Source organism: Lutjanus erythropterus, chromosome 4, assembly GCF_056507025.1.
Source record: "Lutjanus erythropterus isolate fLutEry1 chromosome 4, fLutEry1.hap2, whole genome shotgun sequence".
NCBI lineage: Eukaryota > Metazoa > Chordata > Actinopteri > Lutjaniformes > Lutjanidae > Lutjanus > Lutjanus erythropterus.
Genome location: NC_139320.1, coordinates 9,721,095 through 9,782,042, shown reverse-complemented (window position 1 = coordinate 9,782,042; position 60,948 = coordinate 9,721,095). Strand labels below are relative to the sequence as shown.

The following is a 60,948-nucleotide window of genomic DNA, read 5'->3' as shown; positions in this document are numbered from 1 at the left end:
CTTAAGAGTTTGGTTCAAAATGCAAAAGTGTAGTGAAGGCACCTGCCTCTAACATTATGAGTTTTCTCTGCTTTTTTTCTTTTTTTTTTTTTTTTTTTTACAGTGCAGGTGGTCCTCATTGTACTATAATCACCATCAGCTCTGTACACTCCTCAACCTGAAACGATCGGGGCTGACCGTATCATTCACATCCCTCTGATGATGAGAGCAGTGAGTGTTAAATGTCTGAAATGTGACCACAGTTAATGAAATGATTCAACGATGAAATGTCATGTAAAAAGTGGATTCACTCTAAATCTACAACCCGATGAGTGAGAAACACAGTCTCTCTTTCACACATACACACAAAACAGGTCCCTGATTCTGACTCAAGACTGACAAGGTCTTTCATAGCACCGTGATTTAACTAGTGCACACACACTTTCACACACACACACACACATACACACACACACTCTTCTGTACAGTAAAAAGCAGACAGACCAGCCTTACACCCCTGTAACTTTACGGCCTTGGATTTTCAGCTGAGGTGTGAGAGCATCAGTCTGCAGAGTCAATCTGTACATGTGTAGAAACTGATTGTGATTATGGAAACGTGTTCATTCATCTTGTACAGCAGTGACATTTAATCTCTCACACATGCACACACACACACACACACACACACACACACACATACGTAGAGGCAGAATCACGGGGACTCAGACAAACAATGAGACTTGGCCATAAAGTTGAAATTAAAGCTATTTGTTCAAACACTGGTTAGCGGCTGTCTAGCGTCTCCTCACATCACACACACACACACCCCTACATTTATAACATTCTTCAACCCCCGAGTACCACACACACTCTACCTGGAGTCTTTGGAATGTAATACATTGATTCCCACTGAACAGGCTGGTCAGGCGTTTTCTGACGACACTTTCTGGGAAAAGTTACGGTTTCTAGTCATGCTGCCTACACATGTATGTTAGCCACAAGCAATTTGTTAACTATTAAATAAAAAAGAGATCTGTAAGGTGACATGTGGTGGTGCATTTGTGCAGTGCGGTGTGAGTGTTTCCTTGGTGGTACTCCGTGGAATGTGAGTAGTGTGTCAGCAAGCTCAAGCGCACAAACACACACACACACAAACAGTGCTTTGTAATAGTTATAGACTGAAAAAGAAGCAAAACAGAGTATTGTAGTGTAGAAAAGTGTCACTCCAAACATGATTATCTGAAAACGGAGCAGCCGGGAGTTTGAAGTTATAAAAAAGCAGTGAGATTAGTATTACAAGAAGTCACTGAGGCATCAGAGAACAGTGAGGGAGACTGAGAGGGGAGGTGATGTCCTGTGGCGATGACCCAGCCAGTGGGGTGCAGGACAAGTGTGTGTGTCTGTGTGAGAGTGTGTGTGTAAGCAGGTGAAATTTGTCCACTGTAGTCTTCAGTCTCTTTTGGCCCAGTTGTTTTTGTAGGACTCTATGAGCAGAGAAGAAGAGGAAATTAACTCAGTCATGACACATGACAAAGGCAAAAAAAAAGGCAAAAGATAAGGTGCACAATCATTATGAAACAGCTTTGTGATGAATGTGTTTTTTCACATTTCTTATCTAATGTGTTATTATTGTTTTGTTTTTCCCCTCATCTGACGTGTTTTTATTTTATTTCTTTAAGTACGTGAAAAGTTCTATTTCTTTTCTCATGGATTGCAAAATTAGGTTTCTATGTTTCATCGTCTATTTGCATGAAATATATTCAAAACTCAACACAAGTATTGTTAAAAAACAGAAAAATAAAAGATATAATACAGTTTCTTATAGTTGAAAAAATCCATATCACACAAACAAAAAATGCAGTATAAATATTTGGAGGGGAATGTGTATTTCTATATTTCACAATTTAAGCCTAAAAGGATAGAAGAAAGATCTAGATTTGACAGCTCAGTGGATCACAATGTAGTAATTATATAAAATTCTGTTAAAGTGGGAATGTGCTGAGGTCGACTGCAGATGTACTTAGAAATTAAAGCTATCCATACAGTACATGTTAAGAGGTTTGGGTGAACTGTGGTTTTTAAAAGGGAATGTAAAAAAAGACAGATTAAAGGAGAAATGTGTAATGTATTTGCTGTACTAAATCAGAAAATGACCATGATACATCATTAGAGATTAAGGAAACATGTTAAGTTGCCATGTCAGCTTCTCCAACGACGACGCTACAGCCAGAATATTTCCTTTGAAATTTCTATTTTTGACTGGAACATCAGTTTCTGTTTGCCCTTTTCACGTTTATTAGAGTTAAAATAATGCCAAATGAGTTAGCATCTGTTTATGAGTTGTAAGAAATCATCAATTATCTTCTAGAAGTAGTAGATGTTTGTTATGGTTTAAATAAAGCAACATGTTAATAGCAGTCAATGGACTCCATCTCCAGACTGTGTATTTCAGAGCAGTGGGCTTTGGTTCTCAGGATATTGGAGGATAACTTAGCTTCACACTGACGGTAAACTGAGAGTTATAAACAGCTGATCAGTTTACAGTGTCCGACTTGTTGTTGCTTGTCATTGTCAAAGTATAATGTTGCACTCGTGTAGGTTCAGTGTCCCTGCAGCCATCCTGAGCTTTGAGTGTTGGGAGGAGGGGATGTTTGGATGGTTTTACTGATTTTTGTTGATTATTTAGTACTGCTTTAAAGATGTACTCAAAAGTCATTATTCTAATTATTATTACACTCTTATAACATCGGGGGACCTGCAAGAGAACAATTTTAAAACTGAATGGTCAAAAGAGAAGCAACAGAGAGGACTGAGATATCCTGGCTTTTAAGTTTCTAGTATGAGTCAAGCTTCAAAAATGCTCAATTCTACAATTCCCAAAATGCAGTTCAGTAGAGTCTTTCACTTATTATGCCCCCTGATGATAATAAATTTGTGTTATTTTCTCAGCTTTAGGACAGCTCCTTCATGAGCTGTCTTTGGTACTAACCATGGTGAATAAACTGATCTTTATGTGTAAAAATCATGGCGGGCCTCTGTCAGATTAAATATTTCTTTAATAAAGCATATTCTACTGGTGAGTTTGTGAAAAGAGTTAAGAGCTCTGCAACTTATTTAATCTAGATGGACTAACGTTGGAGTCTGGTATCAGAGCTCACATCTCACTGTGTGTTTCTTCTTAACATAAGTAATAACTGCGTCTCACCAGAACGACGACAGTGCTGTCAGACAAAGATCTTGGCAAGTGCATCTGCGCCAGCGCTGGCAATGAAGGGCTGTGAGGGGTGGAAGGCCACATCATGGATGGCCTCGTCGTGCTTCTTCCTGTGAGCCGTGATCTCCTGCACGCACGTCCTGTTGTCCAGCATCCACAGGCGCACTGAGCAGTCGTGGCCTGCAGGGGGCAGCGGGTGGGCGCAAACAAAAACAACAACGTTAGGAAAAGAAATGATGAGTGATGAATGATTTGTTGGTGTACAGTTTATAGTTTGTTATGGTATAAATAACCTTGTACTTTCTTTACCTCCTCACAAAAAACTTATTTTACTACTGAAAATGAGTACTTTTAATAATTCAAAATTGCTATTGTCTAATGATTAATTACTGAAAAATTCCCACTTGTATACAGAAAGGATGCAGTATTACAGCAATATGTCTCCATTAAACTCTCTGAGATGTTCAGCTTCGTAAGGACACAGTAAAGCTGAGTGGTACTCACTGCCAGAGATGAGGTAAGTGCCTTTAGGGTCTGTGGTGAGACAGGTGACTGCATCCAGGTGAGCCACCATGGAGTGGACAACTTTACCTGCACAAACACACAAAGCAAAGGGATTTAGATGTATTCACATGCCAGGAAAAGTTAAGCCTCCAGAGGGAAAGGAACAGATGTGGAATAAATCCCCTCCTGCAGCTACCTGTTTTGTTGTCCAGGAAGCGGATGGTGCGGTTCTCATGTGCAGTGATGGAGACGGGCTCAGATGGGTGACTGACCACACGGTTGATCAACTCACTGCCTGCAAAGGACGACAAACAACTCCATTTTAATCCAATATGTTTTACCTATTCATGTAAGTATTTATTTCTAACTTATCTCTGACGGTGCATTATTACTTCTGCAGGATTCAACAAGTTAAATTTACTGTTTAAGATCTTTGTGCATGCAATTTAAGACCTATTTCACATCCATACCGGCAAAAAAATACATGCACAATTTACATTAGTGGTTATTGGTTCAATGTTGGTTTTATTTTGTGGTTGTTACAGCATGATCAATATTTTCTTCCCAAAAACACATTTAAAAGTGAGACTGAGGTTACTGCGGCTTATCTGAAGCAACATTTACTTCAAAATTCAATCAACTTTTAAAACTTGTCAAAATCATACTTAAGAAATTTTTAGATATTTTAAGGCCGAAAAATCAGATGATTGGATTTTTGACTTTTTAAGGACCAGTAGAAACTCTGCTGAAGTGGAAAGTCAACTGTTACAAATTTGGTGTTGTGTCCAGGACGTACCATCCTTGGTCTGTGTCTCTAGCACGGTGGTGCTCTGCTCTGTGTTGAGGTCATACAGCAGCGTCTCACCACCGTCAAATGACACCACCACCTGGTTGGGGTCAGTAGCCACAAAAGCCACCGAGGTGGGCGTGCCATGCTCTGGAAGAAGACAGGAAATGGCAAATTTGTGTGGCATGGACATGATACAAAGTTGAAAATGCAAATCTATAAACACAGATATTGTACCTCTCTCCTTATTGAAGGCAGACAGACAAGGGGACGAGTTCTGGGGGTCCCAGATGCGAATGGTACCGTCGGCTGAGCATGAGGCGAGACGATGGTGCACTGCTGAGTAAGTTAGACCCCACACGCTGTCCTCGTGACCGGCGAGCACACTGCTCTCAATGCCAGGATCTGGATCAATCAGTGAGACAGGTTAGTGCAAATGAAAGGGGACTGAAAGAGGGAAATAAAAACTAGAAAAAAGACATAAAATAAATGATGATGACAATGGCATACGATAAAACTGTTTTAAAACCAATACTACTAAAATAAAGCTAGATAAAACAAAAATTATGAACTAGATAAAATAGATTAAAAAGACAAAACAAAAGAAAAAGAAATCAAATTAATAAAAGGGAAAAACAAAATAATACTGATAATATTAAAACAACAGATAATGTTGAATAGAATAAAATAGATAACATAACAACATAACATAAATACAGTAAAATAACATGGATGTACAAACGCACAAATTTAAAAAATCATAAGGGAAACTTTACTCTGGGACTGTTCAGCAGGTGAGGATGACTGACCATAGTTATCATAAGGATCCACATTGAGGTCTGGCATCTTCCAACATCTGACAGTTCCATCCAGACCTCCACTGTAGCACGAGTCTCCGTCCTCGCCCATGGTGAGTGACAGAACGGCTCCACTGGACAAAAAGAGAGAGAAGGTTAGTTGTTGCATGACATCTGTGTGTGTCAGCAGCAGGTTTGTGCAGAAGGAATGAATTTGTATTTGGTTGCGTCTCAGACTCACCTGTGTGCTCTAAATGTATAGATGGGCTCAACGTCCAACGCTGCGTTCCTGTGGAGGGACACAGTCTTTAAAATGTGCTTCCTAGTTTTATTTATTTCATGTGCTTGATTTTACATCTGTACATTATCTGTCCTAGTGCTGCTTGGAAAACCATCAGAGCGAGTTACAAAAAGTGTTAAATAGATTAAAGGGATAGTTTGGATTAACTATTCATAAGTACCTCATACAACCCTACATCAAATAATCTAAACAATCCCTTTAAGAGCCTTCAAGTTTTTCTTTATTTCTCTCTGCTTCTCTCCCCTCCCTCAGCCTCCTAGTCCCTGTTCTCCATTTTCTACCCTAAAACTCTTCAGGTTCATACTTTTTAGAGTGCATGGCCTTGTTGAGGTTCCACAGTTTTAGTGTTCCATCCTCAGAGGCTGTGAGCAGCACCGCTTGGCTGGGATGGAAGGTCAGAGCGCGGATGGCGTCAAAGTGGCTGCGTAGTGTGAAACGAGGGTTCCACGTCTTCTTGAACTCCTCTCTATTATCCTGCATCTGACGGGACACACATTTCAAAACAAGTGAATATTCACAAACTGTGGGTTGGATTACATCCTGTGGACTGACGAGAGAAAAAAAATGCGTAATTACATCCATGGAGAGATCGTTGTCATTGGCAACAGTGAGATCAGCCAGTTCACCCAGATTCATGTCCCCTCCTCCGACTGCGTCCATAATGAAGACATCAGAGGGGAAACCGAGGGCACCGCCTGCAGGTCGAGGGTGGAAAAGCACAAATGTTAGTGCTGCATCTTGACAAAACATCATGGCCCTATAAATACAGGCTGAGAGAATTTTAAAACACAGCGATGAATCTTTGATTTCCTTGGCAAGACTCCATTCATCCTGTTTTTTAACTCCTACACTGTACCAGAGGAAATATTTAGAGGTGTGGGAGAAACTTGTACGTTTACCCCTACGCAGATTTTAAAACTGAACAAAACTGAGACATGACAGCAGCTAAATTTGAGATTCACGACTAAGCTACAATCACACGTGTGGGAGAATAAGGAAGAATACTAGGGAGAGGATAGTCTTGTGGTCTTCTATTTGGTGGGGACGTCTTACCCTCTCCGGAGCGAGCCTGTCCCGGTACTGAGGGGGGCGGGGTGGGTTTAGGGGGGAAGTCCGACATCATGCCTTGTAACTTGTTCCTGCGGTTCTCTGAACCCGGCAAGAGGAAGAGAGACACAAAACATCCAGTCATGCAGAAAGGCAGAGGACAGACGGAGAGGCCAACAGACGGACAGACGAATGTAGACAGAGGCAAAAAGACTTCATTTCTTTAAATACACCCACACATTTTTTAAGATTCTGTTTGTGAGAGGATGAAATCAATAAAAGCACAGGCACGCAGTGTAAAGATGACTCAAAGAATGAAATGTGGACAAGGCAGCATGCGTGATAACCTTTTAAAATGTCCCCGGGACCACAGAGAGTACATCTAGAGACAGAGGTGACAGCTATTGTAAAGAGTCACAGACTGACAGCTCGTGAAACAGGACAGAGAGACAGGTGGTTGGGAAAAGAGGTTGGTTTTATTGACAAGAAGAAGATGCCAAGAAGACACAATGAGAAGTAAAAGATAAAAAGGTGAGCAGGGTGGAGGAGGGGTGTGGAGGGGGATAAGGCAGCAAAAAATACAGATACACTGGTGGCAGTGATTCTGGCAGTGGCTGGTGCTGATGGTGTTGCTATGGCAACAGCGTACCTAACTCCCGTCCGTCCCCCGAGATCCGGGCCTCTCCCGCCCCCTCCCCATCCTCCCCCGAGCCCAGGAAGTCAAATTCACTGAGGGCGTCTTCCGAGTCATCTTCGTCCTCCTCGTCCTCAGGGTCCAGGTCTGTGGTCATAGGCTCCGAACCCATCTGGACACGAGGACAGAGACGAGAAACTAATGTTAGTCATGTGACAAGCCATCAATACAGTTTGCAGTTTAGAGTTTGTAGGGATAAGGGCGGATCGACTTGCAGAACTGATAGATCAATTCTGACTCTCTTAACTGATAACTGAAAACACTAACAATCAATTAGTCTTTTTTTCTCACTTTTTTCCTCATTATAAGTTGAAGTTTATGTTTCCTTATTCAACAGATGGCTCCACCAGACAAAACAATGTCAAATCAGTTACAACTGCTGCCATTTTTATTTTAGACCATTGAATAGTTATGAATTAATACATTTTTAATGAGTAAAATTTTTAACAGCAATTAATGAGTACTCATTAGCATCCCTATGAGTACTATGAGTAATCTCTTCATCATTTACATATCCTTAAAGTTATACTGAACCAAAACAGGATAATTATTTCTTTTGATCATCTTTATTATTGTATTTCTGTAAAGCAGACTATTTTTCACACAAACTAATACAAACATTTTTATTGACTGTACTCTTATTTGCTTTTGAAAAATCAAATACCCATTTAAGAAATTATCATTGTTCATTCATGACAAGTATTGGTATAGTGTCAAATTAAAAAGGTCTGTTATTGTCCATCCCTGATAGTTTATATAAATATTTCATATTTGAAATCACACCTTTACACGCGACTTCTTGCTCTTGCGCGGTCCATCGATGCAGTCGGTGGCCATGCCTTGGAAGTCATCTTCCTCGTCACTGTCGTCTTCATCGTCGTCCTCGCAGCCGTGCAGGAAGGGGATCTTATCGAGCACTGAACCACCCAGACGTTCCTTAGAGCTTTCCTTGCCCGCGTTCCTGAAAATGCACACGTTTATTCTCTCCATTCTAAGTTATGACAGAAACATTAAAAAAACCTTGCAGAGCGAGGCAGGATGATCTGTTATCCTGTATAATAACACATTATTAGACGTCTGGTCACAGCAGTCTGCGCTGCAGGATATCCACTTTATTTATAAAATGTTATAAAGGTTTTATGAGTACAACAACTGTGAGTTTCACAGGTACATTTTTTGTCTCCAATTCAAAATTTTGATTAAACTATCCCTGGTTCAAATATTTCCACTCACAGATCTAAAAATATGTTCATATTTGACAGGTACATACTGTATATTTTCTATGCAATGGCAGGTACACAACCTTAATAGATTTCTGTTTTTTTCATAATATTACCACATTTGCATGATCGAGGATGCCCTCCGTTTTAAACCTCTTTTGTGCATCTTGTTCTGTTGACTTGTGAGATTAGGATGTGCCATTGTTTCACTGTCTTCACATTTCTGCTTGTGCAAACAAATGCACGTGGGTGCTACTCACAAAGCTGTCGTAAGATGTAAAGATAAATTGTCTCATGTTAACACTGCAGCAAGTAAACAGTCCAATCTACATCTTAACCAGACTTAAGTCACCTTCACACTTTCTGTTTGATAAGTCAATTTCTCATTTATTTATTTGTGTTTAGTTTCATGAGTTGTATAACTTTCACTCTTTTTAAATATTAATATTTAGATTTTTAGTATTTTACCTAAATGTATACACAGTGATGATGACTGGCTTTAATGTATCAAAGGGATAGTTTGGATTATTTGACGTAGGGTTGTATGAAGTACTTATCGATAGTCAGTGTATTAACCACAGTAGATGCCAGCCAGCATACCCCACAGGCAAAAACTGTACCTCGCAGTCCACAGCAGTTAGTTTATGTGTATGAAGTTGTGTAATTATCCTTTTAAAACAAAATCACACAATAAAAAACACAAACTAAAATATTAAGGCAATGGTAGACCAGCAACTCCTGTGTTCTCCAAGGTAAAATGACTGATTTTGCGAATTATTTGCCAGAAAGATTTGCTGACTGCCATGGCACCTGGTCATGGGGAACCTTTAAATAAAAAAAAAAAACTTCTAGCATGGCACTGTTTATAACAGTATACCACTCATCAATATCTGATTATGATCACGGTAAAGACCGAGTCAAACTCTGCTATGCTTAGGGTGACAGGTCTTTGTCTGATGGTCTTAAGAAGAGAACCCACTCTGTGCAGGACTGTGTGTGCGCAACCTTTTGAACTAAACTGACCTGGATCAGTATACCATAATATTTCAAGGTCATATCTGTGAATAGATAATCAAATTATGGGAAGATAAATAAATAAATAAGGTAAAGTAGACCACAGCTATAAAGGGTGGCACAAGAGCGTAGCCTATGGTGTCAATATTTACCCACATAATTTTGACAACAATTAACAACTACTGCATAACCATTATAACTTGATTAGGTGGGAAAAATCATGTGGTTATTTAACAGGCAGAGGTCATGTTAATGCTAATCCGAAGCCTGTTGACAGATTAAAACACTGAGGGTGATCTACTGTAACAAGTACTTGTTTCAATTGCAGCAAATATTTTAAGCAAAATGTTTTTAAAATAATCTACAAAGGGAGATCAAATTAACAACAACAACATTAACAATTTACATATTTGCAAACTACAGGAACATTCTAATCTAGAGATCTAGAGGGAAAGAGAAACTCAAACCTGCCTGCCACACACACCTCATATTTGAATATACTACTTGCTTTTTCCTTGAATAAGTCTGAATAAGTTGCTAAATTTGTTGCATTGCAAGTTGCTTTATAGAAAAAAAAAACATAGGCACTAACAGGGTCTGAAAAATCACTAAATCTAGTGAGAATGTCCAGGTTGGCAACACTGAGCCCAATAATCATGAAGTGGTTGATAAACATGGTTTAAAAAAGAAGGATAAAACTATTTTATGTTAAAAATATGTTTATCCGACAGCAGCATCACTTTGTATTGTCAGGCAGACTGTTGACAGACTGCGGTTCTATATATTAACCAAAAACTATCAGGATTTTGTTGCAGACTGTGGACATGATTCTTTTCAGTGAAGCACTACCAGAGAGACAGACAGATAAAGGTGTGGCAGCTTCCACTGTCTCACCTCTTGATCTGTTCCTCTATCTGTCTGACCAACAAAGACTCTCCACCTGCCCGAGGCTCCGGCTCGGGACAGGTTTCACTGGGTGGAGGCCCATTAGCCTCTGGGCTGCTCCGCCCGAGCAGAGAGCGCACACGCTTAGACCGCATATCCAGGATGGTGTCTGAATACCCCACCTCCTCCAGATATCTACAAACACAGGAAAATACACAGACACACACAGATATAAATTATTCCTTCTGGTCTAGATCACAAGTTCAATACATTAGTCTGGTGCCGAGATAAGAAGAAGCTGATGACAGAGGGGTCTTACTTGCGTAGTAGCTGACGTCCCTCCTTCCAGGACATCTGATTGGCTGGCTCAGAGTCTGACTCAGCCGGACCATTGGGAACTACAGAAAATAGATTGGTCAATAGTGATGCAACAGAAGAGAAAAGCAGAAACTTCGAGCTGCTCTGAAAGTACAGCAGCAGAAAAAGAAGCAACAGCAGTGGATTATATAACATTTCACAACAAGAGAATATATGCAGGCTTCTTCAAACGTACGTTGGTCTGCTTCCGTCTCTGGTTTCTTGTCTCCGGGACTCTGGTCGTTTCCCGTCTTCAGCTTCTGGTGCTTGGCCCTGCAACCCCAGAAAACTCCACATGAGGGCAGCATTACAAGCAAATGCTGGACAAGAAAATCTTTTACTATCAAATCACTATGCCTAAAGCATGCAAAACATTAGACAGCAGGCTAAGTGGATAACAGACACAAGGACACAGGGACATTTATCTTACCTCTCTTGTTTGAGGGCGTACTCGAGCATTTTGATCCGCCTCACCAGGTCCTGTTTCATATTCTCCTGTCCTTTCCTCTCACCCTGTAGGAATGCCACCTGAGCCTAGAAACACACATACACAGGATGCTGAAGAACACAAAGTCCCTTCAAAAACAGACACACACAAACCACTCACAAGCATATATGATGGGAAAATCAGTTTATATAGACACCATGACTCTGCCATGACTGCAGTGAATTGGATCAAAAAGCACGTACTACTTCCATTAAGTCTGGAGAGTGAAGCACTGGACATCAACAGAGACCGTGAATGTAAAGGAAAAAAGTTTGATGTGCCGAGCATAGCAAACATGACTTCTGAGAAGCCAGAGTAAGTAGAGGGTTGTGGAACAGGACTCTTATTTTTAACTTCTCCTAACCGAGGCCTCAGTGCGCATCTGCAACAGAGGAAAAACACGACACAGACTGGCCAAATTCAAACGCTCTGTTTTAAAGACACATGCTTCCTTTGTGTGCTTCCTCTCTCTTTTTCCGTCCGTTTCCTTCCTCACTGAGTGATTAAATTCTTACCTTGAGGAAAGAGATGTTCACTGCCCGTTCTTGCCATTTGTCAAACAATTAAAATAGGTTTGTGGGAAGATGGAGAAAAAAGGTGATAATGAGAGTGATAATGATGACACTGAGCACTATCTTTAGCCAGGGTCTTCCCTGGAGTAAGACATCATAAAGCAAGTGTGAAACTACTGTCAGCGTGGATGACAAAGATTTATTACACGTTTGTGTGTTTTGCACGAGGTGATGCTTAATAGTGGGCAGTTTTTAAGAAAAATGCCTCAGTAGGGAAAAAACAGCAATCCCTGCAGGGAAATATATTGATATTATAGTGATACCGAAATATAAGACTAGATATGGTGTTAGTATTGTCTTTTCCTGAAAAGACTGCATTAAAATAAAGTGCTGTAATTTTCAAAACTGTTATATTACTTTAACCCCTTATATATAATACCCACATTAGAGCCTGACTGATACTGGGTTTTTGTGACCAATGACAATCCCTGATATCAGTATGTTAGCCAATATTTCTAGAGCTGCACGATATGGTTTCAAAAACAAAACAAAACTAAAAAAAACATCGAAATTTGTTTCTGCTTTACATTTTGGATACTGCACTTAGCTATACAGCAGTTTCGATTATACTGCGATTAGTTGTGCAACCATAAATATTACTTACTTATACATTAAGAGAAACATTCAAACTGACATCAGAGCACAGAAACAAACTTCTTTAACTGGTATTTTAATCACTATAAATAACCATAAATAAAAGCACAGACAGAACAAATTGAATTAAGAAAAAGGATCAAATATACATGAATTTATGCATAAATTAATTTTTTTTAAAAATCTGAATTGTATTGTGTTTAAAAAATTACAAAAATCAGACAACATATACCCCGATGCCGATGTTAGACTGATATAACTGTGCTGAGGCAGTCATATTGGCTGACTGATATATCTATCTGGCTCTAATTAGAGATGCAACAATTAATCAATTATGAATTGATTATTAAATTAATTGTCAACTAAAGACAGAAAAATCACAATTCTCCGATTCCGCCTTCTTAAATGTGAATATTTTTTCAGTCCTCTATGACAGTAAACTGAATGTCTTTGGGTTGTGGACAAAACAAGACACTGAAACACTGATTTAACCATTTTCTAAGTTTCTACGGACCAAACAACTAATCAGTAAACTGAGAAAATAATTGACAGCTTAATCAATAACGAAAATAATCATTAGTTGCAGTCTAAACTCTACCGGGCTACATTACTGTTGCAATATGGAGGTATTTGGTAATATCTGATTTTCATATCACCCATCCCTACATCATGTTCTAAATATATATCATGTACTGCACATATCATTTAATATATAATTATTATTACATTAGTAAAAGTAAAGAAATATATGAATAAGTTTTGTTTTGTTTTTTCTTACATTTGTCATAGTATTGTTGATGTATTTTTAAAGACATCTTACAGTAGGGGCCCTGGCAATAAGCTAATGCTATTTGGGGGCCTTGACATGAAAAAGTTTGGGAACCGCTGTTCTATAAAACTATCATGTTTCCTTTATTTGAGAATTCATGTTATTCTAGAGAAAATATGTATATTGAGATTGTATATTGCGGAATAGCCTATAAATAGCGAGATATTATTTACAAGCCATTATCAACCAGCCCTAGACAGACAGTCCAGGACAGTTAGAGGTTGAAAAGGCTGACCCCTGTCTCTACACTCAGGGTTTGCATGCAGGTGATTGTGGTTACAATAGTTTTGCCTTTCCACCCTCTCCTCCCTCTCCTTCTCTGACTGTGCCAAGCGGTACTGGAGCATTAATACCAATTGTTTTACAGTCCATTTCTCCTCTGCGCATCCCTGTCTGTGTCCACGAGTCTGCTCCCACACACACACACACAAGCAGCGCTGTAAAACTAGAACAGTCTAAAAACACTATCTCACGGGGCAGGCACTCGGTCTACTTGAGAGGATAGTCAATCACCCAGGAAAGTGCACACACACACTCACACAGTCATGTAACCAGCTCGGAGGGCTAGTGGAACACAGGATAATCTGCCAAGCAAACCTTACTGCTGCTGCTGAGTAATCCTGATTAATGCAATGTGATTTTATATGCTTATCTGAGAATTTTGGAGATAATTGTCAAAGCTAGCATGTCAACACTGCAGGCAGGATCCAGGAGGTTGTGAAATACAGATAACTTTACGAGGTTTACACTTGGACTAACCTAAGAGGAGCAGGTCAGTTCTTGCAAAACATCTAAAATAAGTTAAATAACTGATGGATTAACTGTATTTATGTCTAGGGAGCACTGAATATGGGTTACAAATCACTGCAATTCATCTTACAAGAAACACACAAAAAAGTCAGCTTAGCCTTGTATAAACATCTATGTAATAATATATCATTTGCTGTGGTTGTGTGGTTGATAGAAGCAGCTAGCATGGAGTTAGCTGCAACAGTCACTAGTTAGCTGGAGAATTTCCAGCTGCACACAAGCAGCAATTGTGTAGCTGTTGTGTTTTGTAATGGTGGACGCAATACTGTATTTGTACATTTCACACAAGAAGGAACACTAGTTCCAGTGTGACATAATCAGACATAAATATTAACATGTTAAAACACAAGCTGAGCAGAGCTGCTGGGCAGTGTCACAGTGTGGGAGGTTGAGATATAAGAAAACAACGTGTGCATTATAGACTGGCTTCTATAAATGGCTGAAAACAGATGGCTAAAAAGAATCCAAAGCTCACATTAAATCAACATCTTCAAAGTTAAATGGCATAATATTTTCTTTTCTCAATAAAGGTAACATTCAAGCTACCACCCACAAAAATGACAATGAAACGGGCCTTTAGAATTTCAGCTACTCTGATCCTGAGGCCTGCTGTGGGTCAAGTAGTGGCCAGCCAGAGTGAAAACACTTGTCAACAAGCAAAGTGGGTTAAAAAAAACAACTTAAAACATTTATTCTTTCTAGACAAGTTAGGTTTCAGTCATAAACATATAAAAATAGTTTAAGCTGAGGATGGCCTATCAGTCAGGTATATGACTGTCTGTCTATTGTTTTATTGTTGTCCTGGTGTGGACCTTCCCAGGGATCTTGTTTTGTTTGTCACGTCTGTTCTGTTTTTCACTCTTAACTGCTTTCCTTCCAGGTGGAATCAGAGTTCTGTTCCATCCCATTTTATTTTATTTTATTTTATTTTATTTATTTTCTGGTTTTGATCATTAAGTCATTATTACTGTTGTTGGAATATTTTGAATATGTTGTTTGGATATATCATTTTGAATGTTGCAAGGCAACTTACTGTTATGATGTGATTAGACTGAATATTGTCTTAGATACTGTGATCTAGTAAAATTATGTAAGTGGTGATCTGATCTGCAGGGTGGGTGGGAAGGGAATCTGCACTGTGGTGATGGTTGTGTTAATGTATGATGAATGTTTCTGTTAGCAACTGGTAGCAACTAATGGGGGATATTAATAAACAATAGTAAACAATAAACAATATTTTTTGATTAACCTGCCAATTATTTGTGATAAATGTTTAGTCATTAAAATCTCCAAAAGAAGGTGGGGCGATGCTCATCACAGGTACCACCTGCTGACTGAAATGATTAATTGATTATCAACATACCCGATCAGTAATAGCCAACATTACTAACATAGGCTTTCTGGAAGTTTCAAGATTAAATTTAAGACTTTTAAGATCTTTTTAAGACTGTCATGACTGCAATTTAAGACTTAATTCACATTCAAAATTTGGAAAAAAGCATCCTAATTAATCTTGTATTAATTAATTACTATTAATGCTCTGCAAACAAAATCTGACAATCCAAATCGTGTGATGTAAGAAGTCTTGTCCTCCACTCTTGAAGTAGGTTGGCCGTTTATTGGTTCCATGTTGGTTTTGTTTTGAAGTTGTTATAGCATGATCAATACAAATTCTTCACAAAAAATATTTAACAATTCAGATTATTGGAAATATATTTATACTTATTAAGAACCCATAGAAAACCTGAAATCAATTAATTGTTGCAGCTGTAGAAAACACCACAGTTCAGTTCAATCCTGCTTAAAAACCTACTATGACACCTTGATATAAACATGATGGTGTAACTAGCTGCAAACGGGTCGATGCAGCTGAGCTCTTCACCTTGGACATGGTTCTTATGTCAGAACTGAACTGAACAAAAGAGCCTGAACGCTGCAGCAGCAGCAGCAGCAGACAGGCAGAAGCAGTCAGTGTAATGTGACCTTGGTGCGGACAGTGATTTGATCATTTCCTGGTGCACATTTGAGTCAGAGTCTACAAATCTTTAAATGAGTCGAATCAGCAAAGTGCTTTGAAACTTCCACCTCTAAATGGAATGCATCTTCTCCGTCCTTCAGGGGCAGGGCACAAATTTCTACACCTACTCACAGACACACTGACGAGCTACAGCCTGCTCACACACACAGATAACATCACATCCTCGCTCACCAGTGTCTCTCACATAGCTCCTAGAAGGACAGGTTCCCACTGGAGCCCAAAACATCAAATCCCTGACACAGCTTTGTTGGACAAGACAGAGACAAGGCTACATGTGTACAATGTACACACACACACACACCCAAATACTAACAATGACCGCACGCTGTATGAGCCGCCTCTTCCTGATAGATAAAGGTAGTCAGAACAGAGGGATTAGTGTGTCAAAGGGTTTATTGCTGCATGTCATTCTTTATCCATTATTTAACTGCTCATTCTTTGGCTCTGACCTGGTTTTACTTCCCTTTCTACAGTATTTCTCTTTTAAAATGGTAAGATAATGGGATTCAGTGGGTAAAATATGATTTACCACAACATGCACTGGCTGAAAATGCAGGTTTCAGTGCATTAGCTTGTGACTAAAATAAGGTCACAACATTAAAACCTCCTATCAAGGTGTGTGAATAAAGTAAAAAATATAAACCCGCAACGATTAATAAATTAGTTGTCCACCATTATATTATTTGGCCACTATTCTGAGTTGAAGTTCTGAAAAGGTTTCTTTCTTTCTTAATTCACGTTTAATATGCACATATAGTTTTTGCTCTATCCGTGTTGTTTTTATTTATAATTACTTTTAATTATTTAAAAAACTGGTGTCAGTTTACTTTTTCAGTGCCCTGATATCACTTTGGACAATAAACGTCTCTACTGTCAAACTGCAAAATATCTTGGCTCTATTACATATCTTTGTCACAAGTATTAATCACTTTTGTCTGTGTCTGTCTGTCTTTATGTACGTATTATATTCTGTATAAAGAATATCAACTGATATAGGATTTTTTTACTCCCCAATATTGGTATTAGCCCTGAAAATCCAGTATCAGTTGGGCTCCAATCGATTAATTGGTTTGAGTAAAACAAAAGTCAAAACTCAAATATTCCAGCCTCTTGGGATTTGGCAAACACTGATCAACATGTTTCACCATTTTCTGGTGAACTAATTGATAGAGAAAATAATCAACACAGACAATGAAAATAATGGTTAGATGCAGCCCTATAAAAAATACCTACCTATGTCTATTTTTTTTATCCATGGCAGTCAGAACTGTATTGCTTTTAGCTTCCACTTTTCTTTGTTTTTCTGCCCTTTGTCTGGTTCAGATTGGGACATGCTTGTTTTCACTCGTGTGTGGGATGCAGGCCAACAGAAGTGAGACAAGGCAGTCCATTCATCAGCTCTTAAAGGTGCATTTATCAACAGTCTGACCTATATAATAAGAGCCAAAATGGATAAGGAGACAATCACAACAGTAGTGGAGCAGCAGGTCAAAAGAAATCATAATATTTATAAAGAAAGTTATACTCTGTTATTCAGTGTGTTTGTCTTTTTGGTGTCACCTGACATAACTCCCACAACACTGCGGTTATTTTCTTTGTATTGCTTATGTTGGTAAACTAATGAAGCTAAAAGTACAAAGGGACCTTGTTGCGAGCGAACCTGTCGTGCCATCTGATCTCTCCTTCCTGTGGGTGGGTTTTCCTCCATGTGGCCTACCGCTGCTGACCTTTCCACAGTTTGTTGTAGCATGGAGGGCTGACACATTTAGCCTGTTCTGTCAGTCGCTCTCTACGAGCTGCGGAACAGGGTCAAGGGCAGCTTTCCCTCCTCCGCTGGCCACCCTCCATCTTCTCATCCCTTCATCCCCATGAGAGAATCCATGAGCCAACAAGTAGAGCAATGAACTTTTCTGGGACAGTGTGCTTTGATGGAGTGTGTTAGAGTGCGTTGAATGTGTGTGTGTGTGTGTGTGTGTGTGTGTGTGTGTGTGTGTGTGTGTGTAGTATTTAGCCCATGCATAAGTTTGATATATGCTTGATAAGCACTTAGAAGCAAAAAACAAACTGAATGTCATGAAAGTGTTTGAATAAGAGAGTAAAAAATCAAATCTTTTAAATACCCTTTTCCCTTTCACTTTTATAGGCAGGCTTTTATGTGAATCACACTCTTATTAACTGTCTGAGAGTCTAGAATCACTGCAGGGTCTTTGAAAGGTGAAAGCACCTATAGTCATCCCTGCAGTATTGTCACAATATTTAGGTATTTGGTCAAAAGGTCCATATGGGCCTGTCCCACTGTTGAGTAGTGTAATCTGTAGCAATGCATTGTATTCTGCACTATTTGAGAATTAACTTTATGTTATTTTAGTGAAAATGTGTATTGAGATATACATTATATGTCTTTGCATAGTCTGAAATATCACAACATTATTTAGAAGCCATGCTGCTCAGCCCTAGTCTGTTATTTGGTGTGTTTTTAGTTGTATCTGTTAACCTCATATATGACCTTTCAACTCTTAGATTTACTTTTATTGTTGTTGGGGTTTTTAGAATGACAAATGAGACCCTTAATAACATAATTTTTGGGAACTTGGACATTTTTCACTATTGTCTGATATTTTATAAACACTGCAGCCCTAGATTAAACATGACAATTAACTACAGTCCTTGTTGTCATTTGATAACTGCTACTAAATAAAACAATTTTCACAAGAGCAAGTAAAAATTGACTTTGGGCAAGTAGATCTCTGACCCACTTGCTCGACCAGACAAATGAAAAAGAAAACTTAATGCTGAAACTTTGAATGCCACAAATAAAAAAACAGCACATATACTGTATAACAGGAGCAATGCAACTCTGCGTGGGTGTGAGGCACATGCTGTAATCATGCAGTACATATGGATGTCATATGTGCGTCGTGGCTGGGAGCACAGCACTATTAATTAGAGATGTGTACCCACGGCCCCCAGGGCCACACTCAACAGGAAGTGATGTCATCTGGGTCACCAGTAATCTATTCTACACCACTACTGACACTCTGAATAAAATTAAATAGCTGAAACTGGCAATAACAGGAAAGGAAACAGGTAAAGGTGTGTCTCTTCCCTGCAGAATAAGTGTAGTGTCTGGGTTTGATATCTGCTGTTCAGTCTGTTTGTCTATTAAATTATAATGAGGCAAATAAAGCTTATAACTTCAGACAAAGAGCAGCAGTAGTGCCATCTGATAGAATGACGGCAGTCCAGGCATTTTACCCACAAGTATGGGTCAACCTCACACAAACTACCATATAAACAAACTCTACGGATTTTGTGTCCCAAATGTGTTCTGAACAAGAGAAAAAAAAGTCTTAAGGAATTGTATGAAGGGAAAGTTTTGCCTAAATATGGCCCTAACAAAACTGCCTTTTTAGAGCAGGCAGTCAGTGAGAAAAAAGGGTGAACCTCACACACAAATTACAGCAGTAATTCTAACAGTGTTTTTTTTAGACTTACCCTAGCATCACTTGTTTGCTTCCTAAAATGATCATTTAAAATCGACATCACTATATTAGTACACAAATCCATATAACTATTGGCAGTAGGTAACATAAATTAAAAAAATATATATTTGTATAGTCCTATCACTTATATATTACTTTCCATGCATATTTGTGACTGCAAACTGGCAGTTTTTTGAGGAGTACCTCATATATAAAATGATAAAAAACTTCTGATTTGAAAGATATTGCACAAAAACAAACCATGTGGGTCATTTTGACCCACTTATGTGGTGGAACTCAAACAGTATGACAAATTTTCATGTCATGATATCATTGTTATCATGGTTTTCTTAAAATGTGCTGAAAATGGTCAAAACGTACTGATACACATGCTGAAATTATTTCACCAACTTTTCTATTGTAAACCTCTCAACAGTTTGAAATGGCATCATGTCCTTTGCAATGTCAATGTTTTCACTGTTGCAGAACAACAAACCCACATTGCTGCTGCGTCTTCGTCTGGGAGACAGTTGCTAACTTTGGTTGATGCTGGACAGCATCTGTCTTGAGTTTGTCAAAGTGTAGTTATCACGATTATTTGAACTGCCGAGAATTTAATCACAGTTTACTATGAAAACTATTATCTTTTCTTCCTATTACATATAGTATAATATATATAATTTCCATTCGCACATACTCTATCCAAATGCATGTCTCATGTAAAACTCAGTTTCTGGTTGATTGTGGACAGCAATGAACCCTTCGTGTGGACAATGGGAAATTGTAGCGTCACTAATTTCAGTATTTTTTAATATGAGACTTTTGATATGTAAAAATGGCATATTATAAAACTAGAACGAGTTTCTGTTGCAGTTTGTGTGGAGTCATGTTATATAATCCTGTACTAGTGGGACAAGCTTCTTGTGTGTTTGAAGGACAGAGGGACAAGGCCAAAGCCACCTGTCCCCTCATCGTGCTGGGACGTCCCACCTGGCCCAGAGCGGGGAGGGCCCTCATTCCTGGCCTGTCACTGGAGACACGACAGCACAGGTGGCCTTTCACACCGAAAAATACAGTCCCACAGAGACAGCACATGTGCTACAGTCTCACAGAAGCAACCTACGCTACAAACACAAACATCCTCGCTGTTACACAAAAAGTCGTAACATGATCGTGTTCATCTCTGTCAAATATTGGTGATGGTTTAGCTGCAGCTTCCATGCTAGACTCATGAATGTCATAAAAGTACAAAATGGGTGGCTACCACAAGGAACTTCTCCATTTTTGTTGATTTTGGCTTTACCAACCAAAAACATCAATATTTGACGTCCTGGTATCCTTCAAGTCTGTTTATGAACAGCTTGGACAAATCCTACTGATTCTACCTTTAACAGAAATAAAAATAAAAATTAGACTTCAGAAAATGACAAAAACTAACTGAAATGATAGCGTCCTTACAAAACTAACTAAATCAAGCTTTAGTCTTTGTCAATTTGGTCAAATTGTCAACATAACAAGGATGAGGAGGCACTGGTGCATATTTATACTCAGACTGGGGTGTCTTCGCAAAGTGTTGTGTTTGTATTGTAATACCTGTTCTGAACGTCTTCAGTTTTGGTCTTGACAAATAACCCACATATAATTAAAAAACTTAAACTCACTCCTAATATATCAGCCTAATATGGGCCTATAACAGATATGGTATCAGTCTATATGTATATGTTTATGTTATATGAAACATGTAATATCACAGAACATATAAAGCAGAAACTGATGCTAGGGGTGATTTAGCACAATGAGAAACATTTATTTGCAGGTGTAAATGCTGTAAAAGCGATGCCTTTTGTTTTACAGCCTGCCTATTGACTGGCAGTATGTAGCCTGTCTGTGTGCAAAATTGGTACTCAGTTCACATAGAAAAGGTGTATTGTCATTCCAGCTAAAAAAAAAAATCACTCTATTGGCCAGCATACTGGTAATAACTGATGTTTTCCCTTCTAAAATCGGTATCAGTCTCAAAAATCCCAAATCAGTCAGGCTCTGTTTTAAACAACAAAAACTAAACTGAAATAAGTAAGATCACTCTGGAAACTAGCTGAAACTAAACTGAACTGAAAAGAAAAACAAGCAAAAAATTAAAATAAAAATTAATTAAAAAATACAAAACTATGATAGCTCTGGTGTAGGAGACATGTGAGCAGACACACACACACACACAGAATGTTGCTAACTGTGCAGGACATGGCCGGGGGGGGCATGCTAACTTGGCATGTTGAGAGCCCTGCGAGCATGCTGGCAACAAAAGCTAGAGGCCTGTGGCTTGTGGGTGTTAAAATGTAAGCTAGGTCAATTTTTTCAGCCCGGCACTCCAGCGATCCTCACTCTCTCTCAGCACAGCACAGGACAGGACGTGGTGCTAATTGTACCCGTGAAACCAGACCATGTGCAGCAAATAGGCACACGCAAACAAAGTTCCATAACAAGCACTAATGGCATGTTGGACATGGCGATGGCCTGCTTCTGACTTCCACTCCCGCTCTTCTCCACACACGACTATAAAGGCAGTGAGCAAAGCGCAGCCCGTTTGTTATTGTTCATCCATATTTTATCAGGATCCTATTTATAACTACATAGGTTTGAGTCGGGGGCAAAGTGAGGAGCAGGGTGACTTTTTTTTTCTTCTGTGGTTTTGTCGAGCTTGTGAACTGCAGAAGATAGTTAATTACAAGCAAACTGTGGTTACGGGACGAAGACCACATATGGATTTAGGAATGAAAAGATTAACTATTCATCCCTTCATTTTTTACACAGGGCACAAAACATCTTTGAGTATGTATGTTTTCCTAACCTGCCTTAATTCTTGAACAATTTAATGAGTAAGTGCAGTCTCAGCCAGCAATGCTCTGCCTCACACACACATGCCTACACACACACGCATGTAGGAGAGCTGCATAGTACAACCTCTGTCTAACTGCTGAATAACTGCATCCATTAGGGGACTCATGCCTGGCTCAAGGGCATTTCTACAGCACTGACTCACATAGAATTTTCTAGACATTTCACAGATTCAAATTAATGACCTTTAAATACTCAAGCTCACTTCTCTGACCTGAAGGCATACAATAAGTATATATGTGCAATCAGCAGGTCATTTTACAGAGTCATGTTTTTCTACATTTAGTCAGGATTCACATGCAGGACTCACAAATGTAGTTGTAGTTGACAGGATGGTGATTGATAATGTAAGATAGTCAAGAAAGTAAGAATGATACTGAAAGAAACAACTCCTTTGCAAACATATCAGCCGTGTTCATCCACCACACCACTGACTCATCAGTCAGCGTGACAGGGCCCAATTCAAACTGTTGATCTCCTGTCAATGCCACCACATCCACAGACATACACATTACTACAGACTGCTGTTTGTTAAGATTACGCCCCAGAAAACTTCATCTAAGGTGGATTTTGCAGAAAGATGTGATTTAGTGCAAAACCCGCAAGCTGTCTGATGTGTGTGGCAGGAGCGGACGTTTAAAGGTCTTTCTCTCGCTGTGGTAATTGTTTTGACAATAAAATAACAATAATATCAAACTAAGGCTGGGCAATATGGCTTATAAATATTACAATGTCTTGATATTTTTAGACTATACCACAATATACAATATAGGCCACATCTCGATATACACATTTTCCCTAAATAACATCACAAATTCTCAAATAGTGATGATCTTATAAAAGTATATGATGAATTACTGTAGATTAGAATACTGTTAGTCTAGCACAGGGAGATTTTTGATAACTAATCTGAGAGGGTAAATGCAAATTAAAAAACAGCCAGAACAGTGTGGCAGGTTCAGAAAATTTAATAAAACAAAATCACTTTATTATAATGTAAGCCTGCAACTAATAATTATTTTCCATTATCAGTTTTTCTGATGATTAATGATTAGTAGTTTGATTCATAAAACGTCAGAAAATGGTGAAAATTTTTCCTTGCCGTTTCCTAAAGCCCGAGATGAAATCCTCAAATGATTTGTTTTATCCACAAGCTAAACATATTCTGGGATAATTTTTGATTAATAGTTGCAGCTCTACAGTAATGCAGTCTTTAAAAAAAGGAAAAGACAATTCTTATGCTAAATCACAAAATAACAACATCTAAATTGTAACACAATACCTAGTCTCAATCACGACATCGATATAATACTGATTTATTGCCCAGCCTTTATCAAACTGCTCGTCATTTTAGGTGAAATTTCCTTAAGTGAGGACACCACTTTGACCACTGACCCTCAAATAACTGTCACTCTAAAATGCAATGATTTTAAAGGAAACTCAAGCTGTGTGACACAGTTGTCATCTTTTAACCACAACAGCCACAGATAAGTTGATTTGTCACTGTGGGTTATAAAAACCTGATAACAGTCTACTTGCAACCTGTGGTTCCAAATAAATACCAAAATACAGTTCACTGTAAAAGGAGTCTGGTACAGACATGTCTGTGATATATACCTGCATCAATATGAAGGAGACACTGCAAGGTAGCCACACCTAAACTCTGTTTACCTACCTATTTTAACTTGTTTTCTTGCTTTAGTAATAAATCCGGTGCCATTTAACTGTGTGGTGCATGTCTTTGTGAGTGGAGTGAACTGATTAGTTTGACATTTAAAGGCCAAAATGCAGAGATTAATGCTATCTGAAAATACAGATTATTGTATGTTTGGTGGCTGTTTTGGTTTTGGTGATCATCAGCTGCAGCTCATACAGTCCTTTTACTTTCCTTTACTATCTGGTTATAATAGATTATGGTCAATACAATATGATGGGGTGTCATGTTAGCCCGTTAGCATTTTGTCATCCTGAACACTGATTGATTGTAGGCATGTGTACTGTCACAAAGCAGCACTATAGGAGCTCCTGCATTATCCTCTCTGGCCTTTATTCGGCGGTTACATTACAATAAGGGCTAAATGATAAACAAATTTACCCTGAGTTCGTCTCTCTCAGCCTCCCAGCGGTATTTCTCGGCCTGGAAACGTCCCCACTCGTACTGGATGAAGTGCAGGATCCCAGGAAGCGTCATGCCCGAGTCCCCGTCCTGCTGCAGCTCCCGAGGCTGCGACGATCCGGGCATGGCCCCGGCCGCTGCCGCCGCCGCCGCCGCCGCTGCCATCGGCCCGGTCCCCGCAGCTGATGTCGCCTGGCCCGGTGCTGCTTTGGGCCCGTTTGGGTTGCGCCCCGCTCCGCTGCTGCTGCTGCCGCCTCCGGAGTTCGGGTTTGGTCCTCCGCCGGATCTGTCCGCCTCCATTTTAACCGTTCAACCTTTCGCCAGGATAAGGAGGTGGAAACGGGCAGAGTGTACGAGCAATAATAATAAAAAAAAGTACCTCGTACCCTTCTTCCAGCCCAGCTGCACTTCACTATAAGCGACCCTCTTTTCTTCCTTTTCTCACACGCACAGAGCAAAATTACTATTCAGGTGGTAAAATACTACACTTCCGCTTCAAAACCTTCAATATAAAACTCCGTTAACCTACATGTTTAAAACATCGTGGCTTATTTGGTCACCATTGAGACATATTTAACATTAATTCTTACTTGGAAACGTTTGCCAGACTAACATCGAAGTAAAGCTTTTAAATCTCTATCGCCCAAAACAAGAGTGGTGAGATTTTGTTTGCGACTTTTATTTTGCATATCCCGCGTCTGTTTCCTGCTCCTTGTGTTTGCTGTTGGAAAAGCCCACTGTGGGTGACAAATAAAGGGCCATGTTTGCTGTAATACACAATGAACATGTCGCTAGGGGAGTTCATTTCCTGCCATTTTGTGAGCAGGGATGTTTGAGGATAGTGAAGTTAACCAAAATTATACACAGCTTTGTTTCCGGTTTGAACTTTAGAAAATCTCCACAACACGGGTCAGCCGTGATTTTATGACGTACATCAGCTGTTAGGAGGTCTTGGCCAGGGATTCCCAGACTTTTTCACGCCAAGATCCTTGATAATACAACAGAAACTGTAACAAAAACGACAGAGAGAGAGAGAGAGAGAGAGGGAGAGAGAGAGAGAGAGAGAGAGAGAGAGAGAGAGAGAGAGAGAGAGAGAGAGAGAGAGATGTTCAGTAACATGTCACAAAATGACAATTTTGTACAGTTGACGATAAAGGTCTGAGTTGTTTTTTTTTTTTTAACAGTGGGAAATAAATTGTATAAATTCAAAGAGAAATTTCAGCCCAGCAATAGTTTTTTGATATCGCTGGTTTATTTTTTGTGCAAAATCCGGGGCTTTGTTAGAGCTCTGAAGCTGCCACTTTTATTCTGAAGGAGTCGAACCGGAAGTCATTTTGTTGTTGCTGCGGGCAACAAAGACTGCCAGCGTGATAGCTAAATGGTAAAATCGTGCCGCTGTGTTCAATGGTTGATCCTGTGTTAACCTACATATAATGACATATTCCGATGTGATTTATGTGCATTTAGTTGTGGACTTCTTGTTAAAGTGTTGAAGACTCTATTTCAACCATGAATTGTAGCTAACAGTGCAGATAAATCTCAGTGGTTATTGCTACAGACTCAGCATGCAGCTTTGCTCCTAATGCTGCTACAGCTGGCTGACATGGACCACCATGAAAACCAAACGTAGGACAACGATGTTAATGGGCTTAACGATGTTAAAGCATCTCATAGCACGGCTGATGCATGATGTGATGGGAAGCAAATGATCTTATAATGACTAAAAGATACATCCAAATCAAGGTAGGTTGTGGTCATAAATTTTACTCGCCTGTTTTATCGATTGCTAATGTCATATTTTATTTATAAAAGAAAGCCTTGCATGGAGCTGTGGCTGTAATACTTCAGTGTATTGCTAGATGTTTCAGGTCAAAGTAGTCTGTTAGTTTAAAGAAGGGGAGACTTGAGGCAATCGTAACATTTTTTAAAAGGATTTCTCGACATCAGTTATTTTTTGATATGACTATAATATTGCATGTAATGCAAGTCAAAGTCTTTGCTTTATGGGGGGACTGACACTGAAAAGTAAGTTACATTGATCCACTATATCTCGCATAAAATTACACCTCAAAGTAATCACATTACTGCTTGAGTCTCAAAATTGTTGTTATTCCATATATGGGTTAGATTATTTCAGATGTGCTGCATTGTATTTATATGTACATCATACTGTATATATACATTATATGCAAAGCAAAAGTATTTTTCTATTTTAGCAGAAGACTGCGTAATTGTGCCAGTGCTAATCAAGTTAAAAGTTTAAATTTAGTCCAATTAAAAAGTATGTCAACACAGACAAACGAGGTACTTACATTGAACAATATGGCAGGGTCATGATGAAATCTTGCATGTTAGTGAGAAGCATCAGTGTTATTATACTTAGTTCATGTAATCAATAGCCTAGAGATAAAATTGATGTAAGTTTAAATTCACAGACATTTAAACTTAAAACTGCACGAGAAAAATTCTGAAGATCCAAAATGTAACTTTCATACCTCAAATTAATTTTTTTGTTGAAACTAAGTGGTATCACTCTGGCTTGTTACTGATTGGAGGAGTTGGAGTTACAGTTACCCCCAGTCTCATTAAAATTGTGTTCTATAGTTGTTACATACATATAATCTTGTGGGAAAGCCAAACACAATAACTTAATTATTTTTTCTTTCACAGATTGTCTTCAACTTTCAGTACTCTGCCATGACACTAATGGGGACCTAAGATCCATCACTGGATTTCCTAATTGAAAATTAAATTCTTCTCTTGAGAGAAACTGGAAATACACATAAGTTGCCATGCGGATCAGTCTCTGTCAGGGCCTGCTAACTGGCGCCATCATCCTCAACCTCCTCATCCTCTACTATGTGTCTCGGGCCCAGCAGCAGATGATGGAGAAGAGGAAGGAGCTTGGCAGAGGCACACGAAGGGCTAACCTTCCAGCCTCTGGTCTGGGTGGAGGCCTGGGGGCACTTGTAGGAGCTGGTGGTGAGCCTGGAGTGGTCGGAGGGGAGGGACACAGTCGTGGCCCACGTGTGACTGTCCTTCTTCGGGAGTTTGAAAACTTTGAGAATTATGTCGGGGATGTGGCCACTTCCTTCCTCCGCCAGAGACCTGAGCTTCCCTTCCTGGCTGTGGCAGACACATCTCCGTACCCTCCCTTGGTGCTTCCAGAGGGGGCGCGGCTTCTGGTGCTCTCCCCAAGCCCGGACCAGCCGCCACAAGCTCACCGACCAGAGTTCCATGTCCAGACGGAGTTTGTGCTGCTGGTGCCTGACGGGGTGGAGCTGGAGCAACCTCGGGCTATTGAGAGGCTGATCAGGGAGTTGGAAGGTGAGGGTGGGGGCCCCGTGAGGCTGGTCGCTGCACCCGTGCTGGCTCGATCTGCCGTGCAGTGTCTCCACCTGCGGGTGAATCTCAGAGAGTGGACAGCCACCTACTCACCAGCTGCGTCTGGGAGCAGCGGGAGTGTGTGTACGGCTCTACAAGGAGATGCAGTCGTCCTCATTCGCACTGAGGATCTTTTTAACCTTTCGGTCCCTCTGGGGCGTCCCCTTTTCTCTTCGCTCTTCATCCAGACAGCCTTGAGAGGCTGGAAGGTCAAGCTGCTGGAGAGCCCCTGTTTCTCCGCAAACCACCGGCCCCTCTTCAGCTCCGCTCACAACCAGTGGAAGGCCGACACTCGGCTGAAGGACGCCACCGGGAAACTGATGAGGAGCTTTGGTCTGAAGCGCCTCCTGCTGCCTGATGGGAAGGAGCAGTGGTACGGCTGCAGCAAAGAGACGCCCCGCTGTTTTGGCACTGTGCAGGATGACACTCCGGACTACCTGTATCTGGATCGCTGGACACCTCCCTGCTGTCTGCGAGCTCTCAGGGAAACCACCAAGTATGTTATCAACATACTGGAGACCTCAGGTGTGCGCTACTGGCTAGAAGGGGGAACTTTGCTGGGCGCTGTTCGCCATCAGGACATCATCCCATGGGATTATGATGTGGACCTGGGCATCTACCTGGAGGATGTACCCAACTGTGATCACCTGAAGAACCTGGACTCAGGCTCTCTCGTGGATGCAAATGGCTATGTCTGGGAGCGCGCAGTGGAAGGAGACTTCTACAGAGTCCAGTACAGTGAGGCCAACCACCTGCATGTCGACCTCTGGCCGTTCTATCCACGTAACGGAGTCATGACCAAAGACACATGGACAGAGCACAAACAAGACGTGGAGTTCCCAGAGCACTTCCTGCAACCGCTGGTGCCCATGTCCTTCGCTGGCATCACTGCCTACAGCCCCAACAACCACAGAGCCTTCCTGGAGCTCAAGTTTGGAGAAGGGGTTATTGAGAACCCACAGTATCCCAACCCCGCAAAAAAGAGGCTGGACAGAAGTAAATTATGAGACATGTTAGAGACTCTTATGTTATGTGGTATTTGTTTACCTAATGGCACAAAAATCCTGCCTCACCTTCATGTGTGTTTTTAAAAAAAAAAAAAAAAAAAACAGACTACAGTGATGCTGGAAAATAAAAAGGTGCCAAAATGACTGCATTTTACCAGAACTGAAATCCATACGCTAGTGTGTTTACATCAGGCACCTTGAAGAATCAAAGGCCAGGTTTACTTATTGACACATATACATAGATGCTGCATTGACCACTTGAGCCTGCTGCTGTGATATGTCATCATCAGTGCCATACTGGTCCAGGCGAGACTGGCCTGTGAACAAATACAAGTAACTGGGGGAGCTGCCAGTTTTCTAAATAAAACACAGTATAACATTTAGAGATGCAGTGATCCACTTTTTTTTCAGTTTTGCTGCCAGTACTGATACACACGTGGAAAGTTCCTATCTTGTTTTTCTGTGTTTCGAGGCTGAAATATCATTTCACTAAGGAATTGTTAAGTTAACCAACTGTTACTACTTCAGCACACTCAGTTGCAGATTGTCTCAAGTGGTGGGTTCAATTGTCGCTACAGCGTTTTGGCTGTGGACTTAAGATTGAATAATAACATAATTATAATTCATAAAAATATCAGACCATTGAATCTGGATTGATACATGGATCAGTGACGTCACTCCGATATCCTTTGAATGAATTACATCAGTATCGGTACCCAATAATGATATTGGATCAGATTTGTCCCAGCTTCAATAACATTTACATTCTGCAACCAATTTTAGTGAGTCATATTATATTCAAGAGTTTATTATGATCTGTGTGGAGTAGGAAAAGTGTTTTTGTTTTTTTTTGGACTTACTCCTCATCAATCACGAACCCTTATATAGAAACAACTCATTGAAATCGGTTGAGAAAAGTAAACGTCAAATTATTTTTTATCCACAGTTCCCGTGTTTACTTCTCTTTGTTTACGGGTCAGTCTTGCCTGGTCCAATATGGCGGTGAAATAGGCAGTCAAGATTCAAGGGACAACACAACAGCAACGTATGTACGTCAGTGGTTTCCTTACATGGTGTACTAAATCTGTATGTGTTGTACAGTAAAGTATAAATACGACTGCTGTAAAGATACTTTTAAATGATATTGATATTGGCTTCCTATTAAAAGCTACAGTGTACATGATCTCAAGCAACATTTTAGGTTTTGTACAGAATTATTTAAAAAGAAGTGGTGTTTTATGAATTTCTTGACTGTGTGGAGTTGATTTGCACTGACTCTTTCAGTTTTGCACAGTTTATGAATGAATGCTTCTGTATACCGATGCCATTTGTTACCTGACAGCCATAGTATAATTATCTTGTTTCCATGTGGTGAAATTAGAAACATTTAGGGCTGCACAGTCAAAATCTCAATATGGCCAGGTGCGATATCCAAATCACAGAAGCTGCAATTTTTTTTGAAAAATGTGTAAGAAAATAGCATTATACTATACTATAGTGCTGCAGACATGACCTGACCTACAAATCTTATTCTCCACATACAAGAAAACATGTTTCTTTGGTATAGACACAAACAAACGTCAAAATGTAAAATGATCATTCCCACTAATTGTGAATCATATCGTAATCGCAATATCTGTCAAAATAATCATAATATGTGTGTTTTTCCCATATTATGCTACCTAATGTTATTCATTCTGTTATTTTTGGTATATGGGGAGGATGAAATGATGCACTGTCAGGCCTAAGTATTCACTTAAAAACATAAACCCTTGGCTGAATCTGTAAATGAATATTAACCCTCAGCTCAATTATGTGCGTTACTACTGAGCATCATGTATCGACTGAAATGAAATCTCAATTCAATAGATTGTTCCAAGAACACATTTGAAAAGAAGTTGAACATGAAAAAACACCATCTTCTTTATGTATGACATGTTTCCTCTGGTGTTGTTAGTCGTGTGATCAATCAAGGTCTTCATTTCACAAACTGGTCAAATAAAGGAGTCATAACAGATAAAATGTTTATTTTATTCATTTGTTGTTTAGGACTTTGCAAATCCACTGTAAACACACACAAATGCACCATTTGCTTCTCAGCACTAGGTGGCACTACACACCTTTGTTACTCCCGACCCTCTGCACCAAGTTGTGTTCACAGCACTGTCAACAGCTTTCTTGGAGTTGTTCAGCCATATGGCAGGAGCCCAGGGAGTGGAGGATTTTATGACATGACATGTAGGAATCACAGGAATGCAGCTCATCCTCTTTTTTCACTGGTCCAGCAGTGTCAACTAGCTACCTAATCGTGCTCGAGCAGATCTTACTCTGTATTTAACAATAGCTGGCTCTACCTGTTGATGCTGCACATTCCTGCATTGTTCATGTATGGCTGCTGGTAATTAAATAAGCGTGTATTCCACTGAGAGGCCACGTGTGGTTATTTTTGGATGCAAAAACATGAAGGATCCTAAACTCTAACCCTAAATATGTCTCCTCTCTTGCATGCTACCACTGTATGGCATCTGGAGGTGACTGACTGTTACATAATGTCTGTGGCAGAGGAAATATTTAGACCTTTTACTTATGTAAAAGTAGCAGCACCACACTGTGAAAATACTCCACTGCAAGTAAAAGCACAACCTCGATTCGGAAAAAGTTGGGATGCTGTGTAAAAAGTAAAGAAAAAGAATGCAATTATTTTCCAATCTGTTTCGACCTATATTCAGGTGAATACAGTACAAAGGCAAGATATTTCATGTTCTAACTTCTAAACTTCATTCTGTGTTTTTTGTAAATATACACTCATACTGAATGTGATGCTTGCAACATGTTTCAAGAAAGTTGGTGCGTGGTCATGTTCACCACTGTTACTTTTAACGTCACTCAGTAAGCATTTAGGACACTGATTGTTTAAGTTTGAAAGCGAAATTCTCTCCCATTCTCTTCTTGATATAAAAAGTTGTTCACCAAGCCAGGGTTTGTGTGTCCTGTTTTGTGCTTCATAATGCACCACACATTTTCAATGGGAAACAGGAATGGACTGCAGTCAGGCCAGTCTAGTATCCAAACTTTTTACAAAGCAACTCTGTCGTAATACATGCAAAACATGTCTTAGCATTGTGTTGCTGAAATAAACAGGGATTTCCCTAAAAAGGCAGCAACTGTTGCTCCAAAACCTGTAGTGCTTTCACAGGTTTCACAGTTACCCATGATGCCATGGGCACTAACACACACCCAATCATGTTGAGAAATGTTGTTCCACGCAGTCTTTCACAAAGTACTGAACCTCCCCTCATCCTTGTTTGAGGACTGAGCCAATCATACCACTGTCAACTGTTATCAGTGAAGTCATTTACATGTTCAGTGTTCAACTGGTGTCTTCTGAGCATTTCACAACTCTCCCAGTGTTTTGTTGCCCTTTTGTTTTGGAGAACATGTTGCAGGCATCAAAATTAGAAGGTGTGTATATTAACAAAAAACAATAAACTTAATCAGTTTGAACATTACATATTTTGTATAATCTTTGTACTGTATTCAAGTGAATACAGATGGTAAACGATTTCTAAATCATTACAATCAAACACTTTTCTTTGTTTTTTTGTTTCACACAACATCCCAACTTTTTTGGAATCTGGGTTGTATTATCAGTAAAATGTACTTAAAACATCAAAAGTAAAAGGACTTGTGATACAGAAAAAATGTCCCTGTGTTAAACAATAATAGTAGGCAATAATAATTTTAAAAGAGCATCATATGTTTCTACTGTCACTGTCCTGTGGGAACCACATATCTCTAAAACAGCAGGGTTTTTGAGCTTTTTTTTTTTTAATCTCTGTGACAGTGCATTTTCCACCTAATCCAAGGTTTAAGCTTATTTGGTTCAAAACGTACGTAGGAGAATCTTCTCAACTCATAAAGGAACACTTAATCCGTCACTTTACCTGAAAATGCAGCCACAAGTTTGAGTTGCTGACTGCAGTCAGTGGGGTTTAAACACACAGGGAAGGTTGTAACAAACAGCGAAGAGACACAAATAATAAAAAAGGCCTTTATTGTTCAAAGCCTACAGACAACATACTAACTAACCAGGAAAGTTGTTTGAAACACAGCCCCACTGTAATAAATCATTACAAGTACCATGTCCATACAGACAACACAAACATCAATGATCACTCAATGATCAAACCAGACATCCATATTGTGAAAGATCTCACAGAGGAATGTTAACATCTTTACAACCTTGTACCAAGAAGACATTAAGTAGTGTTTTGAGGCAACGGTTAAGGTTTTAGCAGTGTCATGTTTGATAAGCCTGTAGAAGTGATTAGACTTCACACATGATCATGATGGTGAAAGACTGCAAAACCAGTACAAAATAAAGCTGATAAATAATACAGACCTGAACGCACTGAGAAGATCATAAGTGTGTGTGTACATTCTGTATATAACATTAGTTGCACACGTCCCACTAATTTGGTAGCGCTTTGAACGGTTAAAAGATGATGTGGATGGAAGAGATAAACATTCAGTATTAATCGGACATGTACATACATACAGCATATATTGCATTATGCATGTTGTATTTGATAAAGACGTCATCACTCTGGGGTACAACTCATCACTGCTACACCACACATTTTCCAAAGGCTGAAGTATCAGTTTTTCAAATGCCTGCAGCCACACTACAAAAGGACAAAAAAAAATAAAAATAAAAATCACCAAATGGAAGCATCTTGCACACACAGTCTACACTCACGCCCAAAAGAAGATCAAAATTGAACATGATAAAAAAAAAAAAAAAATTATCACTAGTTACTTCAAAAAGACACTGGCAGAAAAAAAATTAGAGTTACTAAAATGTCAAAACATTGGCTTATTTTCTTTGGATTCTGATTAGGGAAATAAATATAAATTATAAAATAATTAACTGAGGCATCGACAATGACAGACGAAGCCCAAATCCCATGTTAACTAGTATTTCATGTTTATGGCCATCACAGAGAAAATATAAATAGCTTTAAGTTCAGACACGCTTACTAGTTACTCAAGTCCTTCAGGTGTACAGGTGTTCAGTCAAAACAAACCAGCAGTCCGCTGCTTCTCTTCCGACACCGTAGAAAAATCCTTGTAGTGGAAGGACTTAACTTATACATCACATAGTCACATCATGCTTTACACAACAACATCAAACAGACTGTCCATGTTCTTGTTGCACACTGTGCTTTAAAAAAACGATTTGTACATTGCTGAGATGCTGAGATCTACACTCTCCCTGGAAATGCCATTCAGTGTCATCAGAAGCTCAACAGCGTCTTCCTGGTTGCTGGGTCGCTGTGATTTTTGGTCTCAGAGTATTAAGGACAGTCTTTAAGTGTAGTTAAACCTGAGGTTATGCTGCCTGTCATCATACTGAGGTCCATCAGAAGAGGCAGAAATGCAGAAATGAGGTCAAATTGTGTCCATGTGTGTTGATGTATTTTGATTCCTTGAGAAAAATGTTCATTCATTCAGCTTTGGGACATTATTAAGAACATCATTTGTGCTTTGGACAATACAAATGAAACGTTTTGCAGCTCTGTTGTCATTTCTCACCATGTGGAAGGCATTGTAGATGAGAGAACCATCCACAGACACAATGATAGACTACGAAAAACCTTGAAACCCCTTAAAAAATATAAAAAGAAAAAATGTTTGTGCAGTTTGTCATACATATATTTTCACAGCTAGTTTCATGCAGATTATATGAACACTAAACTAGTGTCCATGCTTTACATTAACACAAATCATATGGGACCTATAGTTTAAATACAATAGTTGAAATCTGCATGAAACTGACCATAATCATGTACAATCAATTATGCAAACATTACATGTTAAAAGCATGTGATCCAATACAAGATCTACGATCCTTGAGATTGTAGAAGAAGACTGAAATCTGACAAAGTTGAAAAGTTGAACACAAAAGACAAAAACAAAAGGTGGCAGTAATGAAAACATTTTGAAGGTGGTGGATGGAGAAGATGAACTTTGTAACACTTTCAATAACTATAATGCATTACAAACCTACTTATAAGTCATTGTACTCTGCTTATACCGATGGATAATTTAACTTACAAGTACTCGAATATTCATAATGTTTGTAATAATAATCATAGCACATAATATATTTCAGAATGAATTAGAAGGTCTGAATATTTTATCATTGCTGCTTCATTTAAAACATTTTTTGCTAATAGCATAGTGCTTATATTATCGTAGTTGTAATACATTATAACAATTTTATAACACTTCTGATCATGTTATAATGCATTATAAGCAATTAATATTGTACTACTTGACCTTGTAAGGCCTTATAAAATGTTTTATAATGTGTTATGATTATTGTTGTAGTGTGTTACACTGTGCTTATATCAATGCATATCATGTTAATGTATAGCAATATGGAGGTCCTCCTCAACTTTTAAAGTCGTAGATTTTTGAGAGTGAGAAGTTTGAGTGTACAAATTTGTAACACTGGGACCACAGATAGTTAAATATGTCCATTGAAATTTAATTTCTCCATCATTAATTAATGAGGGTAACATTTCTCTTTAAGTGTAACATTAGACATCTTGCAGATAATCTCTCGTCCAGCCTATTTGATGTCGCAGGGAACAGAATTTAGTTGTAACTGTTAAACACCTGGTTCATACAACTTCGCCACATGACAAAATTCTGACTCTAAAATTGACAAAGACCAACCAAATTTGTGTCGAGTCAACACAGTTGACACACGAACGTACAACACAGTCCTTAGAAAGGAAATAAAAGTCACTGTGCGTTATACGGATTTTGAATTTCCCCCTGGATTTTTTTTTCTTTCCGCCCAGAGAAGTATTGAGCACGTACAGCTTCTCTTTGCATTGTTTAGTGCCTTTCCATGCACCCAGTTCTTCAGGGCAAAAATAAAAAAAGAAAAGGGGGGAGGGTAGAACCCACGGTTTCAGTGTGCAGGAGTGTCAAATACGTGAGAGGGTCATCGATAATGTCAGCAGCTGGGTTACATGATGGACTCTGACAGAACTGCCTTAGTACCTTCTGCATCTTTCCGACCTCGCTTCTCAATGAGCGGCGAGCTCTCAGGGGCAGGAACTGATGGGTCTCCCTCCAGCCTCACATCGCTCAGTTCTGCTCCCTCGTCTCGTTTGGCTGCTCTGTCCACAAAGTTCTGCAAGAGCCCGGCTCCAATGGCGTCGCCCTCTACATTCAACACTGTGCAGGTACGGTCACTACAGGCAGACAGAACGGATGAGAGCACATTTAACAGAATGCCTCAGACAGCAATTTAGGCATTACATAAAACAGTGGATGTGCACATCAGGGAGCACAGCAAGTCTGGATTAGAGTACTTGGATTGTGTTTTAACTGCAACTTTGCCATCCTGTAGGGGTGGACGATAAACATGGTATAGAAAGTTCACTGGTAAGATGTAAACTTGATTTGTTTTCAAGCAGGATGGGCACTTTTGTAAAACAGTGGCAGTGGATGAGAGATTGTAGACAGAGCACATTAAACATATCAGTTTCATTCTTCTTTGAGTTATCTTCACGTTCACTGACTCCACTGCAGCTTCTCCAACAACTTTGCTCTGTGTGTGTTTGGAGAAGCTAAACCCTGAGACAGAGAGCAGGGGGAAGGCTGCAGCGTGATAACAAGTTACACTAAAATCATTAAAGGAATCGATTAAGTCAGAGCTTTGCCAAATTTTAAGATATGTGGCTAACTTAGCTAGACAATTAGACTACATACAGACAGCTTTGATTTGATCTTGTTTGTAACAATTTGCTAGAGCACACACACAACAAAGACGGAGAAGAAGGAGTTGGTAAAAATGCCGGTGCAGATTCCTTTACATGGACGTGGTTTGGGTTTAAAAAGTCAGAAAAGAAGCAGAAACGATAATTTGCAAATCATGTCAGGCAACAACAGTTAAACTTGACACACTTGAATAATCAATAGGAAAAACAAAACCTTTTTTCAAGTTTTGCACATTTTTGAAATATGTGCTGCAGGACAGAATACAGTAATAGCTGCCATGCAGTTGTCATACCAGTGCTTTATCCCTTCCAAAGTACTTAAAACTTTAAGAAAGACAAATATACCATGATATATACTGTTACAGTTCATGCCTTAAATTATACAGTGATATAAATTTCAGGCCATACTGCCCAGCCCCTTTGTTATGCTCACACAACACCAAGTTCTTGTACCCACACAAGCCAGTCAACAGCCAAGATGAGAGAGATATCATTGGTGGGCAATCCTACTGCCTCCAGGATAATGGCGAGGGTCAACACACCACCAGCAGGAATACCAGCTGCTCCAACACTGGATGCTGTCGCTGTCACACTAACACATTAGAACAGAAGAGGAAGCAGTTAAGACACCAAAAGAGCAGACAAAATTTTATATTTTATTAGATATATCTCAATTATATTTGTATTCAGCTACTTGGTAATTTTAGACTTACAGGATAGTAATAACTTGGATGAAGTTGAGGCTCTTGTTGTTCAGCTGAGCGATGAAAACAGCAGCAACACACTGGAAGAGAGCAGCTCCGTCCATGTTGACCGTTGCTCCGATGGGCAGGATGAAACGGCTGATGTGCTTGGATACACCGTTATTTTCCTCCACACACTTCATCATCAGGGGCAGAGTGGCAGAACTAGGGAACAAGAAACAGAGGGATGTGTGAGTGCATGAGGCTGAAAGGTGTGCAGTGTGCATGTGTGTCTGTGTCTGTGGAAAGAAAAGTGTTTGTGTGTGTGTTTTAGAACAGGAGAGCCTCAGTATTTGATATTTAGCAAACAGGGAGGACAAACAAGTATGTGTGTGAGGAGGTGAGCCAGAGGAGTAAGCAGCAGTGAGTTAATTACCTGGAGCTTGTTCCAAAGGCTGTTGCCAGAGCTGTGAATATCCCCCAGAGGAAAGTGTATGGGTTCTTCCTTGTAAAGATGAAGTAGATGGCGGGCAGCACAAGAAAGCCATGGATGGCATGTCCAACAATACAGCAGGCTATATATTTTCCCAGACTGGCAAACAGAGTGCCGACGTCCTCCATCTCAACGATCTTGCCAGCTACAAGGAACATGATACCAAGAGGGGCGTACCTGTAGAAAGACGGAAAGGGTAGGAAAGAGGAAAAAAAGGGAAGGGATAATCCTATGTAAGTATAATGCTGTATATCGTTATGGCTCTGGAACATAGCACAAAGAACCTCCAACCGCTTCATACTGATTTTATCCTAATCCCTTCTAACCCAGAAACATGCAGGTCTTTCTTACCACATGATCCAGGACACCAGTACCATGGTGGCCTCGTTGAAGGAGTTGAAGAACTTGATGAGGATCTCTCCTTCCTCTCCCAGTTTCCTCAAAGCCACACCAAACACAATGGCAAACACTACCAGACCAAGAATATTCATGCCGTCCTGGTCTGTTCCAAAGGGCACCTTTGAGACACACACAAGAAAAACAGTCAGGACACACAGATCAACACCAGTCATCATCCTATATGGTTTTTAGACCAAAAACAGCACATATGCACAGGTTTTCTGAAACATGTTTAAACCCACTAAAGGTGGGTAGGTGACTGACTCCTTTCCAAGTTTGCCTTTCTGTTCTTTTAGTTTGTTTTCTGATGTGCGTCAGAAAACCAAGACTCTACTCGTGTACAGGAGACCAGAGAGAAAGACATTTTTTTTAAAGTATGTGATGGGTTGAAGTTTAGTTTCTTCTCCTGCGTTGATGTTTGTATATTCAGCTATGTGCCTTATTTTACGGTTTCATATTTGCTTTCAGCTCTATAGGAGTAGTGTTGAGTTACTGTTAATGAAAATCCAACATGTCCTGATTTTGCTGCTTCAAAAGTTTTTAGATACCAACATACGAGAGGCCTCTATTGTGAAGAATTTACAGGAAATAACTGTGTTTACAGTCACTCAACTCAAGAGCGTGTATCAATTAAATGCACATCTTCAAGCAGGTAGCAAACCAGCATGTTCACCGATATGTCATGTTTTCATCACTGCCAAATGGAGCTGGAGCTAATAAATCCATGCAACTACTGCAGAGCCAGTGCCCACTCCCACTGAAGATAAAAGTCAGATGTTGTTTGTTTGTTCAGTGTAAAAGGGCCTCTAGGACACAAACAAAATAGTGTCCTTACGTTATGTGGTGTAGTGTGTTCAACTTTAAGTGAGCATTAGTCCATTCACTTCACTGCTCACCTTCTCTACTGTGACATTGGGGTTTCCATCTGTACCATTGGTGGTAATCAGCTTGTAGCTGGTTCCATACTGGATAGGGGAAAAAAGGTTTTGCACAATTAGTTTCAGTCCACGTTATCATAACATTTCTTTTATACAATTTTAAAATCATAATTATTTGAAATTATAGAATGGAGATGGAGTACGTACTGATTGAAAGGCAGCAGACACCAAGTTAGACGGAAAGATGTTTCTGTGGGGAGAAAAAAAATATCACATTAATTAAACAATACTGTGAATGTCTGCGCTCATTTTAACCAGCTGCCTCAAAAATGATGTGGCTGTAACTGGAGGGAGAGAAATGACATGTTTGGGAACTGAAAGCTGAACACAATAAAGTTGCTGGGGCCTTGTTTGGTCTTGCACACACACACACACACACACACACACACACACAAAACACACACACCACACAACCAACACAACCATAAAAACAAACCTGACCACATATATGAATGGACACAAAGAGCAAGGCCATATTTGCTACAAGGCAAACACATTGTAAAGCCTTAAACAGAACAACAACACACCAGTAGAGACAGCAGCTATGCCCCCAGGATGTTAAAATCACAAGGTTGATCATGTGGAAATAGCTGAGAGAATTTAACTATTAATCTCCTTTTTTCACTCAGTCTGCCCCCATTTCTAACTGCTGTTGTGTTAATAATTCTCTGCTGTAAGTATACACACATGTAGGTCCATAGGTCCAAGTGCATATTAAATCTATCGAGAACTCATGAACCCTGTGTGTTCCTGATATCCCGTTACTCAGCTTTCTGTAATGATTTAGAGTAATAAGGCATTAACTTTACAGCCTCTTTGCAGCCATTCATTCCTGTTCATTGGTACCATAGTGCATCAGGATTAAATATCATGTGACAGTGTGACAGGCCAGCGTGCGACATGCAGCTGGATCACAGGCTGAATTCTGACTGTGTTGCACAGAGCCATAACAAAAAGGCTGCTAGGCTTTCTAACAAATGTTAGTCCTTATTTGGATATTCAAATAGATTCAAATCTTTTCAACTGACTGGTATGGCGAGAGAAGAGAAAATATTGCATCAGTGTCATTCTGTGATCTAGAGCCAAATCGATTTCAGAACAGCTTCACATGATAAAACAATAGCCTACTGTTTTAGTCAAACTGCTAGACTGGAGCATGATCACTGCAATTTACAAGCCATCAGTCCTATGTATATAAATGAGGCAGGTCTGCAGTCTATGTTGCGTCCTGCATTGTATTCAAAGATAATTTCAGTGTCTACACAGATGTTTGGAAAAGGCAGCACAACATCACTTAGCATGGTTCATTTTCATTCACTTGAACACGCATTGAGCTGATAATACAGAGGTGAAACCTGAGAGGATCCATTTCCTTGTTTTTTGTTGCCTTTGTGGCTCCTTCACTCCTGGCACACGTACAAAAAACCATTTCACTCTTATGGGGAACTATGAACAGGCTGAATATGTTTCTATAAAATATGCATGCTATGCTAAATATGTCATCTGTTCAGTACTCTGTTTCAAGATTATACTCACTTCATTTATGTGGAGTTGTTCCTTTTAAATTTGATTTGAGATTAAGGTGCAATAATTTGTCAATCAGAAGAATATTAATAACCGACTATTTTCATAATTCATTTACTTAATTGTTTCAGTCATTTTTAAGCAATAGATTTTAATCACTTGCCGGTTCCAGCTTCTAAAATCTAAGGATTTGCTGCATTTTTTTGTCATTTATGATAGAAAGTGAAGAGTCATGACAAGAATTAGCAGATTAATCAATAATGAAAATAACAAAGATTGTAAAATCCTGTAAGACAAACACATGATTTTTGGCTATGTAAATAAAAACTTGACAACAGCACAATCAAAGACAATGGGCAGAGTGGTATGACAAGAATCCACACATGGTGCTATGGGTGTGGGTGTGTGTGTGACTGCTGATTGTTCAAGGCAAACTGCTCTGACGTCTTCTCAGGATCCTGTTACACCCGACAGATGTGACAACACAGGGATCCTGTGCAGGCCTACGTGGAATAGTAAATGTTTCCTACCTCACAGCTATGATTATAGATGCTGAAGGCAGATGACCAAATCAATGAATAATGGACTTAAACTGACTGTCAGTCTGTTTAATCAAGCCACTAATATAAGACAAGTCTGAGAAGTAAGTAACTCATATCAAAGAGAAAACTTTACCCCCAAGATTCTTTAAAATTGTTAAGTCTTTACAAATAGAAAGAAGTTGTTCCTCGATTCTAAGGGGTTGGCACAAAACCTAATATTTACATGTGATATTTTTAGAAGCCGCAAAAGAAAACCATCATACTTGATTCTACGTGTTCTGTAAATGTAGTTGACAGTACATTATCTGGCCCAGAGGTTTGTAAAGTGGGAAGTGGGCCTCCCCCAGGAGGTCTCCAAACAGTTTCAGGGTGGACTTAATGAATGAGGCAAAAAAAATAAATAAATAGTACATTCATTATTACATTAGTTATCAAAAGAAGATCACCTAAAAAAAACTAAATTTGTGTGACTTGGTTAAAGAAATAATTTAGAGATTCAGTTTTGAGGAATTTTACCGTGTTTGAGTCTGAAACTTACAAAATGCCTTTGGAAAGACTTTTGTTTTTAAATATTTGGTACAGTCTGAAGTTACATTAAACAGCAATACTAGGCTATCTTGGCTCAGTTGTTGTGTGTCTTAGGGATAAAATAACATAATCATCATCCTGGATATTCTAGACTCTAGTATACAGGATTTCAGCAGAACTGGGCAAGTTAACTAAACGGGGCGCCTTTTTCCAAGCTTTGTCTGAGAGGAGGCACACAGTCCGAGTCTCTGGAAAACCCTGGATCTAGCTTGTGCTGAGCTTGGATCTGCAGGATGACAAAAACACTGAACATTAAAGATATAAAAAGATACAAAATACAGCCTACCAACAGATCAACACCACAAGTATTTGTGATCAAAGTAGGCAAAATGTGAACCTCTTCTGAAAAATACAATTTATATTTTATGTCACTACTTCACTGTAGCTCAAGGCAAACAGTGTTAGTGGCCAATAAATCCACAGGTGATGGCAACACTGACTGATAGCAGTCACCTGTGAATGTGGACTGTGCAGTTATGAGTAGGAAAACAAAATGAAGCAGGAATGTCAACAAGGATGTGTGTGTAGGAGTGGCTCCATTCAGAGTTACACCTTTCACATGTATGCCTACGCAGACTTAAAGCCCATTAATGTACGTGTGTGTGTGTGTGTGTGTGTGTGTGTGTGTGTGTGTGTGTGTGTGTGTGTGTGTGTGTGTGTGTGGACAATGACAGATAAGCATTTAATAGACTGTGAATAAAGACCAGGCTATTGTTACACTTTGAAGAGCAGCTCCTCAGTCAAAAACCTCATGCTGTCTTTATTGTCAAAACTAGCCAGGACACCAGCTGAGAGGGCAGGCTCTAATGAGAGGCACGGGGTTTTGGCTGAGGCTCTATTAGGATAATGTGAAAGTGTGTGTGTGTGTGTGTGTGTGTGTGTGTGTGTGTGTGTGTGTGTGTGTGTGTGTGTGTGTGTGTGTGTGTGTGTGTGTCCTGCATGGGATAATCATTACTTTCCTGGATTGTTTTTAATACGGCAGCCAGCTGCAGTAGATAGATCTAGACAATGGTAGTGAGATGATGCATTCAGGAACATCATTTAACAACAACAACAACAAACTGGACTGTTGAACTGATTCTAGAGGTGAATCCCTTTTCATCCTGGCCATTAAACATGAACAGAAAATTTACTAAATAGCAAGTTTTGTAAACCAAACCATTGTGTTGGCAACTTGTCGATATTATTACGTAAGGTTCTCTGATATAACTGAGGGTAACAATGCTAACCTGTGGATGATTTAAGTTTCACCCCTGTTACTCTCGTACATCTAATCTGGCTATGGGCAGCAAGAAATGTTTTCATGAGGTGTTGCCAGGTCTAGGTCCTCATCTGGAGGAAGAGGAGGAGGAGGAAGGGTGGGAAACTCTGGCTTTTATAGCACACAATCCCATAATTCATGAAAAGCAGCTCTGGACGCGCCAAAGAATGTTCAAACTAACCAGACATAATTATGCAATAGAGTCACAAGTGTATCAAGACTGCATGTGAAAAGGGTCTTTATGTTAATGCGAAACTTCAAGTACTGCCAGTAAGTTAACCATGGAGTAAATGTTTTCTGTTGGTTGGTGGATTGTTTCAAAGCACATCACATACAAACTGAAAATCAAATGCTTGTATTAAAATACAGTCCAGTTTCTCATCGTTTTAAAGGAAAACATCACAGACACACACTATCACACTACACACTGTAGTGACTGAGAATGTTTACAAAAGGTTGAGGTCGAATACACTTTAACTGTTTAGGACAACGACTAATCTAGTGAATAAGCTGTTGACTCAGATAAGCAGGGCCATCTGGGGCAACTATCTGTAAATGCTTTGGGGGTAAAAGAGGAAATGTGTGAAAGAGGGAAACATTATTTAGTAAGATGCTCAATAATTACATGATCATGTGTCAGAAGGTGTTGACATCTCTCTATTGCATCTCTGAGTCAACTATTTGCACACACTGAACACTGCTGCTTCCCTTTAGTTCTCTGCAGATGATGTGGAAAATGTCTCATGAATGTCCCATGAATATTACACAAACTTTTAAGGCTGTAACAAACTATTGCTGCTATTATTAATTAATCGCTTAGTTTACAAAATGTCAAAAAAAAAAAAAAGAGGAAAAATTATAACAATTTCCCAGAGCCCAAAGTGATGTCTTCAAATCGCTTCTTTTGTCCAACCAACAGTGCAAAACCCAAAGACTCTTCATTTATTATCATAAATGAAATCCTTATATTTAAGAAGCTGCGACCAGCAAATGTTTGACATTTGTGCTTGAAAAATGACAAATGATGAAATGCTTATCAAAATAGTTGGAAACTGTGGTGTGTAATATGGTAGGGAAGTCATGTTGCAATCATTCTGTGCAGGAGTGATCATTTTTGTATTTCCACTGAAAAGTCAAAATCACAATGATGTGACACTGCGGGGCTCTACTGCAGAAATACGTTTTCTTAATCTAGAGAACTGAAGATTTTTAGACCAGGACACTTTTGCAGCACTACAGTACTTCATTAGGATGCTGGTTTTTTCCATCTATTTTCCCTTTTTCTGGAATTTGAATATTGCACTTCGGCATATTGTGATTTCAGTAATATTGTAATTAGCTGCACAGCCCTATTCGCAACTTTCTTTTCTTTTTTTCTTTTTTTTTTTTAATCAGCTAATTATCAAGTAATTGTTCCAGCTCTACACAGACACACTGTCCAACAACTGACTCACTTTTTACATGCCCTTTATTTTATTTTTACTTTGTTCTAAATTTTCAATTCAGTTTATTTTCAGTTAGATTCCAGAGTTGGTTTACTCATTTCAGTTTAATTTTCATCGTTTACAAATATCAATAAACCAATTTAGATGGTTAAGTCTTTATTGGTCTCACTATTTTTTTAATCATTATTATTATAATATGGGGACCATTTGTCAGGGGAAAGATTTAAGAAGTTTGAAATATATTACAATTACAAATGCTTTGAGAAGGCTCAAAGTCCTGTGAACATCCCAGTCTGAATAAAGTAGTACCAATGCCTCCTTGTACTTGAGTTAATAAATTTGACTAAATTGACAAAAAAAAGTAAGTTTGTAAACATGCAGGTAGTTTATGTTTGCTCTAAAGTCTAATTTTTATCTCACTTAATGAAAATGCTTTTTCCAGACGTAGTTTGAGTTTAGTTTGGGTTCACTCAGGGGTACAGTAGTAAAACAAAAGGTGGATAAACTGAGTTTACTTGGATTTAAACCTGCTACACCCCATGTTCTCCACCAGACATATTCAGAGCAGTGGTTACACACTGATGAATGCATGAAAGGTCACTGGGTTCAGCCAATAAACACTCAGCCATCTTTCTGGCACCACATTTTTACCACGTGTTCGAGCACTGGCTACATCATTTTGTTAAAATTAACTGAAGATTAAAATCCTCTGAAAGTATTGTCAAGCACTCCCGCTGAGTAAAATCAGAAAGACGTTTTTACAGTGTACATACGGGACTGTCCCGAGTTGTTCACTACTACTTTCATGAAGGAAACGTGGTCTGGTGTGAGGTTAGTGCGCGTGCCGACACCGCGAACACAGAATGTAAAAGTTAATGTCAGTCGTTATGAAAAGAACATTGTGGTCGTTTCATTAGACAGTCTGTGACAAATGGAACAGTGACGAGGGGCCGTTCCCTCACCCCTCACCCTCACAGGAGCTGATGCAACTACTTAATGTCATTACAGCACACCTAACTGGACTGAATAACTAAACCGTGGCTTGAGAACAAAGTTTACTTACTTGAAAAAAGGTAAAACGAGTCAGTTATCTTTGATTCAAAGCCCCAGCAAACGTTGCTTTGTGTAACTCAGCGACAAGCTTGACAAATAGCTAGCTTGTGTGTGCTATGAGCAGCTGGTGAACAATTAGCTTTATGTCACAATGAAAGTACTTTTAAAGAGAGTGTGGGCTCTGCAGGTGAGGTTTTCACTCACCTGACCAAATCTAAGAAAGAGTCTATCACTTCCTTAGCTGCAGGCACGTTGTCGTCCAAGCCTTGCACCGTTGGTTTGGTTATTGTCACCGACCCAGGTGTTATGATGAAAGCCATCACCACACCGATGGAGGATGCGATTAAAGTGGTGACCAAGAAGAACAGCATGGCCCAGCCGCCCAGTTTGCCCAGGGCTTTGGGGTCGATACTGGCTGCCCCGGACACCAGACTGCACACCACCAGGGGGATGATGATCATCTTCAGCAGTCGGATGAGCACCTCACCGGGGAAACCGATGTAGATGGTCTGAGTCCTGGTGAGCGTGGCGTTGCGCACCCCGAGTCCGATAAAAACCCCGACGATGACCCCGGCCACGGTGAGGATCACCAGCAGGTTGGCCATTACTATCCTCTTCACCCGCTGGGGCAGCGGCTCAGGGCTGGACTTCTTCGGGCTCGACAGTCCGTTGGCAAGCGGCTCGCCGTTGGATGGCTTTCCCTCTTCTATGTCCATCTTCTCAGCCATAGTGTTCAAAGTTATCCTGAAGTGATCTTAAGAGTACAAACTGTTCCCTCAAAAGGAGTGTGTTACAGTCAGTAACTTTAAATGTTACTATCACGAGCCGTCTTCCTGCACCACCCTCATGTACGGCGTTTGTATGGGACTCTGCTCATATATGCTGGAAAGACAAACCCCACCCCCTGATCCATGACGTGGAGCTGTGCGGGCCTAGATCGAGCAAAGGAAATTTGTCAATTAACAATCATATATTCCATTACATTAGTAAAAAATAAACATTGGTGAAGGTAACTACTTACAAATACTCCACTGTAATTATGTTTTTTGGGGGGTACTTGTAATTTTATGAATACATTTTCTGTACTTTTACTCATACTTAAGTATGTATTTCACTATGTAACCTATTGAGATACTTTAAAAATCATAATTGATTACTGAGTACAATTTGAATTAATATCCGAACTATTCATCTTTATTTTTGTACAATAAGGTTATCTGATCACAGATGAGCCAATGAAAACAATGAAATATGGATTAAAAAACACTGCAGCAGCACAGGTATGGAGTAAGGATGTTACTAATTAATCATTAATTGATTAAATGCTGTTGAGAATTCAACCACCTAAAAATGTATTCATGGATATTTAATCCATATTGCAAATGAAAATAAAAAAACATGTTTTGTATTTTATAAATTATTAATGGCCCAAAAAGCATTTTCCCCCAAAAGGCCACAAATCCAAAACAAACATCTATGAAACTGCTGACAGGACACATGAAACTGCAAAAAAGGTTGGTTATGACTTTTTGTATAACAATTTTTTGGTCCATGGAAGTTTTATATTCATAAACCAAAAAAAAAACAGTTTTAAAAAGTCTTTCTTCACATTGTATGGGTCGAGTGGGAACTCGTGGGAGAGGGAAGTGGGGGACACTATTGCACATATTCAGTGGACCGTATACCCAAGAAGTAAACCTGAAAGTGAGAAAACTTCTCATGCGCCAGTCGAGCAACTCTTACACTAACTAGTTCATTATAATATATCTGTTTCTACAGTAGGTCAGAACAGACAAACCAAAAACTGCCTATCTTACATTCTGGTCCTTTAAGGGCTCTTCTTCTTTTCTTTTGTAATACACTTTTTTGTTATAGATTTTAGTTGTAAAGTTTGGGACAGAAGAAAAAGTTCTTAGTTTTCAATGTAATGCTTCATCATCTAAAATGTCCCCGTCTGTCCCTTTCGTTTTCAGTGTTGTTTCACTGACTCAAAAACAACTACTAACATACTTTATTTAAAAGAAATATAATTTTTAGTTGCCACCTTTTGATTATGATTATCACAGGATGTTAGTAGTAGCAACTATTGACAACTGTTGCATCATGCAGCAAAAACCATGACAGCATAAAAATCCCCTTGGGCATAAATATAGAAATATACTACTATACTATACAGCTGTGGAGACGGCCACTGGACTTTGATGGGACCTCCTTCCTCTGTGTTTATTTGCTCTCCTCTCATGTACCAGTTCAACAAAAAATACCATTTATTGTTGTAGTTATAACATCAAAGGGTAATGCATGTGGAAGCTCAACAATAATATTAATGTAACATCTGGAGCAGGGCATCCTTTGACTAATTTAAACTGTGTCTAACCCAATCATAAGAGTGAAGAGAGAATATTACATACATTACATTTTGCACTGTTCACTTTGATATTTTTCGGGGAGAAGTGGTGACTAAGAATGGGAATGAAAGTGATGAGTAAGAATGAAAGTTTGGGATGGTAACAGTAAAAGAGAGGTTTCAAATTTTATATAAATGTTGGTTTCCTGGCTACCACCCTGCCGTTTTTGGCAAGGTGTGTCTTAAACTGTAACAAGAGACAGGCTCTCATTGTCTGAAAAACTGAGGCCTACAGTCTGATAGCATAAAATGTGTGTGTAGGGGTCCAATAAAGACCGGGGTTAGCTTACACTCAAACAACAATCCGAGCCCTTTTTAAACAGGGTTCCCCTGGAAGAAATTTGTGGGAAAGGCACCTTCAATACCAAAGAATGCCCACAGGACCAGAAATCAGGCTGGTAGGACGCTGTCCTCTCAATGCTCAGTTTGTTATCTCAAGCTCGCTCTTTGTTCCCTCTGACTGTGTGAATGATTGCACGAATAGTTGTGATTCTGTGAAATAGTGCATTACTCTGTGAGAAAGGACAACTTCAATGGCTAAACCCGCAGGCACATATGAGAGCTGAGAGAGTTTTTCTAGAGTAGGCCCCAACAATGAAAACACGCACTGCACACACACACACACACAGTGTTCATGCTGAGGAGATGAGTTTTTGCTGCTATTTAACGTACCAAAATTTCATCTTCTAAATGCAGATTTCTTACAAGAACAATAACACAATACAGATAGGAGTCTCAACAGTATCGACAAACTAGAGTGAGCTGTGGATATAAAGACGCATTGCCATGGTAACAGGTTACAGTTTACACAGATTATGGACACAGCAACATATACACATGTATAGGTGAGAGGTGTTGGTTCAACTTCATGTAACTGACCCCTCCTCAGTCCTGCCCCATTTTGCTCTGTGCGAACAGTTGAGCAGGCCTGGTTACTGGCAGCACCTTGGCCAACTTTCTCCTTTAGCTACTGGCTCTTAGATAGCTAGCTAGTATGTCACTAAGTCCCTAACATCTTTTAACCATCTTCAGAATTTCGTTCTATTCAATATAGATGAGCCTAGCACATAGCATATACAAGTCTCCTCTTGCACAAAAGCTGGCTTAAAGGCGAGCCCTCATTGCAGCGATATTGCAGGATTTCTGTGGCGCTGACCGCTCTCCTGATAAACTTCATCTCTTCTTCATGTTAGCAGCCAGCCAGGCTAGCTAACTGCTTAACCTCACTATTTAAAAATGTGATTATCAAAATGATCAGAAATACTAACTAAACACTCTTACACACTATATGCAAAGCAAAGAGTAAAATATTAACAGTATGTACAAATCAAACTGTAAAAGTGGAGTATTTCTATAACCTGGGGAAAGAAAAAACGCTTCGGTGACCACAGACACATACTGCAGGTTAGACACGGGAAGCTAAGTGATGGGCGGTCTGTAAAGTGGATATATGTCACACTACAATATGCAAAAGGGCAAGTACAGGAAATTTGACAGAGATTCCACAAAAAGTGGTGGGACTTAGGAAGTCTTAATTGCACAGGCTATAGTTTGTTATGTGACGACCCCTGCTGTTAGTCAGCACTGTCTGTGTGGTAACTGGTAGTTCAGTTTATGGTGGTTAGGTAATCAGTGCCTTCTGATGACGCCTGGGCCTGGTGTTCCTAGATTATAAATGTTAGGTCTGTTGTTAATTCTAGTTTACAGCTACCCTGCCTGGTGATTCGGCAGCTATAGTTTCTTCTTAGTTTTCCTTTGCTGAATGTTGTGCAGTCTACAACATTCACACACCACTCTCACCCAGAGCTTTTAAGTTAATAACTAAAATCTGTTTAACCTTTTATTTTTACGCCCTACATTTTAACACATATCTAAAAAGGCTTGTTACTTAGACGCTACTTTTTAATTTTATACGTTGAGTACATTCCACTTGAGAAAATAAATTGAATCAGTACTTAACTCTTACAAGTGGTGCTTTTTACATGAGTATCTATACTCCTACTTGAGTAAAGAATGCCACCTCTGCCCTTACTCTCCATGTACACCTCACATCACTGACTTTACTGACATTCACAGCACATGCTGTTGTAATCTTCTGTTATGCTTACATTTCTGTTACTGTAGTGAAATAAATTACTTGGCTTAATCTTTAAAAATGTTGCATCTTTTGTATTTGTCATGGCCCAAGAGCCAGGTTGTGACAGTTATGGTTATGTATTGGATCATACATTGGATTATAAATTATTTTTTTCTCCTAACTGCTCATAAAGAGAATGGGCAAAATACAAGGAGAACATGTTAAAAGTATTTAAAATATCTGCCAGTTGATCAGATACTATTACAACAACGAGTGGATGGATTTCCCTAAAATTCATTCACATTTGTGGCTCCCAGACATTGGATTCTGCTGACTCTGACTGAAGGTTTACTTCTTTTTTTTTTAATGACATGTCTTGATAACTATTGTCACAAAATTTGATACAGACATTCAAGTTGTCCTCAGGATGAATTGTAATCATTTTCGTTAACCCTTGACTTTTTTTAGTGTCATCTTAAGATAAAGGTCAACTTTATTGCCACATGTAGAACCAACAAATTACAACATAGAGTGAGATTCATTAACCCGTTCAAGTATTAGAAGCATTGGCACAGTCACTGTGCAGTGTCCAGGGACCAACTCCAGATGTTAAGCAGTGCCTTGGTCAGGGATACTGACTGGAGAATTGACTCAGCATACATTATTTTGAGGAAACCGGAGCACCTGGAGAACGTGCAAACACCACACAGAAGGGCCCTGCCCAAACTGGGATCTAATTCCATGACTTTCTGGCTGTGAGCCAAAAGTGCCAACCAATGTGTTTCCATGCTCAAGGCTAAACTTTAGAATAAAATGTATGAAGTTTGTAGTAAATTGAATAAACAACATTCCCGCAAAAACTTGTAGTATGCTAACATGCTAAACTAAGATGATGAACATGATAAACATCACACATGCTAAACATCAGCATGTTAGAACTGTTACAGTAAGCATGTTAGCATGCTGACATAAGCATTTATCTCAAAACTCTGCTGTACAGCCACAAAGAGCTGTTATTGTGGCTGTAGACTTCTGATATAACCAAGTAACCATGTGGCAACTTCCAGGCCTGAAGAATGAAGCCAAAAGAAAAAGCCAAAAAACTGCAGTTCCACAAGTTGCCTCATAAGGCTAGCATTTCCAACTTCATAGCAAAAATAAACACATTTACAGAAATGGTGTCTATAGTTAATTTTACTATTCATGACAACTGCACAGGGAGTGGGTTTTTGTGTAACTCACCAATTTAAATGATATTAAGGCTTCAAGTTATTCATTGTTAAAGCCGTACTCACTTTGAGTGACGGGGTACAGTCACAGATCGCTAGCTATAGTTATCCACTTCATTCAGCTCCACTCATGCACAGGTTTTGCTGCAAAGCAATATAGGATGTATTAACATGTATCAAGCGAGTTTTTGACAATGCAAAGGTAAATCTGAAAAGATCACATTTCCCCCAGTTTGTTAATTTATTTATTTATTTATTAAAGCTTATCCTTTGGTTGATCAGAGAACCAACGATTTATATTAATCTACAGTTAAGTATTTTCAACAAAAGCACACAGGCACGCAAACATCACGTGACCTCTGAAATTGGAACAAGGAATAAAGAACATGTTGGGCAGCTGTCTCAGGTATCGTGAGAACAACAACAAGAGACAAGGAGACTTACAAAGACACTAGAAACACGGAGACAGAAAAGAAACTTAATACCACACCTTAATGTGCCAATCCAGTAAGTCCTAACCTTTTATTTTGACTCTACAGTTGTCATGTAGTGGGATCAAGGTGCAGCACAACAACACTGTCACTGGCTGCAAGCTGCTTTTTTTTCCATCTGCACAATACTTCAACAGACAAAAAGCTTCCTCAGAAGATAACGTCACAGGAATGTGTGTATATGCTGTAAACTGCAAGTACAAGGAACTGCTGAGTCATGATGAAAATACATGACTGGATCTTCATCTAAAAGGAATGTAGGAAGGGTTTAGGAATGAGAACGACAATGTCTGTTATAAACAAAATCATACTCAAATGACCTAAAAATGCATTGTAATTTAAAAACAAGATGAATGCAAATTAATTTTCCTCATTTTATTTTCTTTTAACTCTCACAGCATATCTGGAGTCAACAACACTGTCATCCCTGTAGCTTAGAAGTGGTGTGAAGGCTCCTAAACCCCATCTGATCTCGTAGAGCCTTATGTGACCAGGAGGGGCCTCCCGAAATTATTTACGGATTTACACTGTGTAATCAGACTCACATGCCATGCCTCCTCCCTCCTGTGTCTTTCATGTCCATGAATAGATACACTGAGAGTCAGTAAATAATTTCATTATCTTAATTACTTTGTGTTGCTCAATATTTAGTATAATCTCTCCAGTGGTAGAAAGAGTCCTGGAAATCTAAAGTATCTAAAGTATATTATGGTCCTGAAATAGCCTTTTACTCACTTAAGTAAAAGTGCAAAGTATTCCTCTCAAAAACTACTCAAAGTATCAGTTACTTACTAACTGTTGATGTTTAATGCATAATCAATAGCAGGTATTCAATCAAAATCTTTAGTCTAAATTATTCCCAACTCGCTGTGTTGCTCTGGTCACCTTTCTGACCCCGTGTCTGTACTGTTCTTTTTGTTTTTATGTCATGCTTTTCATTGGTCAGTTTAGCCTTATTGGCTAAAAAGGCTGATGGAAGGTTTGGATATTAATTAAAATTGTACGCCTACTCATGATCTTAATTAGACCACATAGTGTAATGAATACCTAAGTATGAGTAAAATTACAGGCTTGAAATAATACCCCCAAAGGTACCTCAAAGAATGACTTAATTACAGTAATTTGAGAGTTGTAATTAGTTGCTTTTACTTTACCTCACTGGCCACAGCGATCAGCAGTAATGGTGATTTCTCCTACTGTGAACAAGTATTATTACTACATATCTACAGCCTAGGCCTATCAATCATATAAATTTATTATTATTATAATAATATTTTGCAGAGCAGGTGGTGCATATTGGATGGGACCAGTTTCAACTCAAGTTTGCTCCCTGTGACCAGCACTGGATACAGTTTTTCTTTATGGATAATAACATATTATAATCATAACCTCAGAGCTAAAAGGTGTCTCATTGGCCTAGCAGTTTTGATCTTTTGACTGATTTCACCTCAGATGTGCAACTTATCAGTGTTTCTATTTGCAACAGTTTCAGATTTTAAAGGGCAACACCTCGACACTGTGTGTCGAAAAAATGGTGGGCTGTCTACAGTTGGGTTGCATTACAATTACAGTGGTTTCAAGTTCAAGGTTAACACATTTTAGTGAACCAGTAAAGTCTGCCTCCCCTTGTCCTGTCAGAGTCTTGTCTGTTGCATCCTGCCAGTGCTCCTGTCAACTGCAACACCTTTATCTGGTGAGTTGCGGTGGAGCAGGTCTCTGTAAGATGTGGCACAATAGTCTTGCTTGGCCCATTTCATGTGTTTTATTTTCATGACTGTACATTAGCCAGGAGCACCCTTAGGTCCAAGCTTGATTAGCATGGCCCTTGTCCCCGCTCTCCTCCACTCCTCCCAGGGTGGCCCACGGCGTTGCATTCAACTGATCTGACTGGTCTTTGAAAGATGCCAACTGCATTGTTGATCATCTTGAGATCTGCTGCTCTTTAATCGAAGGTTCATGTGTTTATTTTCTAAAGACTATGAGTGTCTTCCTGTTATACATGGTGCATGCCAAGTCAGGAAAAAAAACTGATTAAAAGAGAAAAGTAGCAAAGTTTGAAGGACCTACTAGCAGAAGCATCTATATGTGTTATTATATCGATCTTATCTTAAAAACATTTCCTGTGCTATTTACAGCGTCTACTTGTGTGGGGAAAGTACAGGCCAAAGTAAATCAGACTTCCTATTATCTCTGCAGTCTCATCACTCATCTTATATGAGCTGTTTCTGTCTTTAAACCCTCATCAGAAAAGCTTTTAAGTTTCCAACCACTACACATTAGCCAGGTTCTTCAAATGGTCCTGAAGCTTCAGTCAAAGAAAAATGAGGACTTGTCTTCTATTAAATGATAAATTTGATCAATACAGATTTTTTTTGTTCTTATAAAATTTGTTTTTCCCTTTAACTTGAAGGGCTTCTGTTTTCCTTCTTCAATAAAATAAAAGTAACCAGACATGCCCTTAGCATGTTCAAAATATTGGCATAAGTCATCTTTGGCAATGAATACTTGAATTATGTGTGTACAATGGCAAAACAAAAACAATGCAGCAGTTGGTAGCAGTACTTTTATAACATAAAATTATTATCCATGCAACATTGTCATAGATATCATCACAGCCTGGCGCGGTGTGGAGAGATTTCTTTCACGTTGTTATCACAATATAAAATATTGTTACATCCTTAGCAATCATTTTTACATTTACAGTTCTAATTTTATGATTAAGAAGCTAAATTAAGTTTTCCAAGATGAAATTAAAATTAAATGGGTCTGTTTTTCATCCTTTATAGAACAAATGATGTGCAAAGCTGCATACAGCTGTGCATCTTTTTTATCGTCCCCACACCACTACACATATTCTTTCTTTCCCGACCCTCCCCCATTCACAAACACAACCCCCTTTGTGTTAATTAGACACACTGTGTACATCCACAGGACACATCTATTTAAGAAAACAAAACAGACAATGTGTTGGAAAGCTGTTACCTTTAAACGTTTAACCCTAAGATGCTCCTCCTTGTTTATTTATGTACGGCTCAGTTCAGGGAATGTGTAACTGTGTAATCTGAGTTTTGCACTCAGGTAATGTATTCGAAGCGTGTCTGGAAGATTTTGGTCAATCTGTTAAAATTAGTGGATTTTGGCAGCCAACATTGTTTACACATGCAAAAGTAATGAGACCTCGAAAACCATTTTACATTCTTGTTGTTCATTATGTTAATTATCATATCTATGGAAAATCCTCCTCCCTTTCTGCAGTCTTGGATGCTTTCTTCATCTGATCAAAATAAAGGAGCACCGCCAGTGAAAGTGATTCTTCCTTTCCCCTGGCTGCTCCTGCGTAGTTAGTCATTTGATCCTTCTGCCTACTCTGCATATATGCCTCTGTGTGTCTGTAATAAGTAGAATGACTTAGCAAGTGGAGGTCATTTCTGTCTGTTTAGTTCAAGCTGGTGAAAACACACCCTTCTACTGCCTCAGGACCCATCAACATTACCTACATGCCGACATGCATGTAATTATGTGTCAACATTAACCTGCGTGCACATCATTGAGTCACTGTGCGTATTTGAATAAATGACCTGCACTGAACTGAGGTCAATCAATAATACACAGAGAGGAGAGCAGTCTGCTGGGTCTTGTTTTCCTCTGTGCAGGCTCACTGCTTTATTGTAGAGTCGTGTGCACAACTAAATGTTATAACAAGACTTAAGCTGCTTGTTGTTGTGATGTCACCATAATTGAGCCAAATCAGGTGGGGCAAATTTGATGTATTTAAATGGGAAAAGTCACACCATCTTCTCTTGCCGGTGAGTCATACCTTCCTCCCCTTACATATGGCCACACTAAAGATCACACCCAGTAGTCTGCAAGGGCCATTTAACATTCCTCACATGTCAGACCCAAGGACACATACAGTGCATAAATTCCAACTCTTGCATTGTCATGTGACTGCAGGGGGAGAACAACTCAATTTACTCAAAACATTTACCTGCCCAAACAGACCGGTATGTCACACCCTGCAAGACCTCACCTTCTTGTTTGGTTCAGTCAGTTAGAGAACAGAGTAGTAATTCAAGGACACATGCACGAATGCAGATGTGTCTGCCAAGGTATTCATATCTTGTCGTGCTGAATGAGAACATTGCAGACTGTAGCCAAGTGTGTTCAACCACACACCCTCATTTGCTATTGGCTGTAGATTCACAGCCTCTAAACTTCCAAAACTGTGTGGAAACCATTAGAGAGTTTTAAAAATTCCTCCATGGCATACCAATGTAAGGTCTTAATATTGGGTCAGTGATATCGTGTTACTGCTGAGGGGAATCGGGGGAGAGCATCTCGTCCAGTAAGGTGTGTCACTGTGAAAATGTAAGGGCCTTGTTAGCATCTGTACTCACTGCAATTCAAGCAACTACCTTAGACATGCCAAGATGATCTTCAAGCAGCAAGATCACCAATTGCACCTTCCTGAGTCCTGTCCCTTTTTGCTTCTCCTTTCCTGTTACCAAAGTTAAACTCCACATGAAGCAAATTTGCTTTGCCACTGGAAGCAAATGTATTTATTCGTCCTTTCAGCCACATAAGATGGTAGTGAATGGCAAGTGAGATTCGCCAGTGTTAATTTTGTAAATGTGTGACCATGCCCTAAAACCTTTACCCTGGTATTTCTTATGTGCTTAATCAAATGAATGGCTTAATTTTGTACATGTTTTCATTTATGTCTCAGGGCTGTAACAGATAGGTCTGTAATTAGATTGTTTACCTCAGCAACAACAGATTTAGCTACCTCTAAACACTGGCCAGAAGTTCACAGGGGGCTGAAGTAATGTCAGAGAGCAATGTGATGAATGCAAGTGAGGAGTGAGGGTTGGGAGGGCAGGCAACCTATAGACTAAAAACACACGCAGAACACAATTTCCCTGTAGGACATCAGCAGGGAACATTCAGGCCTGGGCTGCACAAACCAGACCGAGTGAATGAGGTCTCTGATTTGCTGAGAGAAACACGCCCTTCTCACCACGCCTCCCCCCTCCTCCTTTCCCAGCTCCTTTACCCACAGTCCTGCCATGGAAGTCATACGATACTGTATGGCATGGAGGGGCTCAGAAGCTCAGCCCACCCCTCTCCCTGTCTCTTGGCCTCAACCTCCTACTCTGTTCTTGTTCACTAGCTTTCTTTGTGCAGATAAGGACCGGGCCCAGGGAACAAATAGAGCCGAGGGGAAAGACTCAATTGTTCTGTCTCTCCTGATGGTTTTTCTGCTTCTTTTAAGTATGAAACGTCAAGAATCTCATAAATCACATCTGTTTTGAGAAAGTCTCAACTCTAGTCTCTCTAGTCTCTTTTGACGTAAGGTTTAATGTTATGGGTTGTTCTCTCTCTGAGCATGGATTTGTCATTTGCAATGAAACACACAAGCATGGACAAGCTAAAATGCTGACTTATTGCTAACAGTTGCAACAAGCATTAAAATAAAGAAACCGTTATTTCTCTGCTTTCTTCACGTGCAGAGTGCACATGCCCCAGCTTGTTATGAATGGTACTTTCTCTGTAAAATGGGTTGTAGACATGAGGACTGTACTACAATGGAAACTAAACATAGCCAGGCTTTCTTTGCATGAATTATCTTGACAAAACCTACATAACAGGTGAAAACCAATATAACAGGTAACACAACAGTGGTTATCACCTTTGTTTGTTAACCCAGGCTTTCCTCTTCAGGCTCTATGTACACTCATAAAAAAGGGTGTTTGGTGTGTCACTTGACTCCTTTTCTGCACAAACCAAAGCAGTCACTGCTTTCTTCAGTCAAAATGAATTAAAATCAAGTCGTTATAATGGAGAGCTGTAAAAATATAAAAAATACATTCCAGCAGCTGTTGCTCCATATAAGTCAAGAGAAGAATGCTACTAATCAACTACATGCAAACTTAATACCTGCCATTTATTTCTAAATAACAATTAAACAATTAACGATTAAACTTGATACAGCGTATTTAAATATGATACTGTTGGTGTGACACTGTCCCACAATGAAAGGCCAAATCACAGTAAAATCATTGTTACTGGTGATCTAGCCAAGTTAAAAGAGAGCCACCTTCGTAACACTGAAAATCTTTGTAGTTCATCCCTTTGGTCTAGTTTCCTATAAATGTGGGATATTTATGACATAAGGGTTCCAAAACGGTTCTTCCTGGAAGTCTGAGGTTATACCTAGAATCATTTGTTTCTGAAGAACTGCTTTCTGAAAAGGTTGTAAGAATAGTAAGTGGAACATAAAAGGCTCTACCAGGAACCAAAAACGTCAAAGAACGCGGTTGGTTCTGGTGAGAATCTTTATTTCTACGAGTGTACCTGCATTTGTTGAAGCTCATTCCAAATGGCCTGACTGAAGCTGGCTTGGCGATTGTTATTGTTCTGATTTGTATGAATTATTTTGGATGAAACAATATAGAAAACACCACAAAAATTGAAGCATTATCGATATCAGCACTTGTTTTGTAATTCAGTTGGTCTACCTATGAGAACAGAATATGAGCTCTGTATTCAGTTCACCTGTAGCTTGCCAACTGTCATTTCCTGATATCATATATGACATGGTTTGGCTTCAGGGCAAAACACTGCAGAAAGAGTCGGGGGAACCAGCTGCACTGTGGTATGAATACCACCATGTCAGGTTCACTGAGGGCATTTTATTCAAAGAAAACTGTAACATGACTTACATAAATGAAAACTATGCAGCCATACTCCACATGTAGGCCTAGTTCAGTGGTTCCCAAAGTGGGGCGTAGATGACCAGGGGAGAAATATAAAGTGAAACAAAATTGAATGAATATTATTTATGAAGGGAAAATAAAACAAGTGCTTGCTGGTGCTGTCATGCTAACCTCTACTTCTGTAAATTAAACTCTTGAGTCAATTTTTATCTGTTGCCAACAAAGTAATAGCTGTAAACTAGGGTGGTGATACCTGGCAACACAGGTGTGGGCACCAGAAACTTGCATATAACGCATCCTGGTACACAAGAGCCCTGCTGTTTAACTCTGCTTGCAGGATATCTCTGTTTTCTTGATCAATATAGAACACACAGCAATTAAGTGGCTTGACTGAACACATTTACCATCAACTCTGACTGGACATCCACATGAAAAATGAAAAATTTTCCCTTGAAGGAGGCGTTGGCAGGCAATTCAAGACATCACATGTCATGAGGGAGGAAAATAGAAAGAAGGAACATATCTCCTGACATCACAGGGCTAACTGTGTGAGTGTGCAGCTGTGTGTAACTGTATATGTTCACTATATGTGTGTCTGCTGTATGTATTTTGGTGTATGAGCATAGTTCTGTTTATATGAGGAGTGGCTGGCTGTCCAGAGTGGAGGTCACGAAGATTTGTAATCAAGTTTACACAAAATGTGAAGGGGAACTGGAGGTGTGACCACTGTGTTTACTGTTCCACTCACAAAGGACTGCTGTCTTTAACATGACCTTCATTGTATTGTCCCAACTGTCCACAAATGGCAACACTAAAAAGGCGCCGAGCATGTAAATACCTTGTTGACTAACATGGAAGTTATTCAGCAACAAAATAAAAATAATTCTTTACTTCCCTCTTACAGGAGAAGTGGCTAACCCTGAGGTAAAAATGTCACTGCTGCCATGGCAATGATGATGGTGGGGGAGAGGTGCTGATGACTGTTTCTATGTTGTCATAACAACTATGGATTCTCAAAGCCAGAGGTTCTCAATGTTTTCTCAGCCAAGCACCCTACAAAATAGAAAATATGCCAGTTAACCCTTCATGTCATGTTCCATGGAATAATTTCATGCAGTCTATTTTTTATACTTCCGCTAAGTTACGTGAAACAACAACACAAGAGAAATGTATTAGAAATATATTAGACAGGTATTAAAAATACTTGCACTACCCATGTAGAGAGTTAGTTTCCACCATTAATGAGTGACGTGAAGGTGATGAGTGCTTGACCATTATTGATTGACAGCAACACCTTTTGTAAAAAGAAAAATAAAATTAATATCTTTAGACATCTCAATAATTTAAATAAATTAATCTGAACACTTCTCACCCAGGCAGAGTGCAGCGGACCCCTAGGGGTCCCTGGACCCCTATTTGACAACCACGGATTGCTGCTTTCTTTACCACCAGCTCGTGGTGGTAAAGAAAGGCAACATAAAGCCAGGTGTTAATGGTAAATTGAGTTTATTTATCAACAGAGAGTTTGGAAAATGGACATTAATGTGTGAGGAACACAATGGAAAAAGGCTGGTGGGTGCTGTCCAAATCAAGGAAATAAAAATAACCAAAAGAGGACTTTTAAATCAGAGCTACTGATTATTTTTCCATAGGAAACAAAAAATAAAGAAAGAGATGAAAGATAACACAAAAAGCCTCACTTCTTGCTTTTACTCAATACAACCAAAATCAATGAGAACAGCAGGGCCTGAGTCTAAACAAAGAAATTCTTACCGTGTGTATAGATTTAGTCAGTTTTTTAAATTTAAGCCTGGTCCAGTCCTCAGGTAGATAATGATAAGATTGAGTGCCTCAGTTACACTAGTTAAAATAATGATTAAAATAATGATTAACAGATACCAAACTAAACACTATACAGCAAAAAAACAAACAAACAAACAAACAACTATGTGATTGTTAGAAACCAGATGGGGCCAGCCGCAGCCATAACAATTAGATTACCTTAAAGATCTGTTCTATGGTATTATATTACAGTCAGTGAGGTTTTATATTTGATTATCTCCTCCTCTCCTGCCCCTGGATCCCTTGTAAGAGTTGAAATATGTTCTCATTCCTGCTTATTCCCTTCATAATCCCTCAGTACACCCACAGATACCTTTCTCATAAACATAATAACTTCTTAGTCCATCAGTATTTAGGATGGGAGGCTGTAAACTCATACCACAATGGTGACTGCTGAGGCAGTTTAATATAATTTCACCAGTCAGCACTATTAAAGGATTCTGCTCTA

General features: G+C 39.4%; 3 protein-coding genes across 3 annotated transcripts; 1 reads left to right on the top strand and 2 right to left on the bottom strand.

Annotated features, from left to right (window-relative positions):
* Positions 1–347: 347 nt before the first annotated feature.
* strn4 (striatin, calmodulin binding protein 4) lies at positions 348–25,251 on the bottom strand. Its single transcript, XM_084716919.1, has 18 exons — positions 24,602–25,251; positions 11,230–11,333; positions 10,996–11,072; positions 10,762–10,840; positions 10,452–10,637; positions 8,107–8,284; positions 7,279–7,435; positions 6,636–6,731; positions 6,159–6,277; positions 5,887–6,062; positions 5,523–5,570; positions 5,294–5,415; positions 4,722–4,889; positions 4,494–4,634; positions 3,894–3,992; positions 3,698–3,784; positions 3,185–3,373; positions 348–1,463 (listed from the first exon to the last, which is right to left on the bottom strand). Exons 1-17 carry the CDS (start codon positions 24,920–24,922, stop codon positions 3,204–3,206), a joined length of 2,328 nt encoding a protein of 775 aa, XP_084573045.1. The 5' UTR covers positions 24,923–25,251; the 3' UTR covers positions 348–1,463; positions 3,185–3,203.
* A 2,045-nt stretch (positions 25,252–27,296) lies between these two features.
* Positions 27,297–31,035, top strand: fkrp (fukutin related protein). The gene has a single exon (XM_084716918.1). It carries the CDS (start codon positions 27,415–27,417, stop codon positions 29,011–29,013), a length of 1,599 nt encoding a protein of 532 aa, XP_084573044.1. The 5' UTR covers positions 27,297–27,414; the 3' UTR covers positions 29,014–31,035.
* A 4,944-nt stretch (positions 31,036–35,979) lies between these two features.
* slc1a5 (solute carrier family 1 member 5) lies at positions 35,980–46,466 on the bottom strand. The gene is made up of 8 exons (XM_084716917.1): positions 45,943–46,466; positions 39,473–39,515; positions 39,284–39,352; positions 38,340–38,506; positions 37,932–38,165; positions 37,526–37,720; positions 37,270–37,404; positions 35,980–36,284 (listed from the first exon to the last, which is right to left on the bottom strand). Exons 1-8 carry the CDS (start codon positions 46,464–46,466, stop codon positions 36,056–36,058), a joined length of 1,596 nt encoding a protein of 531 aa, XP_084573043.1. The 3' UTR covers positions 35,980–36,055.
* Between the last annotated feature and the right edge of the window lie 14,482 nt (positions 46,467–60,948).

Coding starts and splice junctions, on each gene's coding strand:
- strn4 (XM_084716919.1), bottom strand. CDS start 24,922: ATGGAGGCGGACAGATCCGGCGGAGGACCAAACCCGAACTCCGGAGGC. Junction 10,841..10,995: donor AGAGACGGAAGCAGACCAAC/GTACGTTTGAAG, acceptor TATTTTCTGTAG/TTCCCAATGGTCCGGCTGAG. Junction 6,278..6,635: donor ACAGGCTCGCTCCGGAGAGG/GTAAGACGTCCC, acceptor CTCGACCTGCAG/GCGGTGCCCTCGGTTTCCCC.
- fkrp (XM_084716918.1), top strand. CDS start 27,415: ATGCGGATCAGTCTCTGTCAGGGCCTGCTAACTGGCGCCATCATCCTC.
- slc1a5 (XM_084716917.1), bottom strand. CDS start 46,466: ATGGCTGAGAAGATGGACATAGAAGAGGGAAAGCCATCCAACGGCGAG. Junction 39,516..45,942: donor TCTTTCTTAGATTTGGTCAG/GTGAGTGAAAAC, acceptor TTCTCCCCACAG/AAACATCTTTCCGTCTAACT. Junction 37,405..37,525: donor ATCCAAGTTATTACTATCCT/GTAAGTCTAAAA, acceptor CTAATGTGTTAG/TGTGACAGCGACAGCATCCA.